A 72,089-nucleotide genomic window follows, 5' to 3' on the forward strand; every position below is an offset into this window, starting at 1 on the left:
CTCTTTGCTTCTAAATACGAATGGTGTCATGAATCCAATGAATCTATACATATGCATAGGCACATTTACATTTTTTATTTCTAACATGCTTGTCTCTTCAAAATGTTATTGCAATTGTGCCATCAGTGTTGTGTTACAGGATGAAGAAATTTGCAGCTCCAGCAGTACATCACTAATTAGAAAATGGCCTATGTAAGGAGATATCCCAGACTGTTTCTGAGATACCTTCAAGTGCCCTTTTAGCCACACCAGAGGCACTGCAACTTCCCCTATACACCCTGCTATAGAGAGGTTTGCTGTATGACATACCGAAATGCATAAGTTGAGTTGATCAAACAACTATTAGGGTTTTTGTGCAGCAATTGGTAACAGAACTAAAATCTTCAATTGTCTAAATTTGAGGCCGTTTTAATCATGGGTTGCTGCCTGGATTAGAAACCATTATCTCAGTGGTCTGAGCCACCCAGCCACTGCAACGTTTAAACTTGGGCATTTTACTTTCACGGTACCAAGATGAAGCGCTCGGCTTTTGTTTGAGTTCAAGATTTCCCTAGAAGGCCGTCTGTTTGCGGAGCCTATCGAGCTATGGAGGAAGAAAGAAATAAAAAACCCCACAGTTTGATTTGTCCCCCAAAATGTAGAGTACATGATCCATTGAATCTGTACAACGAACTTTCAGCAGGAATCCTCTGTGCTAATGCTTGTATATATTGACATGTACGAGGTAATCAGGTTTTGCACATTGTGTCAAAAAATTGCAAAGAGGTGGCTGCTTACATGAGAGGCTCCAATTAAATACATTTGTAAGTTTAGGGGAAAAAACCCTGCCGTGATGCAAATAAGTATGAATAGTAATTAGGTGCATTTTATTTGCATATGCGTTATTTCAATTAAACACAATATGTCATCACGCTTTGCATTTATTATGTGATCAAGTAATAGGATAACATTTGAATTTATCCACCTATTTGACTTTAATGTGTGTATTTTAATCATGTAATTACTATAGCAATACGTGTACTCGTGACGGATCATTATTTCATGTGGTTTATGGTTTATGTGGCTGTGTTTCAAGCTATGTTTCAAGCTGCTTATCTGGAGACAATAGGGTCAGTGCCTGCTGGACAAACGATACGCATTTTTTGTGCTCCTGAAAGCATCGTAAACAACCACAGAAAATATATTGCATAAAATACGGTTTGGTGGTGAATTTTGCATTGTTGTGTACAGATAATAGTCATACATATGCTGGTGGATTTAAGCAGTACAGTAGCGGCCACGAGGTATTGCACATTCTGTCGGAGCTAAAGGACACCCGCACAAATTGTGGGCGTTATTTCTTTCATAATATTTTGGATTATCTTCACTAACATTACATCACTCATAGCAGGATAAATTGACATGGCAATGAACTTGTGCTCATGAAATGCAATATAAAATGCAAGGGGCCCTTGCACCAAGGTGCAGCTACTGCGTAGGTCGTTTATATTCGGACCCTTGGAGCAATCTGAGTGAGATGCTGGAAAATACTGCATTCCGAGCTACTCGCACAAGCCCACTCTCAGTCACGCCAACTTTGATTTGAGCAATTACTCATCAAATCAATATGCGTAAGCAACACATCACATTCCAGGTTTCCATTGCCGGTGTAAAAATAATAGGACGTAAGAGCCCTTGCGAAGACAGCCCCGTAGCACCGTCTACACCTTGTGCACATCAAATAAACCTACGGCTGTCAACCCAGTCGTTACATCTCTGTGTTGTCTGAATACTGTGTGTGCAATTGGAGATGGACACTGAGCGTGCCTTTAAATCAGTGGAAAGGGAAAGTCGCACATTGAAAGGCTGCGAGGACTGATGTGGTTTCGAAGGGCATGCGCTAAGGCATCTGTAAAACTATACGGGACACGCAGGAACATATCATTTGTTCAGGCTGACCTGCCAACTCTAAAGCAATCCTAAGGAGGTAGGTGGTCGTTTGGCAGGGCAGCTGTGCACTCAAGCTTAATGTGACATCATGGGCATGAGGCAGATTGCACTGGCACAGTGCCCCTGATTGTCTTATTCACGCAGATTGGGTTCATCTTTAACGCTGAGCGTTAAATATGCGCTAGCCGCTTCTGCATTGTACGCTAGTTATCTTTCGCTGCCTTTTTCATTTCTCTCTGATCTCTCTTTGTTGGACTCCCTTCACCCCCCAAACCACAACCATGTCTTCCTCTCCGTTGCCTCGTTCACGACCACCTGCCACTATCGTGATATTGTGCTGTTTTCATGTCACACGTCGGTGATATTTTCACGTCCAATGTCACGTTGGAATTTGTATTTTACCATTTGGATTATTCTTTCAGACACAAGCACACAATGCATGAACATTGTCAGAAGGATCAAGAGTATTTAATAGGTAAAAGGTAAATATGTATATATACTTTTAAAATATATATTTATTAGGTTAATTTTCCAACGAAAGTCTTTGCTTGTACGTATTGGGGTTTTTAATACTATACAGTCACCCTTGGTGCTATGCTGTCTCCCCTCCCTCTCTCCCTCTCCTTGAGGGCATTTCATTCCAAAAAATATCTCCTGGGAATTTCTTCCATCAGCACGTTGCTAAAAACAACTTAGGAGCAGACAGCGCTGCGTTCAGGCTGCGTGTGACGTGTTTGGATACAAGCCGCTCATGCGTCTATCGATTTGAGGGATAGAACGCGGCACAAATTGCCAATTGCTTTATTATTCTGAAGACTTACGGTCACGACACATCTATGGGGACACGGTGAGTTCTAATAATTAAAACTGCAAAACGAGGTCTTAATTCTCAAGTGTTATTTTCGTTGTATTTTATTGTTCCTTACAACTATCGTGCAATTGCTGCAAATTAGTGCAGCCGAATGCATGTGTTAAAAAATCGTAAAATACCAAGGAATGGTCAGACACGTGGGTGAATGTGCGCTGGCGGGACACGTATTGATGCTGTTCTGGTGAATAAGCCTGCGCGTTCTTTATAACGCGTGCATGGGAGAACATTTGCCTTGGGGGCTTCGTGCACGTCGCGAGTGCGATTCTCTGTTCTGCTGCAAGGGGAGAGCAACACAACACACCGAGAGACAGGTGAGTACATCTTGTAGATTCTTTTTTACATCCCACGAAAAGACATCCTTATCAGCGGTGATTTAATGTGAACGATTAAATAACTATGTAATCGTTTGCATGCGTGCTCCCCCCCCCCATGTCCTCGATTGGAGCAAGGCTCAATTGCATTTTATCAGTGGCAGAATCCGCGGTGCAATGTGAGTTATTTTATTTGTCGGTGGCATCCTTGGGTCCCTACATGCGAAAATCAAATGATAATTTATGGAAGATATTGGTACAAAGAATGTTTACACACGTTTTTTTTAACCTTTTTTTGCAGGTAATTTTTTAAAATTTGGATCAACAACCAAACAGAAAAGGATGCTGCTGTTATATTATAGCTTGCTGTTACAACTTATCAAGTGCAGGTAAGGTTGATACATGCCACTCATAAGCCAAACGTGAACACATTCGTGACTTTGTTCTGTAAGGATAGTTTGTATAATGCGAATCGTACTACTACTACGAGCACTGTCAATTACAGATGTACGGTGTATATGCTGACTTTACTGTTATAATGCAATAAAAGAGAAAATGTAAATAATCAGCGACGTTTTGGGCAATGGCCCTTTCTTCATAGCAGACGAAGGGTTATTGCCCAAACGTCACCGATTAGATATGATTCTCTTCGAACGCAGTGTTGCTGACGATTGTGTTGAGTTGTTTTTGTTAATTCTGCTTGTGCATCCCTTCCAACGCAGTAGCACCAAATAACTTGTTCACTATTACAGAATGCTTTCACAGTTAAGTTAATGCGAGTCACATGTGTGCAACATAACCAAAGAAAATTGTTCATTGTAACGCTGATTTTTTTTGTGTAATTATCATGCAGATAAAACAAATGGAAGGGATTTCATTCGTGAACATAAAACGCTTTGCATTTGCAAAACACGTGTGTGTGTGGACGTTAACTTCCACAGCAGGCTCAGAGTGCGTGTGTGTTTTCATAGTTATAGTTGGAATTAAGATTGAATGCAGCGGAGAAAGGACGATTTTGAGAGCGATAGGGTTAAAATAAGATAACAACAAATAGAATTAACTTTGGGTCTTTGTCTCAATGATCACAAGTGTATTTAATGGTATCCCAAAATGTGACGGTGTATGTCTGCATGGTTAAAATGCATGTCTATGATTTAAAAAATATATATTAAAGATGCATTTTACTTTTTTTATTTGTAACCGACACACTAGGTATACATTTTAACACTTAGAAAATTAGTTATTGAAGTTTCTCTGTTTTGAGGTTTTCAATAACCTCATAGAAATGGATGCCCTACATACATTTTTTTTAATTATCCATTAAGCTCCACCTGCTATGCATAAGCTCTTTTACAGTTTTTATTTCAGAGATATATTAGGCGAGATTTTTTGTCAGCATGAAAAATGTAAATTCATAGAAAATTGCCTTGTTATCATATTAACACAATTTGAATCTGCACAGTGATGATGATTGAATGCAACAAGTATTTTTTTTATTATAAAAAATGGCACACGGAGATTATGCAAAAATAATCCTGGAATTGGTCTGCCAGATGCATTACAACCGTAATGTCACAGCCAGGCAAAAAAAACACCAGTCAGTATTTTCAGTGGCGTCACTAGGGGGGTGCGGGGGGTGCGGACCGCACTGGGTGACACCAACAGAGGGGGTGACACCAAAATTACTGTCTATACAATTTTTGTGCAGTGTTTCAGCAGAATTTTTTTTTTTATAAAAAAAAATATATCCCAGTACAGTAGTTGGTTATAACAACAAAAACATTTTTCGTAAGCCCAGCTTACATGTACTGTATCAATATACCTACAAGGCTAAAACTCTATGCTAATTCACTTTTTTAACCTTCTCAAGCGCTCCGGTCAGAGATGTCATTATTACCCAATTACAGTGACGCTTCGAGTCACATGGTTTCCTCTGCAAACGCTACAAGCATGCGCTGTTGTTTTCGTCGCTAGTCGCTGATTTTGTAAAATTTTCTGGTGTTTTAGCTACAATATTGTGGTAATTAGTATTTGGGAACCTATATCAATAACTTTTTGAGAAAGAAGTAGCAATTCAAGGAAATATTGTAATTTAAAGGTGTAATTTTATTTTTGCTAGTTGTTTATGTCACTACTATTTCCATTACATTCAGTGATATACGGGAATTACGATTTACAAGTAACATTAGTACAAAAAACATTACGAAGGATTCTATATGGTCTGGTACGGGCGGAGGTCCATGAGGGGTGACACCATGAGTTACCGCACTGGGTGACACCAACCCTAGTGACGCCACTGAGTATGTTCAGTAAACTTCTCAGTGTGTACCTTCTCACCTTTTGTCAACATAAACGATTACCCTAATTGCTGTGCATTTCTAAAAAAATCATCTAATCGTAATCCATTTTCAATGTTCTCTTTGAATTGGTCAACAATTATATTTGTTGCTATATTCAGTAACTATATTTATTATCGATCAGCACACGTGCAGCCTATTTTGCCAATCCACTGCTGGACGAGGGCCTTGCTACGCCCTCTTGGTCACGGAGATTCTTTGTCAATGCTTCACCATATCGGTCGTTAGTTCAGTGAAAGCATTCTCAATGTGGGAGGGGGAGAGAGTTACAGTGCAACAATTTATGTTTATGTACTGTCCTCTGTTGCTAATGTCTAGTAGCCCAGCAGCAGCCTATAATGCCTATTTTATGCATGGTGGTCACCCATCCCAGGATTATTCAGGCTCAACTCTGCTTAGCTTCTGAGATTCAATGAGACCAAGCGCAATCCAGATGATATAGGCAAAACAATAATCAGTAATACACCGTAGTAATTATTTTTCCACACTGTATTGGGGTCAGGTGTCTCTTTTCAAATATATTCTATCGTAGTAGGATATAGCATGGTTATAAATAAGGGAATTGCATGATTGAGTGGATAATTGATTACATTTGACCATTACAAACACCACTGTCAGCATATATTTAAGAAGGCACAGCATTACATGCATCTCCTTCCGTTTGATGGGTTTACACGTGATGTTTATTTTTTCTGGTGGAATGATAATGTGTGTTATTAACATAATTGTCTGGTTGCAGAGAAATGTCCAGTTTATTTTCGCTACGGCATTCGTACACGATCTTGCTTTGTAATTATAATGACGCATACGGACCCTGTTGCCAATGTATTGGCCAGCCAAGGAAGTCAAGAATACAAGGAGGGTGATGCCCTTCCTCAGAAAATTCAGAACCTCATGCGGGGATATAACAAGTACCTCCGGCCCTCTTTTGACAGTAAGCCGTTTATGTTTGCTCGTTCAAAAAGTGTCACGTGCAATGCTTTAAACATTATTCATTTGCAATGACCCAAAAGCAGCAGTATCTGGAATACGATGTACTTAAAAAAAATCAACAACGGTGTGCTAATATTTTAATATCGTTTGCATTATAATTGAATGTTCGGGATAGCTGCGGGGGCTGTCCAATTCTATTGGGGTCACTGGCTCTCACTTTGATCATTAAGATTGCACCTAAAATTCTATCGCATGGGGTTGACGGGGGTCAAGACTATTTGCATAAAAAGGCAGATAGATGGCTCTCATCCAACACCAGATGTTTCATAGCACTACTGTATATGAGTTTTCCTAATAACGTTCTAACACGTAAATACAAATGCTAATATTTAAATGACAATTGCTGCTTTGCTAAATAACATCCTCCAATTTGTCTCTGTATTGCTTAGCAATTGCTAATCAATAAGCAATGTTTTTTTCATCATAAAGGTCTCTGGCATCCTTATGGTACCTTAATGAGCACTCATTATAGTTAATTTTGCCAACCCAACATTAAACACAACACACTACAGTAAATGAGGAAATTTGTACAAAATACTCTGACCTCGTATATTATGTAGGTCACGATATAATTCGCTAATCTGAGATTGGCCTCATGGCTAATCAAAACATCTATCAAGGAGATTGCAAACATCTCACATGTTATGTACTGTACATATACATTTTGCGAATGCAGTTTTTTTCAATGACTGATAGTTATCTTCTTGGTTCTTTCGGTTAAGTCACGTAGAAGGGAAATAATAAAATAATAAAATAAAACATCATAAAATAATTCTCACGACGTTTCGGCCACAACGCAAGCAGCCGTCCTCAGGTGAAGAACAACTCTGTCGAAAGACAGCGTCTTTCCAACATAATTATTAAATGTTTTATCTTTATTATTTTATTATTTCCCTTCTATGTGACTTTACCGAAAGAACCAAGAAGATGAATCCCTGCAGTCACGAAAGCTTTAAATCGAGACTGATAGTTACTTTAAATAGATTATGATGAAATAAATGGATTTGAAGCTTTCGTGACTGCAAGGAATCATATTCTTAGGTTTTTTTCGGTAAAGTCACGTAGGTAAAACATCAAAATTAATGAAAATAAAATAAAATAAAAACAAAAATCACGACGTTTCGGAGGCAACACAAGTCTCTGTCATCAGGTGGGACCGTCACAGCCGAATTAGCTGCATCACTTGATGCAACTAATTTTTTCGTCACAGCCGAATTAGCTGCATCACTTGATGCAGCTAATTCGGCTGTGACGGTCCCACCTGATGACGGAGACTTGTGTTGCCTCCGAAACGTCGTGATTTTTGTTTTTATTTTATTTTATTTTCATTAATTTTGATGTTTTACCTACGTGACTTTACCGAAAAAACCTAAGAATATGAAATAAATGTTTTACTTAAAACCTTCGTGACGGCAGGAATTACTCTTTGGTTCTTTCGGTAAAGTCAGGTAGAAATAAAATAAATAATAGAGTATGACGTTTCGATTGCAACACAAGCAACCATTATCAGTTGCTTGTGTTACAATCGAAACGTCGTACTCTATTATTAAATTTTCTTTTCTTTCTACGTGACTTTACCGAAAGAACCAAAGAGTAATTCCTGCAGTCACGAAAGCTTCAAATCAAGTTTCTTTCGGTAAAGTCACGTAGATAGAAAAAAAAAGTTAGAAAAAAATATATATAATAAAATAGAAACAAAAAATCACGACGTTTCGATCGCAACACAAGCGGCCGTCATCAGGAAAAGGGGGGTTAGCCTCTAAAGGCAAACTGTTTATAAAGGTTTAAAGATGGGTATAGCCCACGTGTGTCAGCAGCATGGGCAGGGCAGCTAATGTTATAGATAGGAAAAAATTAACCCGTAAAAACAAAGTTTTTCACTATAAATCCTTTATATGCGTGTTCAATGGGCCACAACCCAGCCCACATTGGTCTTTGAAACGGGAGGCTAGAGTCCTCTCGTCCTCTGGCTTGAGATGGCTGCCACCTATGGGTCAGATGATTGCCTGCCACCATTAAGCAATTGGTAATTAAATAATAATAAAAATTACCTAAAAAGTGTAACATTTTTGAATTTTTTTTCACGAAAAGAAATTGTCACGCACAACGAGTCTGTGTGCAAAATGTCAGCTCGATTGGATCACGGGAAGTGGGTTAAAAAACGACCGAAAGATTTGCACGGTCGTAAGCGCGTAAGCAAGCAAGCAAGTGAACTTAATATAAAGGATTTAAAAACAACGACACCGGCGGTGGGTTTCCACCAATCAAAGGGCCGCCAGGCAATCATTGCACCTCGCTCCAGACACCCACACTGCTGATGGTGGAGGTTGACAAGAAAACACAATTTTGATTTAAAGCTTTCGTGACTGCAGGGATTCATCTTCTTGGTTCTTTCGGTAAAGTCACGTAGAAGGGAAGTAATAAAATAATAAAAATAAAATATAATCAAATTATTCTCACGACGTTTCGGCCACAACGCAAGCAGCCGTCCTCAGGTGAAAACCAGGTCCGTCGAGGCGACAGAGTCTGAGGCATTCAGACTCTGTCGCCTCGACGGACCTGAGGCATTCAGACTCTGTCGCCTCGACGGACCTGGTTTTCACCTGAGGACGGCTGCTTGCGTTGTGGCCGAAACGTCGTGAGAATAATTTTATTATGTTTTATTATTTTATTACTTCCCTTCTACGTGACTTTACCGAAAGAACCAAGAAGAAGAAAACACAAATCAAGTCATGACCAAAAGTGGTTGATGACATCATTGGAAAGATGTCATCTACCACTTTGGGGTTTTAATTTTCTTATTTATTCACTTAATTTTTTTTTCTATATACGCGACTTTACCGAAAGAACCAAAGAATATGATGAAATTATGAGAATGATGTAATACGAATTAATTGTAGTTTTTCCTCTCATGACATGTCAATTAAGTATATTTTTTACTCACATGTATTCCTTCAGATGGGCCAGTGGCCATCGGCATGAGTCTCGACATTGCAAGCATTGACACCATCTCTGAGATCAACATGGTGAGGCAAATGAGAACAATAATAACATTCTTCAGGAGAAAAGTGATGTTTTTCTCTCCACATTTGTAGTTATTTTGCTTCTTTGAATCTCAACAAGAACAGTTGTCTTTTTGCCTATGAATGTGAGCGAAGGTAATGGCAGGCAGGTTTTTTTACGTGTATGCATAGCTAATTGTTTGAGTTATTCTGAATATTTTAACATGGGAATAATAATTACTTTTCCTGGAGACAAGCTACAGAACATGTTACATTAACGTACACTGGGAGATTCTTTTGGAAATGAATACTGAGTACATGAAGAAGCTCCCAGGATTTGTAGTGAAACATCAGACATCACAGCCAATTGATTTCCGAAAACATATGAGAGAGCTATGCAGTGCAACCGCAAAAACCTACGCAGTAGACGAGTTACTTTAATTACAACGGATGCTATCTTGTCTAATTGTCAAGATTATATTGAAATAGCAGCTTCAACATAGTCACATAAATGCTTTGTAATAAGGAAGGAAGGTCATTTAAAATCAATGCTTAAAAATGATTTAATGACAGTGAAATATTGGCAGCTTACTTCAAAGTCACTAAGTCTCACATAGGCATGAAAATATGATTTGTTCCAAGTTGCCTGGAGCCAGAATAAAATAAGCAGAACAAGAATTCATGATATATATTTTAAAATGCATTCTCTATATATGTCCTTACATTGTGATATTATTTTGACAAGAAACATTTTCTTAGAAGATAGATAAATAGCAAACACATGCGCAATTATTATTATGCTTTTTACATCCAACATGTATATGAAATACAGCATTTCCTGGACAAGTAAAAAAAATATCGCGTCATATGGTGTTGATCTTGTACAGTGGTACCCCGGAGATCGAACTTAATTCGTTCCAGAAGGCCATTCGAACACCGATTTGTTCGAGCACCGAATTAATTTTCCCCATAATAATTTATGTAAATTACATTAATTGGTTCCAGACACAAGAAATATGTCATTATAAAACATTTTTACACGAAGTTTACAGTAATTACATGCATAAAATCATACAAAAAAACAAGAAACACAATAAATAAATGTAATAAATGAATAAATATATGGAATAAATGAACTATGAACTTCACTTTACCTGTAGTAAGGAGAGTTGATGGCTTGAGTGGATAGTGGTGAGGAGGAGGAGGTGGTGGTGTTATTGTTGGAGGGGGAGTCCCCTTCCATAATAACGTCGGGCAACTTCCCTTCTGGGGTTCTTTCTCTTTTGTGCCTCTTTCCTGCCTGTAACTGTGAGTCACTTGAGCTCTTTCTGACTAAAAACTTATCTAAAGAGGTTTGTTTCTGCCTCCGTTTTAGGATGTTTCGAAAATGACTCATTGCATTATCATTAAAAAGATTGCTCACTCGGTTGGGTACTGCCTTATCTGGGTGATATTTTTAACTGAGCCTCTCATATGGTAAAACCTTTGTCTGGGCGAGCGTCATGCATGCTGGCCATACGCGTCTCAGCCGTACAGGTTCTTTCAAGTCTCAATTGCCCGTTCGACCTCCGAATTTCGTTCGGTTTACGGGGCAAAAAATGTTCGGAAATATCGTTCGAACACCAATTTGTTCGAATTCTGGTGCGTTCGATCTTCGAGGTTCTACTGTATTTTATATATATTGCATGTCAGCTGTGTACCTAAAAAATTTCATGGCTGGGAAGTCCAGTTGTCTCGAGAAAGCAGGTAAATGCCAATTTAACCCTAGTTTCAGTACATTTTATAATATACTCTTAGTTCTTTTGGTAAAGTCACGTAGGTAAAAAATGAAATTAAAATTAATTTATTTACTAAGAGTATGAATCCTTGCAGTCACGAAAGCTTTAAATCTAGAATTTTATAATATGTTGTGGGAACATCATGAATAATACTGCCATCCTTAGAGAGGGTTGTTCAGCATTATGGCGCAGCCAATGACTTTATATGCAAGTGCAGAGAACTATTTTCCATTACCACAGAATACTCTTTCCCAAGGCGATTATCCCCCGATCATTAGAAACTCCTTAGCAAAGGGTATAAACGGTTTAATATACATTCTTTAAAAGATGTTGAAGCAACTAGATGCACAATTTAGTTTTTATCATCCACAATCAATCCACCGCTTGGATGAAGCCCCCCCTCCCCACCCCACCCTCCAAGTCGTCGTGATCTCTCACGATTCTGCGATGTAAATATGATACAAGTGGATGTCGGTGTATGGTGCCGGCCCTAGAGGGCCATAGCGTGCGATGCACTATCATTGCGTACACCCCGTAGGTGGGTGTAGTACCAGCCCTAGCGGGGCTTCGTGAGCGCTGGGATAGCGATGGCACCATGCATAGTGTGCAGTGCGGGTTCCCACTAGAGGGAGTGGGAGAGTGTCAGCCCTGGGACAGGGTTGCCTCGCGCCATGGCACTCTGGTTGACCCATTAGGCACGTGATCAAGAGTGTCCATATGGAGGCCCCCAGGTGGGGGGGGCTAAGGGGTGATCACGTGTCCGGGGAGAGCTCTCGAGAGGGAGCTAGAACGCTAGCGAAGGTGGGCGGGGCCAAGGGCGGAGTCGGCCCCAACCCGGGAGGATATAAGGTGGGTCCCTGGGAGGGACCGGGGTTGCTTCATTCTGCAAGCTGGAAGTCCCACGTTCTACTTCTGAAGAGGCACCAACACGTGGCCCGGGACCCGAGTACGGGTTCCGGTCTGTCGTAGCCATAACTCCTGTGTGGTAGTGTAGTTAGCTGGGTGGTCACCACCCTAGGCTCTATCTGGTAAAGGGGCAGCTACCCCTTTTGTATATACGTGTTGTGTAATAAATGTGTTGCCTCTGAAGAAGAACGTCTGCGCCACAGTTGGACTCACTACATATTATTAAACGCGTTCTTTACAGTGATGATCAATGTGAAATATGAAAACAGTAACAATTGTTGAATAGCCTGTTTATAGAAAAAGAAATTGCTCTTGTCTGAAATATTACATTGGACGTGTTACAGGTATGGCTAGTGAAGCAGTGTTTTTAGCCCACACATGGCCCACTTCTGCTACGAGACCACCCAGATTCTATGGTCTTCCTAAAATCCATAAAGAAGGTACTCCACTTCGGCCCATCGTTTCCACTATCAGCTGTGGTTTTCCCACCTGATGATGATTGCTTGTGTTGCAATCGAAACGTCGTGATTTATTTTATTTCATACATATGTAACAGGTTCCGGAGACACTTGTAGAGGTAACTTCTTTATTACAACACAACACTCCAACAGTCCTGATACTCTGTTACAGCCTAGGTACACAGGCTAGGTCCACAGCCTAGATACTCTACTCTGGCTACGCTCTGGAACTTGCCCTCCCAAGGTCGTAGAGTCGGGAGTTCCAGAGTCCCACCACTCGCTCTCACAACATCCCAGGGTCTTCAGATGGCTGGTCGTGGGTCTTGGGTCTTGAGTTACAACTGGCCCCGATCGTCTAGGGAGCTCCCCTTTTTATGCCTAGTCCAACGAGGGGTGGGGCCGTGTGCGCCACCAGACATCCCACAGAGCACACACAGCCCCCCCGTTGGCGGCGCCAAAAGGCTTAAGCGCCTGGGAACCCAACGCCTGGCGCCCAGAGGCTTAAGCGTCTGGACCCCCTGGGAACCCAACGCCTGGCGCCCAGAGGCTTAAGCGTCTGGACCCACCCGGGAACCCAGAGCCCCCAGCAGCCCCTCCCTTCTTATGTCACTAAACATACATGACTTTACCGAAAGAACCAAAGAGTATGGATTCCTGTAGTCACGAAAGCTTCAAATCTAAGTGTTACACAGTGGCTAATCTCTGTTGGTGGCTATGAGCCAGTGCGGTAATTTCCACGTTCCTGTGGTAGGGATCTGTCTCTATAGGACGGCCAATGTACAAAAATGGAAATTGTAAAAATGCTGCAATATTGTAGGTTGGATGGTGCTGTGGAACTTCACTCATGATCAGACGGGTTGCAAGATCAACTTATCAACCCTGCGTGGTCAATAATACCAGTAGCACTTTGTGGAAAGTCAACAAAGGCTGTCCTAGGGATAGAATGTCTATAGGTTGCACTATGGATTAACTGTCCATAGAAATGTGGAATTTCCATCACTTACTTTGGGCGACCACTCGAGATCAATACTACATGGGTCTTTGCCTATGCAGCACTTCGTTTTGACTTGCTGTACAGTACGATAATGACCATCTTACTGGAGAAAATGTTGTCCTGATTGTGCTATCAGCGTCATGCTAAGAGACAAAGTATCCATTTAGATCTCTGCACAGCAGTGCAACCCTTGAACAGAGCCACCAACAAAGATGTGCATCGCCTCCCCCCTCCCGCGCCCCCTATACTCATTTGAGCAGGGATATACTTGGACTCACTTTATAAAAGCGTAAGCACGTTTTGTCACGTTTATTCGCGTGCTTAAGTCAAAATAAAGCAACACACGAAAGGCATACGGCCCTAATGAAAGCATCCCTTGCGATCAGGACTACACGGCGACAATCTTCCTGCGGCAGCGCTGGCAGGACGAGAGGCTGTGCTTCGAGGGCAATAAGAGCCTGAGTCTGGACGGGCGGCTTGTGGAGCTGCTATGGGTGCCCGACACCTTCATCGTGGACTCGAAGCGTTCCTTCCTGCACGACATCACGGTGGAGAACCGGCTCATACGCATATTCCCCAACGGAACGGTGCTCTACGCCCTGCGGTGAGCATGGATGTGATTGACAGCAAGAGGGTTTTTTTTTGCACGAGCAGATGAAACGTTCTCTCATGTCATGGCCCAAGATGCTTTCACACATACACACACCGTGCTGTGAGACAGCGATGCTGTCAAGGGTGATGCCATGAGTTTAGGCTTCACCCCATGTTAAATGAGATTAAAAATACATGCTTAATATGATTCCAGATGTGTGCAGAAAAATAACTTGGGTCCTTAAGAGACAGTCAGAATAAGAATATTTATTTATCCTGGAGAAATCCGATGAGCTATGAAGCTCTTTTTCGCAGATCTCCAGTAGGCGTGAGTCAGCAAGTTACAACAGCAAACAATAACAAAAATTTATAGGACTGCAAAATAGAGTAAAGGTAAAGCAAGTCACTAAAATTAAAACAATAGATAAAGCATATGAGTACAAATTTCACACGTACATAAATTCCTTTCGATTTTTCAGCGCTCATGCAAACTTGGGCAAGGTAGAAATACAACAGCCTTCAGTCCCATACCACACCAATAAAACACACAGTCCCTCCATTAGAAGTGCACCTTAAAATGTAACTATTGACACATGGGTAAGGATCAAAGTTACAAATCACATTGGCAAATTTGGTTGTATCCAGCACTTAACTGCTGCTTCAGGATATTTTTTAAAGGAATACTTACGATGTTAACGGAGGAATAAGGTTGTTCCTAAATGTTGGTGCTGCAATGGCAAAGGCTCTGTCACCTATTCCAATTGTTGTTCTAGAGATAGTTTAAATGCAATTAGATGTATGTCTTAGGTTTATTAGGTTTGACAATGGGGTTAATGAATTAGCTAAGTATAGCACAGATTTGCCAATAAGGTTTTTTTATGGATGAACAGGGCCCAATGTAAATGTATTCTTTCATCAAGTGATGTGAGTATGGATATTAAGGAGAGGTTATAATGGTGGGTCCTGTGGTACAGCCAGTGCAGAATGATAAAGCAGGTTTAGTTTGTTCAATGTTTCATTAGTAGCTGATCTGTATGCAGCGTCAGAGTAGTCAAAAAGTGTGAGAATTATAGTTAATCAATCATAAAAGGCATGCTGGAATGAGTGATACGAGGTAATCATGAACAAATAGTACAGGTAAAGTCACGTAAATAGAAAAAATATATATTTTGATTTTATTTACAAAAAAGTATTTTTTATTTTATTATTTTAATTTTATTTTGATCTTTAGATTTTTTTTTTCTATTTACGTGACTTTACCAAAAGAACCAAGAATATGAATTCCTGCAGTCACGAAAGTTTTAAGTCAAAATTCAATAGTACAGGTTTTACATCCTATGGAATAAGCAAGCCTACCACCGTTGATTACTATGATAGCGACAAGGCAACCACTTCTAATTTCACATTCGTATTGAGCAATCCTGTTGGGATGATGGGTTGGGTAGATGTCGAACTAGGATTTAAACTCATAACTGTTTAATTACGAGTCAGGCAGCTGGCCCAATGTGTAAATTATATCAAATAAATATATATATGTGAGTCTTTCTCATGGCAGCAAAGCTCTATATTACAGTCATAGATATGTGTGCATGCAATAACAATTTTTATTTTGTTAATAAAGATTAAACACTGTTTTATTTGGGTCAACTGAAATATTTTAAAGATAAACATATTTCAATGATCTTGTATACCTTGTACAATTTGAAATGCTGTTTACGTAAAATTCGATTTCACGCATTAAATTAGTTCGTATGAAAGTGCTACATGTCACAAATAATTGCAATTCTCAAAGAAAAAGAGATGTAACGTTGTACTTATTTGTTGTCAAAGGTGAATGCCGACAGCGGTTAAGCACCACTTTACCTTGCTGGTAACAAACCCTTTGGGACAAACTACCACAGGCGCTCACTCATTTTTATAGCTGTGCAATACAGTATTTTAAAATGTGGGAGGGCATAAATAATTGAAAATGTACATTTGCTACCATTGTATTTTGTTCGAATATGAGAAGTGTCTTCGTGTTACATAAATATATAAACTCCTCCAATTTGTCCAAATTGCTATTTTTTTGGTAGTTAGTTCTGTTTTGGAATCAAAGCTCTTACAATTTCATAATCAGTTGAAATGCACGGTATGTTTTCAGGCTAATGCCAAACATGACATTATATTCACTTTGAAGCCACTGTTAAACTGCTGGCTAACGATACATTTAAACTTAGGACAAAGATTGTGAAAGACCGAAGGTGGAGATTACAGCACTACGACGATCACTGATAGCAGAGGGTTGCTGCTGCGATAAATCTTGACACTGTCTTCACAGATTGTGCTATTTTGCGGAGGATTATTGCTACATTCACAACATCGTACGCTCGTACATTACTTTCGTTGCTTGAGGCAGCACTATTGAGCATTACAAGGTCACTCGCATTTTTAGACGCAAATGCAGTGTTTGGTTAGCACTGCCGATAACACGATTATTGCTACTAATTATTTATTTAATGGGTAACTGTCAAATTAAATCTTGACTTAAAGCTTTCGTGACTGCAGGAATTCATATTCTTTGGGTCTTTCGGTAAAGTCACGTAGGTAGGAAAAATAATATAAATAAAATTATAAAAATAAAGTGAATACAAAATAATAAAAATATCACGATTGCTTGTGTTGCGATCGAAACGTGATTTATTATTATTTTTTATTAACTTTATTTTCATTTTTATTATGTTATTGTTATTATTATTTTCTTCTATCTACATAACTGTCAAATTATTACAATACTGCACAATGTTTGCATGTACATAGCACCTCAATCGCATCTGGAGACAACGGACACACCCGAGGGACATGGGTATACTCTGGAAAGGAGGAATATTAATACATTTTAGAAATGGAAAGTGATGCTTGGTCACAGGCAGAGGAGAATCGGCAACTCGCAGCACAGCTGCTTGGGAGGAAGGGAGTTTCAGACTGCGAGGGCTGCATTGACAGGAAAATAAAAGGACACTAATGGATGTTACCCAGCAACCGATTTCAATTAAATGACACATTGAAAACCAGACATGCTAATTAAGAAAAGAGTGAGCTCTACGATGTAGTTAGGTTTGAATTTTTAAACTCTTTCATTTTCTCCCCTCTGACCTGTCTCACACGTGGCCTGAAAGAGGGAAATAAACTAAAAGCAAACCCATTTACAGGCACCCCTGCGTTGCGCACAAAAGCTGCCTCAAAACACCCATCAGCTGATCAGCAACTGCCTTTGAAAGGCAAATATTAATAAAAGAGCGCTCGGCTGACAATTGTCAGGTCATTGGTTATGGCATAGATGTCGTAATTCTGAAAACTCTATAGAGCCAATTACAACATAATGTAACACGATTTTTGCCCCTGGGTAGTAAGTGTTATTTTTTTATTGCTTATGCCTAAAAGTATAGAAAATGTCTATTATTCCCCACAAACTTTTGTGAGCAGGACTTTATGTGAAGAAATGGCACAAATGCACGTTTTCTCATTGAAAATAGGTAAATTTAAAAATATGACTGCCCTGGTCACAAAAGCAAAGTTTGTGGGGAATAAAAGCCATTTTCTGTACTCTTGAGGCATAAGCAATTAGGATATAACACTTACTACCCAGGAACAAAAAAAATTGTTACACAGTGTTATTAATAAAGTGGATTATTAACTTTGCTTTTGTGTTCTGGTCACAAAAGCAAAGTTTGTGGGGAATAATAGCCATTTTCTGTACTTTTGAGGCATAAGCAATTAGGAATTAACATTTCCTACCCAGGGACAAAAATTGTTTTGTTACAATGTTATCGGACGTTCCGTTGAGACCGACTTCGCAACTTGACACAAACTTTTGCAAAGACACTTTTTAACAAATGGCCTTTATTGTTTGTGCTCTCTGAGGGTTTGCTCGGGTGGGTGGGAGGGTGAGCTTTAACAAATTATGACCTATGATGCTTTAATCAAAGGAAAGTAGAGATGAAATTCGAAGTCAAGCTTGAGATTAACGGTAACACCCACAATATTGTGTGTGATCGTTTGTACTCTTTGGAACTTTATAGTCATATCACCCTGGACTTTGGGTCATTACATACCTATATTTCGCAAGAACATTTACCTCATTTTAAAACGCACAAGATAAGCTCGTCGTAAAGTCCTCCCTCCTCTAATTCCACTGCTCACCCTGTGCCTTTGCTGATATAGTAGAAGCTGAGGTTGATGGGGAGCAAGTGGAAAGGTGGGGCATTGGTACCAAATTAACCTGCCTGATGTGTGCGTACACATTCGTGCTGTGTGCTGGTTGCACGAGATAGAGAATACAATTGGTAAACGAATTTCAAATGCCATTACAACTTTCATTGTCCTTGTGATGCTTGTTATGTAGTGGCACAGATAAGCAACATAGAGCTTATAACGTATAGAATGCAAACTAGTATGGAAACACATGTGTGTGATTGCTTTTTTGGCATGAATGGCAGTCCTGAGCTCGTGATGGAAATTGCAAATTCCTGCGGCAAGGGCTACTCTAAATAGAACAACCAACTATTTACTTGATCAAATGTGTTGTTAATTTTATTGTCACCGGAAGGATGATGGGCTAAGTAGACCACCATTTATAATTACAGCCCTCGATCATAAATTACCCCCTTTGTCCTGCAGGCATTATTTATCTTTATTGGTGTCAACCTTATCCAATTGAATCCCACTAATGCAGTGGTTCTTTATCTGGGGTGCACGCACCCACTGGGGTGCGAGATGCCCTTTCTGGAGGTGCGAGACATTGCCAGATTTTTTTAGAAGTGAAATAATCGAAAACACAAATTAAACACGGGCACGTAAGTACAACTGCTTTGTTTCATCAAACCCATGTATTTATTAACATGATGACATTTTTTAACGATTAAAAACCAAAGGGGTGCAAGGTTGCAGTAAAGGCTAAGAATCACTGCACTAATGGAAGGGAACCACTCAGCAGCTATACATTGATTGCACCAGTTATATACAGCGTTTATATTATATGCAAAGTAAGTATTTGAATGGCTCAAGCACAGTGATTTTAATTTCTGTATCAATAACAACGAAATACAGAAAGGATGAATGCCTCTAACCGCTGGAGTCTGAATGTTGATCTATTTTGTTACATATCAATACACTGTATTATATTTGTATGGGAATGTGTCCAATTATAGTACTGAAACAGCAACTCTTAGAGGCAACATTATTGTTGCTGCATGATTTTAAAATGTTAGCAATTTCTACGCGCTTTTAAAACAATGTTATTTACAGAGTCTGTGGGCGTGCACACATCTGTTTTGGTTGAGCGTTTATAATGTTACAATCTGCAGCTCTGTCTATTTATAGTCAGTGCACTACATGTTGTGGTATCGTACAGTCTTGTGTGCATTATTATATATATTTAAAGTGCCTTTATTAACATATGAACTATATTATTGGATGGCAACAGACAGACATGTCCACATACGCATTCTTACCAGTGAAACACATATACAGCATTCCCTCGTTATTCGCGAGGGATACGTTCCGGAGATGCTCGTGGAAACACATTTCGCGGGTAATTATATTGGCCTTATATATTTATTACCTTAAGTAAATATTTAAATAAGCTTTCTCTCTCATCACTTTCTCGCACCACATTCTCTCTCATCACTTTATCTCATTATTTTGTTTCATTTTCTCTCTCGATGCAGTCGTGTAGAGTTCCAGATGCGATTCGCAGATAGCCAAAATCGCCGTTAGCAAGTTCGTTAATAACGAGGGAATACTGGACTACCATTAATAGTCAGGATGGGCCATAATACCCTCTCGAGGGGCTCTGTAGAGATCACTCAAGGTGGAGTTCAGTCCACGTGCCATGAGGGCCCATGTGGTTCCATCTGCTCGTCCCTCATGCTCTGTCCAAATCCCCCCTCCCACTCTCTACCCTCCATGGTCAGAGAAGTGGGGTTGGGAAGAAATCATTTGAAATCTGTTTTTTTCACATTATATCAGGATAAATTTAGCTGTTATAAGATCAAATCTATGGGTGACATAACAAAATAATTTGTCCGTCCTGGTTCCACATTGACCCTATGATGTCATGGCTTGTTTCCGAGGTGGGCCCGGGAAAAAGGCTGTAAGCTCAGGATGAGAATGGTGTCCGGATGTTGGGTTGGACACAGTGCGACTGCCATATAACGCGGTTCTTGGAGGGCAAGCCCGTTTCGTGTCAGCATGTAATGATGTGTCAAGGCATTGATTCAAATTAACTTGTACACTCATGATGCACACATTGAATTTTGTGTATGAGAATGGATTATTGACCCATTTATGTATTTCGTATGTAAAGTATATGTTTATATTACATTTAGGCACCTCTAATTAGCACGGTTGGCTACAGACGGTGTATAGCTGTTGAAAACAACCCAATACAAATGATAACACGAATAATGACAAATGAGAAGGTAAAAAAGAGACAAAAATAATTCTTTGATCTTCCCAAAATTCTATAAAATAAACTCCGCACAGGTGAATCGTTACCGAATCAGAATATGTATTTATACTGCAGGAGGAATCCGATGAGATATCAAGCTCTTTTTCACAGCTGTCCAATATCTAGTTTCAAGAAAAAGCCATCGTGCTGCCTAATGGTTGTGAATCCAGTACGTGCCCGCACCTTGGCGCTGCCTCTAGTGCCCCATGAAGCACATCAAACGACCTGGCGCAGACTCATCACTCCCTTTGACAAGAAAACTGCAAAATTTTGGCCAATGGACCTTCTTCAGTGAGCTCTTATATTTATGTGCGATGAAGAAGGGTCATTGCCCAAAACCTCATCTATGATATACTCTTCCTCTTAAGGCAGTATTATAGACGGATGAGCTCTTGTTAATTGTGCTTCTGCACAACTGCCAATGCAGTATCAACGAAGAATCTGTTCATCCTTAAATCTTGACTTAAAGCTTTCGTGACTGCAGGAATTCATATTCTTTGGGTTTTTCGGTAAAACCACGTAGATAGAAAAATAAAAATCATAAAAATAACCACTATCATGACGTTTCGATCGCAACACAAGCAATCGTCATCAGGTGAGAGCTGCTGAAGCAGGAACAAATATATGGCGGGTGCGCTGCTAAGGCAGGGAGTTATTAAGGTTTGAGATGGGTGTTGCCCAAGGGTCAGTGGGCGGGGGCTAGAGATGAAATTTGCATGTAAATGTCAGGAGAAATCTTGATAAACGAAGCTGTGTGGGTGGCCATTGTATTGTGAGAGATTAGCATGTCAATGGAAGAAATTTGCTTGTAAATATAAGCTAGAGAGAGCTCGGAAAGGAACATTGCCACATGGAGGTGGAAAATAATGGCAAGCCACCGTTTACTAACATAGCTAACGGTGGCTGTGTTAGTGAATGTAACTCAGAGAGCCGAAAATAACTGCTAACATAGGTAGGTAGGAAGGGAACAACACAGCCAGTTATGACCTAAACTGGTTAATAATGTCCTTCCAATGATTGCTGAGTTTGTACCCATCTTCTCGGTTGAAATTGTGCCTGTGTTTATATATGTGGATGGCTTCATGGACGAATCTTTGCTGATAGCCAGTGGGTTTGCAGAGTACCTTTGTCTTGGCAAAATCAATTTCGTGTGTGCCCACAGCGTTAAAATAATTATCAGCCATGGCTGAGATATTGGTCCTACCGTGTTTCAGATTTGCCTTATGTTCAAGAACACGGTCCAAGACATGTCGCTTAGTTTCCCCAATGTAACTACTGCCGCAGACACAGCTTAGTTTGTAGACACCGGGCTATTGCATGTCAGGGATCACATCCTTCACAGATGGAATCAAATTACGAATTTTATGTACTGTGTTGTTTGCTCATGATTTTGGAATTTTTTTTGGTGACCCCTGCTATATATGGCAAGGTGATGGTTTTGATTGGGTCTTCAGATGGTTCTTTCCCAACGGTTGGGGCTACAGCTTTTCGGATTGTGTAGTCTGAATATCCATTCTTCTTGAGGGCTTAGTGTACGTGCTCCAGTTCACTGGCTAGGTGGTGATGGTTGGAAATACAACGAGCTCTATGGTATAGAGTTTTTGTTCATCCTTTACAACGAAGATAGATCCCATATATAGCCTCAACAGACTGTTGGGGCAAGTGCTGTTAGCGAGCATCTATGAAGGCCGGTCATCCTTTACACAGTCCCCACCACATGCCACTTCTCTATATTTCCTTAACAGCCGTTTTCATGTCATTACACACACTAATTCTTGTTACCTGCTGACTCATGCATTAGCACGGTTGGCTACATACAGTGCAAAATAAGTTCAACATACATACATCCCATCACCCTCTGTCAAATTCGTGTCTGTGAACATCTGCAACACATTTCTGACATGCTTCTCTCACATCTCCCGTATTCTCTCACCCTTTCAATACCAAAGACAAAGATCCCCCGTATAGCCTCAGCAGACTGTTGGGGCAAGCGAGCACCTATTAAGGCCAGCACGGCACACGAACGGCGTGAGGCCAGCACCACGCCCGGCCGCCTTTGTATCCCCAGTAGCAATGTGTACACATCGCACCAGGTACTCATTTGAGGCTGAGTCGACCTAGGGGATGCCCGGGACCAGTTCTGATAATCGTCACTTGTATTGGCCGTGTGTGGGAATAGAATTCGGGTCACCGCGTTTCGGAGCGCAGAGCGCTAACTGCTATGCCAACCGCTCCCACACTTTCAATACCTCCCATAGTGCCACCACCAATGTACAAATGCAAGTCGTTGAGAACATGAAAGCAGTTGAGGTGTATCGCATATTCTAATTATATAACAACGTTACTAAATCAAGCCTCAAGCCTCCGTCTCATGACTTTTCCCGTTAGGGTCCTAAGCGGGATGTCTGACTGATTCGTAATTCCCTGTTTCATCCATCGGCCATCGTCCCTTCTCCCAAGAGGGCGCACCGCTGCCCGAATCGATGTGTGGCCAAATTGTTGGGAATGAAGCGAGCAGTTGTGGCCGGTGGCTCAATTTGGGGGAGAGGGGAGGAGGAGGGGGGGCATTGATACCAACTATCCCTGGGTGCCAAAATGTCTGAGCTATGTCTCCGTGTCTAACGATACGTCCTGGACGAGTCGAGCTGCTCTCCTGAACAATTACTATCACGTGATGTCTCTTACTTGGGATTTTCTGATTCATGTAGTTCTCTTCCTGTCTCGAAGTTATAATTCGATGTATGAAGCTCTCGGTGGTGCCTTGAACGTGGCTTTTCATTATCGACTTGTATGAGGGAATATGATCATGCTCAAAAATCCATGAAGTGAAACTGCAGCCTCCTTACTTTAAGCACCACGCTGCTCCAAAAGCATTTCCATATATTGCCTCACCAGTAAAGTAGGCGAGGTATAATTTTAACTCCAATATATAATACGAGCTTCGTTAAGTTGGAGATAAAGTAAACTCGAAATTCAACTTTTACTTAAATTAAGATAAAACAAATTGCAACTTGCGATTTATGATCATTCCAAAGCATAAATTGCATGTGTAGTGGGTTACAATCTGCCTGCCTGGTGAGTAATTATTTCACTGAAGAAAATATTATAAATTTGATTTTCAATAAGGATAAGGTTGTATTCATGTCCACACTCATAATGCAACTACCTTCCTATCCACTTAGTTCTAACACCACACATTTGTACAATACCATGTCGTTCATTAATTGTAACAAATACGTGTTATTATACATCAAAATAAAATCATATTCTTGGCTTGATGTGGCTTAAGATCAAAAGTTGAAATTCGTAATTTTCATCAGCCATGTTCTATCCCGCACCTCAGATTAGCACTGTTGGCTACGTACGGCACGAAGTTCAACATGCATACATACAGTTCATGGAGGATCATGCTATGACAGTGGTCGAAGGGTGGCTTCCTTATCCCCTCCTCTAACGCACGTTGTACAAGTGCCCCAGGACTCCATGTTTGACGTTTGTGTGGGTGTGTCAGTGTTTGTTCAGACCTGATACTTGGCACCTCATCTAACAGCTGTCTGATACAAAGCTCAACGTTCCTCACATGCAACCAATTGGCCATTGACATGGGATGCGTTATTCATAATTCATCGGTTGCCATCAATGCCCAATGCTATGAATATACAATTTTATATATATATAAGCATACAGCAAAATAGATTATCTCCATTTTTCGCCTATTTTTTGATGTTCACGTGAAGTGTCAAACACGCATGAAATCAAGTTTCATTGTCATACTTTAAAGGAATATAGTTTATTTAAATAATACTTACTATCTCCTCACATAGACATTAGATTCCATGGTTTCCTTTATTTAAAGCCAGATGAGAGCCCAATGAGTAAAGTTAAGCCTTTCAATTTAGTTTAAGCTCGTTTGTTTGTGTGTATTGTCTGTACTGCATTGTTTTTCCACATTATATTAGGTCTGCATTCCTTCCTTTATTGAGTGATAATTTTACTATTATCTCAAATACCTCTTTATTCTGCCACCTAAATAAATACTGCATCCGAGGTGTGGTATAAAAAAAATAAAATGCACTTATAAGATAAGAATATTGATGAGAAGTTTAATGGGAAGGAATGGGGTTTTAAACATAAAGCAAATGCAATGTTAATAAGAAGGCAATTGATAATGGGCACAATATTTCACGGCCTAAATTACCAAGATGTGAAGGCATGGAGCCAAGCTCAGTGTCACTCGAAAATCCATGGGGAAAGACTGTCTCTTGAAAGTTGGTGGAGATTGAATGCTGTCAGTGTGCAGCGGGAAGGCTCTCTGGACAGTGAGGGTAGCCATGGAGACATGACGCCTGGCAGTGACCTTCCTGGTCCAAGTTAGAGAGAGAGCAGAAGTTGTGAGCCATGCTGTAAAGAGTTTTACCATGTCCTGTAGTGCAGCACGTGACAGGGACGAAGAAATATACAGTGGACGATTAAGAGTAGAAAGGCGATGGCATGCGGCAGACGACCTTATAGCCGACATTGCTGGTGATGGTGGGAAGCAAGTGGAGGGAGCGGAGGGCAGCTACTGGGCACGTGTGAAAAAAGAGCTTCATAGCTCATAGAATTCCTCCGGTCCAAATAAAGATTCTGATTCTGAGGCGAGGGAATCTTGCCGAGCATGGCAGGCGCCAAGGATGATGCAGGTGAGATGGTTTTTGCAACCGTTGGAGTTTCTCAAGGTTACCTGATGAAGATTGGAAAGGATGGCGTTGCAATAGTCGGGGCAAGACCCAACGAAGCTGAAGGCGAGGAAGTTGGTGATTTCTGTGGAGATGAGTGTGGACGTAATTTATGGAGGGCCCTGAGGTGGCAGTCGCAAGATCTGATGATGTGGTTGGTGTGGCCGTTGAAGGGGAAGGTGGAGTCAAGAGTGATGTTGAGGAACTTGACGTTAGTAAGAAAAATGGAGAGTAGAGCCACCAATTAGCATGCTAGAATGGAACATGGGTGTGGTCTTCTTCGTCGTGTCTCCTGTCCAACCTATATAGTCTTTGCCCAATAATCTGCACAGGCCACCGCTTCTGGTGTTGGCATTGCCAAATCTTGAGGAGTGTATTGTGGTGCTGCAAGGCATATCAGGAGATGATCCATGGTTTGCTTCTCCTGACAAGTGCATTGGTCGGTTGCGCAGAAGTCCAAGGATTTAATGAGAGAGTTGCATTTGCCGAAACCCACTCTCAGTCTGTTTAGGCTCCGCCATGTGAGCCATTTGGAATTGGAGCCAGATGCGAGCTCCTCACTGGGGCTGATTCCTCGCCGGCTCCATTCAGCAGTTTTGCCACTCGATTTTTCCCATTCTTATTGCCAGAGGGAAGTTATAGCAGATTCCGGTGATGTGGTCAGTGGTACAGTGGAGCACAATAAGCTGTTTTTCGATGACAGACGATGGTGTGCTGGCTGATGGCCATGTAGCAGATGACGGACGTCCCCACTCTATGACTTGCCGGTCGTGGTCACCTGCTACCCTTCTCCTGATGTTATGGGGTGTGGTGAGACACTGTCTGGTGCCAATCAGGATAACTTCAGATTGATGTATTTAAGGAGAGATTTTTGGACCTAGAACCACCGCTGCAAGGTGACGGTGAGCTCCAAGAGCCTCTCGAGTCCAGAGGCATTGGTGGAATCAACAGAACTGCAGGGTTAGGGTGTCATTTGTGCAAGAATGGTATTCGACACCAAAGCTCTCAACGAGGTGGGCAATAGAAGGCGTGTGAGCTGCAAACAGCAGGGGGCTGTTGACAGAACCCTGAGGGACTTTGCAGAAGAGACTTGTTTCTGTGGATGAAGACTTCCCCCACTCTGACCAAGAAACTACTGTCTGAGAGGTAGGATGTCATCCATTTTAGGGCTGGGCCACTGATACCAAAGTCAGATTCCAGGGGGGCAATGAAGAGAGAATGGTCAACGGTGTAGAAGGCTTCAGAGATGACAAGGCCAATGTGTGCAACGACTGAACCGGAGTGCACAATGGAAAAATGTTATCCATTGTCAGTGCATTCTGAGTGGACTAGGTCTGAGGGAAGGCTGACAGGAAGGAGCAAGAGTTTGGAGAGGAGGTAGTGTAGGCCTTGAGCTAGTTGAGGGTAAAGCATTCCAGGAGCTTGGAGAGGGTGGAGAGGTTGGCTTGTTATGGGTTATTAGCTTGCCGGGTCATTAGGTTTGAGGCCTGGTTGCTTGAGCAGTGGGGTGACTTGACCACTTTTAGAGCAAGATGGGAAAATGCCCGACTGCAAAAAAGACATTGGTAGTATTGGAGATAATTATGAAGAGTTCTGTAGCACACTTCGCGCAGGGAACAGGGGAGGGTGTCCAGAGGAGATGACTTGATGCGATGTGCATGGATTAGGATGAAGACATTTTTTGGGAAGTGCAAATGAAAAGAAGGGCAGGGATGTAGTCGGAGTTGGGGTTGCAGGTTGGGGGGGGCATAAGAGGGGTGTGAGTGAAGTTTTAGGGATGCATTGATGGTTTCGGTGATGGTGGAACGTTTATTGGTGAAGTGTGTGCTGAAGGAGGTTGTGAGCTTCAATAATGCTTGTGGGCTGTTGTTACTGGGGGTCAAGCTGCTGCTGCCGCGATAGAAGAGGTCTTTGAGGGCTTTCCAAAGGTCGCAAGGGTTTCCTGAGGCAGTTTGGATGCGACCTTCGATGTAGGAGGTGCGTGATGTAAGAATGAACTTTTTGTATCTTGCAAGCCGCTCTGTGTGGGGGACATCATGGTTGAAAAAAAGTTACGATGTTTAGTATTGGCGCTAATTCCCGAGCCAGTGCTGCAAATTCCACATTCCTATGCCATGGGATATCCTTTTCATAAGACAATTACTTCCCACAAAGTGGCACTCATTTCTTGACTCTGAAAATATTAAGAAGGATTCGACCCTATTTGCTGGCCTAAAACTCTAACCACTGTACTACCTGGTGAAATATACACGTAATTTTACCAACAATGGTTACTTTATACCCCTCCTCTTCCTGAACATATCTTTGGTGGTTTCATAAATTGTGTTCTCTGCCCTCTAACCTTCGCTCGCATTTTCAATGCACTGTCCATGGATGTACCACAGTCGTTATCGCTGGCATATGCTGGCTGTGACGTGGGAAATGCATAACGGGTGATTGATGATTGTTTAAAGTGCTGACATCCATTGAATAATTTTGCTCCTCTGTGCATTCGTATCTGTTGCTTAGACCTAATCTTAATTGATCTACTTGCTCATCTTTAAGTTGTATGTGAATCATCTTGTTTTGCCTGTAATGTGCTTCTCACTCTTTTTTGACGACGTCAAAGTGCCAATTGCATTGCACTATCCTGCGAGTTGTAGAACCTTGAACCCACCATAGGAATGAGGTATTTTCACGATTGGCTCACGACTACCAATTGATATAAGCACGGCCCAATATACGATGGAGCATAGGAACACTCACATTTTTTCTTTAATTACATAACGTCCATTATGTGTGTATTCTCTTTTTGCTGCCTGTGTGTGTATAGCTCTGACCCAGTGGTGAAAATTCCACATCTCATACTTATTGACAGATGGCAATACATTCATGGCTGCCTACGATAACATTATGAGAACACACATGAGAGCACAATTAAAATTCAGAATGCCGGAGGGCTGCTACAGTTGATGATTGTGAAGTCAAATTCTGGTCCAGGCTTCACCATTACTTCAATGGGTTTGATAGCATTATCGCTATTGTGTGGGAAGTGAACAATGGTCGACCTTTGTAGTGATTGATCCTGTTATGGACATGCCGAGTTTCCACTACTGGCTAAGAGCAGCCACTGGAAATAAGTATACACCCCATGGTGTATTTGAGCAGTAACACACAGACATTTTGAACTAAACTACGCGTATTCGATGTGAAGCACTATCACGCATTCTTTGTCAACAGAATCACCACCACAGTGGCCTGCAACATGGATCTTACCAAGTATCCCATGGACAAGCAGACCTGCACCCTGCAACTGGAGAGCTGTGAGTTGTTGCATGAAAGAGTTCAGAGCTTTTTTTTATGTCCAGGCTTATTCACATTCAGAGGGCCCAGTCAGTGGTGCAACATTTGCGCTGGTGGCAACGAATTGAACGGGGGACCCAAACGTGCCGCGTCACTGTCCGCTCTCGCCTCACATATCCACGTGATTAAGGCCCCCCCCCGCCCCGAGGCGTCTTTGGTGTCTGTCACCTGATCAGTGTCAGGTGCACACCGCACTCATCACAGCCACCCGACTGCACAACTTGACATTGCTGTCCCCTCCCGAGTGCCAACAATCTGCCCACCACCCGTTTGAGACAATTGGATTCGTTTCCGACGCCTCCAGCTGTCACTGCCAACCCCCCCAAGCAGCCAACTGCAAGCAGTCGCTGCCCCCCGCCTCCCACGTATTCACAGCCTGGCACCTGGGGTTCCTGCGGACCTTGTGGACCCTCTGCGGTGCAACTGCACCGCCTGCACACTCAGTATAGCTACGACGCTGATGACTCACCACAAACAGGTTGAATTAAACTGGAACGTTCGATTCGTTGTCTTTGTCCTGACAGAACATCCAATTCCTCACACTCTGAAAATATTAACAGCCCTGGAGTTCTGTATATAATTCTACAATCACCGATGACTCCTGTACTGTACTTCAGTGAGACTTACCTTATCTCCATTAAATATAAAAAATGTACCCAAATCCTTATACTGATTGATGCTGTAAAAATATCACAAGCCCACTCCTTTTCAACGTTCCCAGTATATTGAAGACTGTTTTCTGACAAACGCAAGCATGCTCGAACGCCACTTCACCAAATTGTCCAAATCTTCGTCTCATGGTTTTCGGTAACACAAGCATGCTATTCTTAACAATTAACCTGTTATTCATTCCAGAGGTCACTGACTAAAACAGCAAATGTGTAGAGAGTAAATACAGTCCATATGGGAAACACGAAAATGATACACAATATGACCCCATCCAAATATGAGTGTATCACCAGCTGCGAAAAACTGTCATGTAATTAACATTGGTAGGTTAAAGGTTTAAATATAATGTACAGCCCTTTGTTAGTTCACCTAATGTATGAAGGCCTCATGCCATATTAGTTGTTTGACCATAAGGTGCTTACACTGCTCAGTGTGGGTTGGCCCAGAGTAGGGGTGCGTGGTTATTCATCCACGACTGGCATTTGTAAATCCACTGGCTGCAGAATAGAGACCTCCCTCACCACGACATTTTTGAACATGAGTTTTGTTAGACCATACTTCACCGTACTGGTCACTGAAGTACGGTTTAGCTGTCACTCGCAAACTAATGGTGGTGGTCAGCAATCAAACTCAGGTGGCCAGGTTCAGAGTACCAACACTCCACCCCACTTTCATTCGGCAAATAAATAAAGACAAATGAATTACAGCGGGGGTAGTTTACGCAGTTTAAGGCTTTGAGGTGTAATTCCGATTGAAAGTCACCTGAGATGGCTGTAAATGAGTGTGACATTAAAGATCTCGGCTGTATCACTTGTGTTGTTGAGCGAACCACCGTCTTAATATGGGGCAGCTGAAAGGTAATTTTGAGACATGCTCATACATCTGACGGTGAATGATGATGATGATGACGACGACGACGATGATGACGATGCTGATCTCTGATGAGTGTGTGGTATTGTTAGGGGGATACAATACGAACGATCTGGTGTTCTACTGGACACGCGGAAACGACTCTGTGCGGGGACTCGACACACTCAAACTTGCCCAGTACACGGTGGAAGGGTACTACACCTCTGTTTCTGAGGCCGTCTATGAAACCGGTGAGAAATATATTTGTCTACGTAAATGCTTTGTTTTGTTTTTGAAGGTTCCGTGGCAGTGGTGCATCAGCACAAATGAAAACTATTGATGACGATTCAGGCAATGGCCCTTTTTTATAGAACTTGGGGAAGGGGCATTTCCACAAACATCATCGACTATATATATTTATTCCTTTTTAGGCATTGCTATTTGATGAATGCGTTGAGTTTTTGTTCCAAGAAAAAATATGCAAACTGAGAAACCTGTTTTTCAGAGTAGATAAGGGACACAATGGAATGTTGTAATTTATGAAATTGGTGAATTCTACATATATACTTCTTGACAGTCTAAAGCCACATGAATTAATGTTTGGTAATTTATTTTTGGATTTTTCCCAAATTTAATTCCAAGGTTGCTGCCAGCGTTGTATCATGGAATGTGTAAGAGAATACCCTACAAGAGGAATTATTTTTGAACTGCTTCAAATATACCTTAATGTGACTTAAAACATTTTTTACACAAAAGAGTGTGCACTACTTAACATGCCATCCTGCTGATACAAGTTCATTGCTTGGCACTGAAACGGCTGTTTTGTGTTTGTTAACAAACTTGGAATTTATCCAAATTAAGTAAAAACCCATATTTAATACATTAATTCTGTCACCCGGCCGATACATTAGTTTACTCCACTTGAAAACCTGGTTTAAGCCCGAGTTACTGCTCAGAATCAACCCAGGGTCTAAGTGATGCCATCTCTATGTTCTGACTGCTGTGCCAGCAGGTCATCTCCATGTTTGGCCATATTTCCCAACAGGCAGTTTAAACTATGGTGCAGGTTTCTTAAATTCCCCCACCACTGTCTTCCCAGCAGTATAAATGAGTAAACCGCAGTTTGTCGATCATCAGGTCGAGTGTGGTGTGGTTATTCCCCCCTTTTGCAAGACATTTGACCAGCGTGGAGTAGGTCTAAATACCCACTCTCTTTAGAGCTCCCCCAAAATAGAGGGCCTTTAGCCAGCAGTGGTGAGCAAGTAATTGCAGAAATGCACATTTACATAAACAATAGTTGTGAATAACAATTGCATGCATTTGGCCTTTGGCCAATTAATATCCAAATGAAATTTAGATACATATTTGGTTCATAAAAAAAACAAATGAAAGATCAATATTCATTGACATGTGCCCCAACCAGTACAACTTGATTCAGTGAACACACCTGCTCATATTGAAAAAATTAGCAGTTATAAATAATAGCTGAATATAGAATACATACAATTTGACTATTAAGTGAAACTGGAATATTTCTGTTTCACTGAATAATTACGGTAATTAAAGTGTCAAGGATAAAACAAAGAAACGCCTTTGTAATGACACGCCAAGAGAAGAATATAACTCCATCAACCATGAGTTAGTATACCTGCAGGGACTTATAGCATCACCTGCTGGTAGCAGAAAGGGACTGACTTTTCAGCCTTACAAAATATACTGACCATAGTCACAACACAAGACCTCCTCAGTCACAACACCTCCTCAGAGGTGACAACCACCGATCTCTTTTATAACAGCTCACAGAGCTTGCATGTCTGTAAAGTTGAGTCTTGTCATACATTTGAGCACTGTTTTCAATTTACAAGCAGTGATTTTGTTTGGAAAGCAATCCCTTGGTGATACAAATGTGAATTAAAACCTACACCTGTTGCAGCCCAAGGTATGCATCATGTTCTGTATAGCGGATTGTCACCTGTCCTGGTTTTAACAGGACTTGATGAGGTAGTTGTCTTTCTGGGACATTAGAAATCCAGGTTTGTGTCAGTTGTGCAACAAATCACCCATCAAGACAACACATTTCTATGTCGTTCTTCCCTATTTCGGAATTGTGAGATAATATTATCATGGTATGCCCCAGTTTTTAAATTGTTACCTCTGCATATTCATTATAGAGTTGTGAGATGTAGTGAAAAATGACGTTTCAAACATTCAGTTATATACATAGTCCAACAGCATCGTTGGGTGCAGTGGCACACACTTGAAATCTAATAACCTGTAGGAGGGGTTATGCAATTGTAGTGGGTTCCACGGAGGCACACACTTGGTCTGGGAGGCAACACGTTTATTATACGGCCCCAACCGGGCTACTATCAAAGGCAACACTGTTAACTACCCCCAACAGAGTAACTACTAGATAAGACCCCGATCGAAGACCGAAGCGACGTGGCTCGAGGGGATGATTCTAGAAGACAGCCCAGATCGCTCTCGGGACTCGGCTTTTATCCTCCTCAGCATGGCCCCGGCCACGCCTCCTTCTGGATCTTACTAGAAGCCCGAGGACCCTATGCCAAGCGTCCCATTACCTCTTCTGTCCGGTCACGTGCCGTCTCGGGTTCACCCAGACTGTTACATCCTTAACCGACCTCTCTCTGTGACCAGAACAATGCCCCCTAGGGTTCCCTTCCATGCTATCCACACTCTTGTTCCAGAGAGAGGCTTTGACACGCACAGTTCCACTCTACTCTCAGTGGCTGGCGCTACACCACAGTGACTCACTATACGTCACTACACAATCATGCTAAGATTACGTGCACAATATATACCTGAATGACAATAATGCATCTTCGAAAGGCAGTACAGCATGTCGTTTTTTTCCGATGCAAGTTTGAGCGTTTTTCTCTCTTATGTATGAGCTTTTTTTGGACACTTCTAAAAAATTTCTTGAAAAGAATTGGCCAAACATACCAAGTGGGTCCCTACTGAAAATGTGTCATGAGGTTGAGTAATGTTTTCCTGGACAAATATAGAATTACAGCACTTTATATAATTGGTTGCTGTGGAAGTCGAGTTTTGCGGTGGTCCTCAACAATTATATCTTACACGGTATTGCTCATACCTTTTGATGTTGTTTTGAGCAACACAGGTAATTGAAATATATTGATCTATACAATACAGTACTTTGAAAAAAAATGGCGATTTTTTTACATCAAAGGAATACTGAAATGTGCTGTGTCTCACTTGCCAATAATAGCTTGCCATGCTGTTGCAATGGATTATTTCCAGGATGCTTGATTTTAATTTTTGGTGTCAGAGGTTACCTTGATGCAGGGATTAATTTCTCATGGAATATTTTCAGTGGCTCCCTACTTGGGTGGGGGTGGGGGGCAGATGGGAAAATATTTTTTGAAGTTCATCCCTGGAATTCTCTGGCCGAAAAAAACACTGCCTTTATGTAATATGTAATAATAGGGTGCCGCAGTGTAAAGATGTTAACTACCTCGCCTGATATACAGGAGGTCGTGAGTTCGATCTCGACCCTGACGCCTGTATATTTGGAGTTTGCATGTTCTCTCCGTGGTCGTGTGGATTTTTCTCCTGGTCCTCCTGTTTTTCACTGCACATTTCGAAACATGCGTTTAGAGTATTTGGCTGTTATACATTTCCACATAAGCCACTTCATTGGGCTATATAGCTCAGTGGGCCTTACTTGGTAAAATAATATAGTGATAATAGTAGTAGAAAATGTGTTGTCGAATACCAACTGCAGTGTAAAGTAAATCTTGACTTAAGACCCAAAGAAGGTGTAAAGTAACTTTTGTAGAAATATGGTAACAAAATTATAAATAGTAGCGACACGTAAGCAGGAAGGTAGTCCGTGGACTTCAATATAAAACAATCAACCTCAGAAATGTGTCTCACTGTCAACGAACATGGGGGCTCTTTAGGCATGGATTGAAGCTGTAAGTGTCAAAGCTGTGGCCCTTGAGATCACGCGTGTCTGTTCACATTTATCGCTCTATTCACCAGGGGGTTTCCATGGGAATAAAGTCGTAAATCCTGAATTCACAATGCCATCAAAACCCATAGAATGGGAATTTCCGAAGGGATTCAAACCCCCTTTGTTGAGAGTTTGAATTACAGGATCGCCTGAGCCTGGACAATGCAATCGCAGAAGTACAGTAGAATATGAAATTTTGATATGCATTCACAATGTAAAAATGTTCAAACACAAATGGATGATGCTTTGTTAAAAATGTGATTTGAGGAAACATCAATCAATTTTCTATGTTATCATTATTTATGAAATATGTAACATGAGTAAAGATCGGTAATTTCCGCCCTAATTGCACAGATTAATAACAACTGCTATAAATTACGAAAAAAGTTCACTACAATAATCTAGTTGTCCCTTTAAATCACAATAGAAAGTGTCGGCTAGATCAATGAACATGGGATGTTAAAACACCTTCATGCACAGCCCAGAGTTGGGCTCCAGCATTGTATTGATGGTTAGATGACAGTCATATTCCAAACGAAGTGCACAGGTGAGGTAAAAATAAAACCCCTTACCCCTGCTCCTTTCGCCCATTTCCCCATTGTCTTCCCCTTGCACTCACGCACTTAACTTTTTGCCCCACCTTTAATAAACATGGGGTGGCAAAAACAATTAAACAAACAAATAAGTCAACACTCTGGAGTGACTGGTAAAATTCCACCTTCTGATGGCGAGGGCCTGTCTATCCACGTTTACTTTGTTGTCATCACTGTGCATTCGTGATGGACTGCACTCACAAGAATGTGTGATAACAACAAGGGTTCAGACTTACACATTGTGACCGCTGTTGATTGGCTGAACCAGAATTGAAATGTACACCTCGGATATGCTTCCTCGGAGGTACAAAAAAAAAGAACCCCGGGACATATCATGAGAAGAATATGTCACGATGTCAGCAGAAGGAAGATTTACAAGCAAATTAATTATCTTGTATGGTATATTATTATCTGAATTTTTTTTTATGTTCTGGGAAGACTAACCAATTTTCCAGGACATCTACCTCAATAAGAACATGATTTTGAGAATCAAGCAGCCGAGAAAAAGTGATAACTGCACGGTCCTTTATTATGACTCTGCGGCAGGCCAGTACCCGAAGCTGGTGTTTCACTTCAAACTGCGGCGTAACATCTTGTATTTCATCCTGGAGACGTACATTCCGTCCGTGCTGCTCGTTGTGCTGTCCTGGGTGTCCTTCTGGATCAGCCAGTCTTCCGTCCCTGCCAGGATCTGTATCGGTGAGTTCTGCAGATCTTTTGTTTTTTTTGTTTAAATTGTTTTCATAAATCACATCTCGATTGTGCTGTCACTATCTGTAACAGAGATACACGTTTTTGTTTTGTACAGAACTATCTGCACAGCAGAACATATCCAGAATAATTCCTGAAGTGAACTTGCAGGTTTTCTCCCCCCTAATCCTGGCAAAGTTGATCTTATATACAATTTACAATGTTTTTTTTTTTAAGTTGTGCAGTTGATTGATGATGCTTTCATTCTGTGCTTCTCTGCCATAAATATGCAAGTTGCATCTTCAGCTTTGAACTGGGCCAAATTAAATGTGAAGGCAGAATTCATGCGATGCCTTCTTGTGCAATAATATTCCCTCTTAATAATTTAAACAACGTTGGCATTGAATGTAAGCACTTTTGCAAACACACCGATGCACACATATGTATCATACATATTTATGCCTTCAATACACGTGGCTAAAATGCACACAATCGTTACTGATGTATGCTAAAAAAAATGCAGTTAATCATGAAGCACTGCGTTTTTATTGCATGTGATTAAACTCGCTGCTTTGCAAAAAAACATTATAAGTTGAACAATAAATAACTTCACTTCTTTTTGGCTCTCAGCGTAATTCCAACCATGCATCTTTTTATTTTTATTTTGTGCACTTTTTTGGCGCGGGACAGATGGATTAGAGAACATACTCGGGTTAATGACGCCACTCGAACTACATATATTAAGAAACGAAAGTGGTCTTGGGCAGGACACTCGTCTCCAGAAGTGATGATTGCCTATGGTTAAAAATAATAATGGGAGTCTCGGCCAAGGAAAGGAATGCATCATAGAGGATGTCCACCGAGAGGAGATTGAGCAGCGAATCTGCGTGCGTGCAGGTGCTCGGTGAATTATTCCATCGCAGGATTCGTGAGATGAGGTTGCGGATTGGGCCGTCATCCAGCAGTAGATTGGCCATGGCCGATGATGATGGTGATGGTGATAAATGCACGTGTAAAAAAATATGGAATAGCACTGCAGACTAATTGGTTGATCGTGTTTAAATTATTTACACATGACATATCACCTTCTGGGTACCACAGTGCCAGTAGGGGGCAGTACAGCAAGTAGTTTTCTGATGTAAGTGCATCGAAACGTTTTATTTTGTATTTATGCATAAAGAGGTGGGTTGGAACTTTTCTGGAAATATCAACTTGATAATGAAAAGTAACATACCAATGACCCCAATGAAGATACGTATAAAAAAGATCTACCACCTGTCATGACTTGGTTTTGAAATACGGTCATGGTTGTAAAATACGGAACAAAAACTGAAAAGTGCCCAAAGAAGTTTGGAGAGATGCGTGCTTAGAATTGCATTGAGAAGCCAAAAAGAGAATTGCGTGCATTCGATAGGATATACAGGTTAATGACATCATTCTTCTTTTGTATGGCAAATTACATCATTCAAACTGCCAAGAGAAAGTAAGTGGGCTTGAGCAGGACACATCGCTAGAAAGGATGGTAAAGCATAATCATGGATTGAAGTGGCAACCAACGAATGGGACGCAGCTGAGAGGACGACGAGATGGAGCGCTGATATCAGTTCATTTGCAGGTAATGGTCGATTATTGGATTATTAGATTGTATGCTTATGAAAGGTGGCTGCAGCTTGAGAAGGGTTTCATCTGGCAGTGGATTGATCACATGCAAACACCCAGGCAGGACCATCTGAAAAAATAAGTCTTGCGAATCAATTACCTCAATACTGCCCCCGGTGTATCATATTTTCTGAATCTCTCTATATGCAATTAGTTTATAATTGTTAGAACCATATGGACGAGCACATGGCAGTTATACGGTGTGACGGGCGTAAGGAGCAATATCGATTTTGTTTTAATCGCATAGTAAACTCCCGGATTTAAGAGCTCTGTGCAGTGCACACACACTCAGGATGATAATCCTGTTTTGCTCCATTGCATTCAACTTGGCTACCCATTTTGACAACACAAAAAACCTGCTGAGCATAGGATACATTGTATTGCTAGTAACTCATAATAGCTGATTAGCAAACAGCACAAAAGTCACGGAAAAACGTGATTGTGTATGAAACATTATATTTACAGTGTACATATAAAAAAAACTTCCAATTATTTATTCAGGAAAGCTTCACTGAGTCTCAATACACTTTTTTTCAGTGGGATATATTTGGCCAATTCACTGAAAGAGCCTTTCACTTCATGTGGGAGGAAACCAGAGAAAACCCACCCTGTATACGAGGGGTGATATTCATCATTTCAATATTCCGGCCATTTCGCAGCCCTGTTGCTTCAATACCTGGCAAGCCCTGGTGACTATCCATTCACATACTAACTAGGCTAAAGTCTGTTTGGCTTCTGAGATCTTAACTGATTGGGTGCATTGAGAGTGATTTGGTTTTATGTCTTTGATATGCATTCACAATGTAAAAATGTTCAAACACAAATGGATGATGCTTTGTTAAACATGTGATTTGAGGAAACATCAATCAATTTTCTATGTTATCATTATTTATGAAATATTTAACATGAGTAAAGATCGGTAATTTCCGCCCTGATTGTACAGATTAATAATAACTGCTATAAATTGTACGAAAAAAAGTTCACTACAATAATCTATTTGTCCCTTTAAATCACACAATAAAAAATGTCGGCCAGATCAATGAACATGGGATGTTAAAAACACCTTCATGCACAGCCCAGAGTTGGGCTCCAGTATTGTATTGATGGTTGCAAATGAAGGTCAAATTTGGAAAATGTATAACGGAAAAACAAAACGACCTTTTTTAATCGCATTATAAACTATGTAATATTATCGGCACCACATTTCACGTGTTATATATTGTAGTTCTAAACATAATTCTGAAATCATTTAATTGTTTTCGTGGTGCATTCCATCACGGTGAGGATGTAAATGAATGACACATTGGTCTGTGTGCCGAGAGACCTTGTATAAAATTTATATCTCTTAATATTCGTGGCAGCGTTATCTAGCAAGTGCATAATATTCTTAACTTATACAATATCCCAAATTCTCATTGCAAAAAGGGTCTTGCGATTATGTGGAATTGTAAAGTACCCAAAGGAGTCAAATACTAAATGATCTTGGCCACTTGCATATGATAATGCTAAAAAACCTAACCCGCAAATGTTATTTGTGTTGGTGTTAACTCATCCAAGGCCTGATGAATAGCCAGTAGAGTTGCGAGTTCAAATGATGTTCGTAGAATGTACGCACCTTTTCATTGATTCAATCAGATCAGTACCGCTATGTGGGATGTGAAAGGTGGTCACCTTACGGATTGACCAGCTTCCACCATTGGAACGTGGAACTTTCACCACTAGTTCAGTGCCATGAGCAGAAATCAGTACTTCCCAAGGCTAGTATGAGAATAAAAACAGAATAGCCCATGTATGTATGGTTAAATTGAACATACAAATACTACTACTACCTATAAACCTCAGGCATGACAACAACAACATTTTAAATATATACAGTGTCTAAATTAAGCCACGTGTGAAGATGCTTTACAACAAAAAATACATTTCAATCGAAGCTATGTTGGGAATGGGGGGAGGGAGCAAACCATGAGAGAGAGACTAAACTAAACTATATTTTATTTTACCAGGTAAGCACCACTGAGCTGTATAGCTATTTTTCAGACCCAACCTGGCCACACACGATCGCTTAACGAAGTGCCTTATCATGTGAAAATTTATAGCAACCAAATATTCTAATCGCATGTTGATTCTAAATGTGGAGGGAAAACCCGGACGACCCGGAGAAAAATCTACACGACCATGGGGAGAACATGCACACTCCAAATATACGGGCATCGTCAGGGTCGGAATCTAACTCACGACCTCCTGTATACTAGGCGAGGTAGTTGACATCTCGCCATCGAGAGGAGAGGGCAACACCGGCAGCACAGCTCAGTTTGAAGCAACTGGTACCCAGCACCAACGAGCCCCAGACACTCCACATGGGCTCCATGACCAAAGGAGTCCCAGGGAATCCACGGTTTGTCACACATGTATATGCCCTGCATCGAGTGTTCATCACATGGTGATCAAATCCAATTTATGTGATTTCATAGTGCAAAGCTGGAATATGCCAAATATATGTAACGCTATTTGTCCACTATTGGTGACTGGGCTGAGGCCATCAACTCGCCTGCACATGAGGTTAGGTCACATGTGGCTCTAACCCAGATTTGAATCTAAAATCTCAGCGGTGTCAGCTTATTACTCTGAGATGGCCATAATTGCACTCGTCCACCCTGTTTAACCGAGTGTGTGCTTTTTAGCTGCCTTCATTACACATGTGACCCCAGTATGAATTTACATATTGGTGTAATGTAGTGTAAAAACATCGTTTGACTTTCCACATGGCCATACTCACAAATGCAGAAATGTAGTGCACAACACCTGTGCATGCCTTTTGTTTTTAGTCTGGAAAATGGCCTTCTCACATTCCATTCCACACACTGTGGAGAAAGTAGTGCCAATATTCTTTGGGTCTTTCGGTAACCTCTCTTTCTCCTCGGCACGAATGCAGGCGTCACCACAGTGCTCACCATGACCACGCTAATGATGGGCGCGCGCACCTCCCTGCCCAACGCCAACTGCTTCATCAAGGCCATCGACGTCTACCTGGGCATCTGCTTCAGCTTTATTTTCGGCGCGCTCGTGGAGTACGCCGTGGCGCACTTCCACACGCTCGAGCAGGGACACATCCACGACATCCAACGGGTAAAGCCGGGCCTCGTTCGAATTTCGCGAACAATGAGAAAAGCCCCATCGCAAACAGTAACGACGAGTGCGCGGGCCCGGGGGGAAATAAAGAGAAACGCAAATCGGATTTAATAATATGTAGGCTTTTGCGACAAATATTATTCATAATATAGGTTTTTGGATTAGATCGCGTAAGTATAAATATGTCGTAACCCTCCACCACCCGACACAGCCAATTAGTAAGGGATTTGTTACGTAAACAAAACGCCAATTAGTGACGAATTCAGCCCATCGGTGTGTTCGAGAGTAAATCCACAACATTTACAATTTGAGTACCGTGACGTTTAGCTGGTAATTACATCCAGCATCATCGGGCGATTTGCCTTGCCTGGCAAATCGCCCAATGATTCACGCCACCAGCTCAAAAGAACTGCCAGTTTTGTCACTTGGAGTTGGTTGTGCAATTGACAGAAATGGCCACACATTAAGTTATTTTGAGCCGGCTGTCTAAATAAGGCTGACAGTTTTTTTATGTGCAACGTGCATCTTTGGGTAGCAGCTCATCCCACACTCGCCACAACCCCACCGTTCACAGGCCTCCAAGTATATTTGGTAATGTTTGCAACTTGTTTACAGTGACCCACAGGCGTGGTTGCTATTTGTTACTCTGCTAGATCCTTGGTTTTTCAGGCCGCTGGGTTATGACCTTTTCCTTCACTGATATCTCCTTGCAGTGGTCTTTCCACTTCTCTCTGTCTGTCGCTGCGGCTTTCGTCAGAGAGGATGAAGAGGAGTCGGTTTTTGTTCCAGATTCCCAGAGCTGAGAATTGTCACATTCTTTGTTAAAAGTCAAAGTTGGCCATTGTTCATCTCGGATAGTATAACCTGAATGGGTGTTGGAAATTACAACATTCCCACGGAAGGGACCCATCAGAAAGCAGCAGCTAATGGATGCTGAGGTAATCAAAATATGATTTGGGGTCAACTGCAGGCAATTTAAATGTAGAAGCAATGTCAGCAGTTTAGCATGGGGCACAATCCCCCCCCCCCCCCCAAGTCTAAGTGCAAGCGATAACCCAGCAGTGTGGTAGGGGGCAGTGTGTATCTTGTATGTGCTGCCGTTTTAAACCCAAGCCTTGTCTATTCTGCAAACAGTACATATCCCATGACCATGGGCTTAGATTGCAACCCCCTTCATCCAGCGGTAGTATATAGCTCCACGACCCTCCAAGATTATGTGTATTTAAATCGGTGAATAGAAATGCTGGTGGACAGTCTCTTCCCTTTTCATACGATTCCAAAGCGCGTGTTATATGTGTGAAATGCAGCGATTAGATCCGGGAAGTACAAGAAAGCGTACGCTACCACCCAAAGCTGTAACAAGCTGTGACACATATAAAACACTGCAAGTCTGCCCTACGTGCTCTGCCGTGTAAGAAATCCTGGCTAAGCCTTTGCCTACGGCATTCTTGACAGAGCTGTGGTGATAGCCTCAGTGTTCAAGCTAAACTGCCAGCACAGGCTACTAAAATCTTTTTCCTAAGCAAGTTTGGACCGCATCAATAGCTCTTTAAATATTAAGCTTCCCTCTTCTCCAGCTGCTTATCTCCACAAAGGGGAAATGTGCTTTTCATTGCTGGCATACATTAACACTGCATGATATCTCTGCTGCTGAAATTGTGCGTGTGTGCAAGTAATAGCATTATTAATAGCGGTATTTTTAAACGATGAATGTGGTAGACATTGGGTGTGGATTATATTTCCTACATCGAGCTGATAAAGGTGTTGCTCCAGAGGGGATTTTGCCTCCTCTTGCTGGATAAATATAATGCAGTGTGTAAGTCACATGATGTTTGGGGATGAGCATTAGTTGATTTTTTAAATTCTATTTGCTTGTCGTCTAACCAACGATGCTCGTACATTTGGTACCGGTGATTGTAATCTAGTTAAAAAATTCTACACAATGTGAGATTGAATTGCTGTCAATTGAATGCACTTGCGTTTTGTTGAGTCCATCGGTCAGAGGCTACAATGGACTACTATCGGTAACTTACAGAAGTACCATGGTACATGCCACCTGCTGGTGGAAGCTATAAACTCTCCAAATGGACAAAGTGCAGCCATGAGATTGCAATGTAACCCGTAAATAATTGCCGACCCCGTCACAGTTAAAGATTTCAGTGGAAACATAAACCCTAGTTTCATGTCTTATCATCCAAAGTCTTCCTTAGGGACGTCACTTTATTTTGTGGTGTTTGCTGGTGGCTCACAGTTGAGTGAGGGATTCTATTTTGTCCACATTCCTGTTGTATTTCCTCTTTGGCACTTTAAATGTCCTGATGCTCCTGTTAACATAATATATAACATATTATGTTTTGAAGTTTTATTGAGAAAAATAAATACTGTGCGGTAGTCCAGTAAATAGGGTTGCGTGTAATTACTGGGTCTAACAAATGTGATGACCAATATATAATTACTGAAATAGATAATGCAAGTAAATTGGAACAAATTTATGGATTATCAACACAAACTCCACTGAATTACATCTATATTCTCTTGAGGCAGGCCTTTGTAGTAGAAATTGTCCCGATTTGACTGCTGTTTAAACCATATTCATGCTCTGAGATCCATTTAGGTCCCAAAACCCAACATAGAATATCAAAGAATGTAACACATTGGTATCTTGGCACATTTCAACTACGAGCATTCACCTGCCACCTAAAGTGAAACAACTGGTGAACATTCCATCGTTTTTGTGCTTATGTGTGAGGGGACATTGTTATAGATAACAACTTAGCAACTCAACTACACTTTTATGGCATCGACCTCCGAACATAAAAACACAATGGGCACATAGCTCCTTTTTAAAAATGGATATAAAATAAAAAAAAATGTCTTGCTCGTCAGCTGGGCATCGCTCGGGCTGTCAGGTGCCATGCAATTTTCTGTCTACCTTCTTGTGAAAAATATTGTTTTGTCCTCAACAGAGAAATCGTCTGTAGAGGACAAAATATTAAGTCAAATATATTGTATTGGTACACCGATCTCATTCACAAATCACGTATTCTCCAGGAAGAAATTAGAACGATGTTAAAATTAAGATCAATTTAGCACATTAGGTATCTTAATCATTCAAGTGTATAATTATAACACGATTAATTCCGTCTGGAAAGTATCACTGAGTCTCAAGGCTATTGAAGAAGGGTCTTGCTTTCTCATATGTTTGGCAATGTCTCTGAATGTTATTTTTACGTGGGAGAAAACCAGAGTATCAAGAGAAAACCCATTTATATATACGAGGGAACGACACTCAAAGGTTCACAGTGGTGGGCTCGCAAATTAATTGGCTGTACTGCAATCGCCTGGCCATATCACAGCCCAGTGGGTTTGAAAGTTTCACAAATGTATGCGATCCATCAACCCTTGCCTCCAAAGTGGTATATCGCACTGGTACTTAATGGCTGAACAAGTTAAGCTTCACTTTTATGTCTTTGGCCTTGATAATGCATCGTCAATACAAAACACATTACAGTATATAATGTTCATTCTTCGATGGTTTGCACTTATAGAATGACACGAACTGTGATATTCCTTTGTGATCTGTGTAGTTCCAATGTTGGAATTATTTTAAACTCGGCATCTGATGAAAACAAGTTTAGCTACATTTTCAAATAAAACGCTGTATATCGTATTTAAAATTAGTTTCAAGCCCCGCTGCAGCAAAACGTGTCAATTTCAATACTGCTCCGTAGAAAATACCACTGGAATATAGATGACACACTTATGACATTTAAATTCATGTGGTTGCTCTATGGAGAGACAGCTAAACAGATGCAGGATATTTGGGGCTGCTGCAAATATCAGCCCTGCCCCTTGCTCATTACAGCAGGGGGACAGAATGACTTCGACTTTTTGCAAAACGTGGGGACCAATTTTCAGAGAGCCATTGCACAACGTAATTGAAATATATTTTCAGAAAAGGTTTACATTTTATTCCTGACTGTAATTGTTGTGTGCCACTGCATTCTCTGCTGCCTTTAACATGACGAATAATAAGCATCGCTTATGTAAGCCGTTGAATCGGTGTGTCAAAATCACCGCTCTTTTGTCCGTTAGGAGCTGAAGAAGGAGTTCGAAGAGAGCAACGGGATGATGCAGACCCCCGTGACGCGCTGCCCCGCAAAGACGGTGGACAGCTACGACGGAGGCAGCGGCAGTGGGAATGGGCACGGGCACTCCTCGTCTCCCGGACACTCCTCATCTCCTGGGGAACCCAAGCCCAACGGCGCTCCCCAGGGGATCAACGTGGAAGGGAAGAAGCTGAAGGAGCGGCTGGTCTGCATCATGAACTGCTGCACAGTGCAGAACCCACACCACATCGATAACTACTCTCGCAAGGCCTTTCCCCTCACCTTCATCGTCATCAACCTTTGCTATTGGATCTACTATCTCTATCTGTAATCCACATGCGTGCGAATGAGTGTGTGTACGTGTGTGTATACCTGTGTGTGTTTGTGGAGCAGTAGCGTAGTGGTTAGTGCACTGTGCTACACACCTAGCGCCTGAGTTCAATTCCTGGTCGTGGAGTACATTAGCGGTGATTATCTGAATCTGTCCTGGGTCAATTAACCTTAAATGAGTATCTGACACAGTGTGGAAAGATCAGCACTGGGGAGACAAAGGTGACCATGCATGGTGTTGGCTCATGAACCTGCTGATTTGACTGTGTAACAATTGTTTTTTTGTTCCTGGGTAGTAAGTGGTATTTCCTAATTGCTTATGCCTCAAAAGTATAGAAAATGGCTATTATTCCGCACAAACTTTGCTTTTGTGACCAGGACAGTGATACTTTGAAATTTAGCTATTTTCCAGAACATTCCAGATCGATTAAGTGCTGCGTAAACTTGGAGTAACTTCTAGAATATTATAGAACTTTCCAGTAAAAAGAATAGTAGTATAAATACAGGGACATTAAGCCCGCCAGTTCAGTTTAGTTCCAGCTGCCTGAGTGGATACATATCTGGATTATTCTGAGATGGCATCAAGAGGCTGCAAGCATCCGGCAGACGCATTTTGCTATGTCTGCGACCAATTTATCAAGACAAGAGTGAAAAAGTATGCTGTGGAAGCATCTTCTAAGATGTGTGAGGCCGACAAGGCATATTTCGGCATGCCTGTCAGGGATCAAGACAAACCCTGGGCACCTAATTTTACTTGCAAAATTGTAAAAGTTTTTAATTTTAAAATATTTTACAATTTTCAGTGTTATTGAAAAAATATATCAAGTGTGAAAAATGTTGCGGAAATCTCTTAGACATTAGTCATGGGTGAAATAAATGTATTTTTGTAGGATGGTACAGAGGGGAAAAGAGTGCCATGAAGTTCGCTATCCCAAGAATTTGGCAGGAACCCACTGACCACTCAAGCAGCTGCTACTTCTGCATGGTGGACCCTTCCAAATGTTGGACTGGCAAGAATGCACTTGCTATCACGTATCCGGTCTGTTCGAGGCAATCGGAATCGCCTGTAACAACCAGAATGAGTGGCGCCACTTCATTGACAGCTCATCCAGGAGCCTCAAAGCCGTGCTGCTCATTCGGTGCACCTCAAAGAGGATTACAACAGCATCAAGACCTTGCTGGACGCCTTTAAGTATGATGAGTATGACTGGGAGGTCATCGGATACTTCAAAATGGTGGCATTCCTGATGGGTCTCCAAGGCGGTTTCATCAAGTTTCCCTGCTATCTTTGCCTTTGGGATAGCACCAAGGCGTACTACCACAGGCGGGACTGGCCACAGCAGACCGAATTCTCTGTGGGGAGGAACAACGTCAAGTAGGAGCCACTGGTGGACCCCCGGAAGGTGCCGATGCCACCACTGCATATCAAATTGGGCCTTATGAAACAATTTGTCAGAGCTGTAGATAAGGAGTCGGCAGCCTTCAAGTACCTTCAAGACTTCTTCCCTAAGCTGTCTGAGGCAAAGTTCAAAGCCGGTGTCTTCGTCGGACCACAGATAAAGAAGATCCTGGAGTGCGATGAATTTCCCAAGAAGTTCACTAGTAAGGAGAAAGTGGCTTAGCACAGCTTTGTCGCAGTGGTTCGTGGCTTCCTGAGCAATCACAAGGTCGAAAACTATGTGGAGCTTGTTGAGACTCTGGTGAAGAACTACGGCACAATTGGCTGTAGGATATCCCTCAAAGTCCATATCCTTGATGCTCATCTTGATAAATTCAAGGAGAACATGGGAGCGTACTTGGAGGAGCAAGGCGAGCGCTTCCACCATGATATACTGGACTTTGAATGCCGCTACCAAGGACAGTATAACGAGAACATGATGGGAGACTACATTTGGGGGCTGATTTGTGAAAGTGATTTACAGTATAATCGTAAATCTTGAAAAACTACTCACTTCTAAAACTTTTGTAGTCATTTTTGTATTATTTTAGTGCAAATACATGTAAATTTTGATTCATATGTGTTTTTTTCTGACTTTATGTGAACAAAAAGACACAAATCCGGCCGTGTTCTCATTGAAAATAGGTAAATTTCTAAATATCATTGTCCTGGTCACAAAATCAAAGTTTGTGGGGAATAATAGCCATTTCTATATACTTTTTAAGCATAAGCAATTACGAAATAACACTTACTACCCAGGAAAAAAAATGCGTTACAAAGTGTTTTCATCGGTTATTGCTAACAGCACTTGCCCCAACGGGCCTGTGTAGGCTATGGGTTATCTGTCTTTTTTTTGTGCACGTGTCTAACAGAAAGAGTGACATCATTATGAGGATTCTGCTCCACAATGCCAGCAAGATTATTGTTGGATACATGCCTGTGCACAATGTCAATGGCAATTTGGGTCTGTATATGGCCGTGAGCTTCTCCGAAGTAAACTAGGTGGAAAATTACTTCCTGGAATAAAGGGGTCAATACCGGAGTTGGAGACACAAACGCAGGTTGGGGGTTAATGCTGGCTGCACTATCCCGCTGTGTGCTCTGTTTTGGCCTTCACAGCACTTGCCCGAGGCACGCTAACAGGGGAATTAGTATGTCTGTTTACGTCTGCGTGAGTAAACAGCCACTGGCTGTGCGTCATAACGACCAGGGTAGATCAGTAAAGCAATCAGATAGCTCAAGAGTTTGCAAAGAAAGCAGTGTAAAGTCAATGTGTTGGGAATACTAACATAGGCAGTTAAAAATTACAACAGATGTCAGTCAAAATATTGCAACACCTGCAGCATTATTCTCACACTATTATTTAACAAGATGTTGATTGCACATATAATTTAATGGCATAGCTATATTCATTTAAAAATCCTGTTAAACTGGCCACAGATACACAGTTCTTTTCATCTCCTTTGGATTAAAGCATCTGCCTAGGGCAGGGATAATTTTACCCTATTCTATATACTGTAAATGACAAAACCAATAAAGCAGACATTTGATGCATACAATTTCTGCTCATTGCAGTGTCCTTTATTTCACCAGACTTGGGCCAATTGAGATGAATGATCCCATTTTTTTAATTCTATCTGGGAAAATACAGCATTAAAATCCAGATGCTTGATTATCTTGCGTAATGAAACATTGTCAATATATTTGTATACAAATCCCTGTTTACACCGTAAGCAACACAATTATGGTACATGTTCATAACATAGTAAATCCATATGAACACCTTCTCGTAATTTCTGTAAATGATGGAAAACTCACCAGACAGAAAAGTGCGTAAAAATAAACAATAAATATTTATCATTATTCAAATTCAGACAACATGAATTTGCATTGTGATTTAAGTCTAATTCAGCTAACATTTATGTGGATCTATTGTAATATTGGCGGACTTGTTTTCATCTTGATGGTTCAAAACAAGCTGTTGTGCATTATACTATACATGCAGTATGGTGATGTCATGTGGCATGCAAGGCATGCTGGCTGAGTTTATGGCCACGAACAGATTTTGATGTCTAGATACCACTATTTGTGTGCATTGTTACACTTTTTGAAATACAATAATAATGTGTGCCACATTGGGATGACATTGGTAAGTGCTCATGCAGCATTCAAAAAACCTTTATGAACTCAAGGTGAAACTGTGATCCACTATAATGGACAAATGCTTTCTTTATCAATGAACTAATAATGAATGTGCAATACAAGGTGAGATATGTGCATTATGAAAACAACAGTATTGACTCGGTTTGTTTGAAAGACTAATTAGAAAATAAATATACACAAAACATACCTATGAGCCAAGGCCAATCTGGTTTAGCAAGTAGCTCTTAATATAATTCAGGCAACAGATGAAATTTGCATCGCGAGCTGAGTCTGATTCGGATAGCAATTATTTATTTACATGGCTCCATTCTATCCAGGAGGTGGACTCAGCCTGTGATTTATAGCACACTATTGTGCCCTGGTAATATGCACAAATGTCATCTTGTGCTTACGTAGGATGTGTTTTTTTTTATTTTCCCTGGGACACATTGATTAATTTGAATGCATCCGTATGCATCCGTACGGTTCACTGCAGCACCTTGGCTGTGCGGTGCCACCTTGGTTGAATAAAGCCACGTTGGCAGGTTTACAATGAGTAAATTGTTGTGTACGACCGTAATGCGCGAAACCACTGTGCTACAGCTGCCAGCATGTTGGAATGGGATATAATTAAATACCACATGATGAGCTGCAGAATGTGCTATTAATTGCCTCTTGGAAGGAATGAGTAGTCACCTTAAAATTAATTTATAAACTGCCCCAAAGCACGGATTAGTATAAATGTTTCCATTTAATTGCAAGATCGTGAAAAGCTTTCTGTGTACTGTCTAAAACACATTGTGAAACTTTTGGAAACGTTGTTATTTTTTTTCAGTACTATATTTTTTTGCCTGAAATAGTCTATATGTTGGAAATGTACAAATATGGAAGAATAAGAAAACAGAATACCATGATATTTTCAAACGTACATTTTGCAATAATTAATATTAATGTAATCTTTAATTATTTAGCGATATTAAAGCATTTTTAAAACCGCTGGTTGACATTTGGTATGGGAACTAACTTGATATCCATATATATTAATGTTATTCATACTGTGTGTAATCATATTGTATATATATTTATAGTATTATGGTTATTCATATAATTAATATTCACATGGATCGTATTAATTAATTTATATAAAATGTGTACTCATTATGTGAAGTTGATGCACAAATTGTACTGTACATGATATTGATTGGATTATCACTTGCATTTCATTTAATATAAAATCTAATGTCTGGGGGTAGAGCTGGCTTTAAATAGAATATATTTTAAATGCTAATGTATAGCCCTGGAGTTCATCTCAGAAGAAAGCGTGTCAGTGTCAACATCTATGGACAGATGTCTGCCGGTCCCTTTATAATGTGGAAGTTTTTATTTTGCCAGTGACAAATATTGTTTTCGAACACCCGAGAAAGTAAAAAAAATGCACAATGAAATTCCAGACTTAGTGTATTCCCAACCAATACAGTTACCACCGAATCATCAGTGATTTATTTTGAAAAAGCAAATGACCTCTGCTGACATTGCATTATATTTGACACTGATTGTCTAGAGACAGGCAAGTTGTCACTAATGAGCATCTAGCAACGAGAAATATTGAAAAGGACTGACCCCTATAACGTGCATGATACTTAGCCCTGTTTTAAAATGCTCATCTCAAGCCAAGCGAAAACCATTTATATTACAGCAGTAGATGCTATTCCATGTGACTGGAAATCATTGGGTAAGACGCTCGTGCTTGATGGAAGATCGCGGGTCACTGAGACAGGTGCTGCAGTGGACAACCAGAGGTTAGTGATTTTTATCGCCAACCTCTGGTGGCGATGGGGATACTGCCAGATGGTGGGATACCGCAAGAGCAGACTTTGAAGATAGTCCATAATAGAGGTTTTTGTGTTAGATCGCGTAAATATAAATGTGTCGTTAAACCCGCCACTACCCGACACAGCCAATTATTAAGGTTTTTCACGTAAACAAAACATGCCAATTCTTTAATAGTTCAACACACCGGTGTGTTGGAGAGTAAACCCACAACATTTACAATTCGAGTACGACGTTTCGTCAGTAATGACAACAAGCTTCATCAGGCGGCCAGATAGAGTTGACACTATCAGGTGATCGTGTCAACTGTGCAGCAGTTGCAGGATCTGTCAGACAGAAGTGATGGCAAAGATGCGGTGGCATCAGTGACATTGAACTCTTAATCTTAAACGGAAGGCGAGTTTATGGATCATTCCTTGCCTGCACAATGATACTCGTGTTTAAGTTATTCGGGATAAGAAATGTCTTACTTTTTTTAATGCCACACAATTACTATACGTTTTGCTGCTGAAATAATCCAAAGTGGTATAGCTCAAGAGTGAGCAACGGAGAGGCTATAGTTGTTATTAATGCTGTGTTCCTTTTCAGAACTCAAATGTGAACTTTGGAAGGGATTAGTTGTTTTGCCAGGGCTCTGAATTGGGTATTTTGGGAGTTTTTGCATCCAACTTCAAGGTTGACAACCAATATTACTGCGATAAGATGCCAGTTGAGCATGTGGCCACAGTATTTAATGCAGCTTTTCAATATGTATGTTAAAATTTGCGATAGTCTAGTGTTTTATAATGTTTCTTATATGTGTAGTTATTTCTTAATGCCTAACTTTTAATATGTATTAATAATGAGAGAATGTTGTGGGCACATTATAAATCAAGAAAAACGTATGTAACTGAAAGGCGTTATTTACAAATCACATCCAAAATGTGCGATTATGCCATATTCTAGGAATTATTTAAACTGATTAAAAAAATGTAACACTGTAGTATACAAAAGTATATCGAGTGGTGGACTTCCTGTCAAATATGCTGCATGCACAGTATTGTCATATTTTTATGTAACCGATGACCTGCTTTTTGTTGCAGAGTATGACCTTTGTTTAACGCTGTGAGCTCACACATTGTCACCAGTAGTCAATAACAATTCAGTCTGGCTAGTCTCTCACTGTATACTTCAATGTCATGTTCGCAACACCACTTCAATGAACGTACAATTTTGTGACTGTCCTTTCGGTCATCATGCTGCCCGACATACTTGAGAAAAGCTTTGCACAGGATTTAGTATTCAAATTAAAAGACGGTCGTCATTGGATCAAACCCCTCTGTGATCAGAACACTTTCATAAGCTAACCAATACTACAGTGGTTTGATTCCACAACTTGGCACGCAATTAAAAGGAAAGGATACTGGCTGTTTGCCTGAAGCTCCTTGCAGGAGTTAAAAGCTGGGGTGAGCCTTTGGTGTAGACACCTGCAGTGGATGATTCATCACCGAGGGAAGAAACTTTTTATAGAAGCCTGTTTCCTGGAGTTGCTGGCTCAATGACACTTAAACCTTGTGCATGTGTGCAAACTTCGCTTGAATGTTTGCCAATGTGTACCATCCTGTCTATACTATTAGCTTGGGTTTCAGGTAAATCTGGTCCACGTCAAAAAGTTCTGCTTTCATAATCTCAGTGCCGCTTAAAGATATAAGGGATGTGACATATTCAAGGCCGCATTTTGACCAACAGTCCAACTCTTTGAAGCAACACAGCAGTGCCAACATGTGCCACATGTATGGATAATGCCCCAAAGTGTGTCTCTGGTGGGTGAGTTGTGTTTTGGAGTGCTAGCTGTTTTACTTTGAGAGGATGCAGGGTTTTCACTCGACGCATGATTCTATATGTGATCTGCACCTAAATGCTTGCTTTGGCTAGCATGGAAGAGTAGGCCAAAAGCCCTCTAGAGGAGCTGTCGAGAGCTTCCCGTCATGGAGGCCCTTCCATCAGAAATTGCAGGGATGCACCTTTACACGAATATGTTGACTGCAAAATTGTTTTGGCAAAATACAGCAACGTTATTGTATTTGAATGTTCAGTTGATGTATGTCTCTCACTTTATGTGCATCCCAAAATAAGATTTTGCGTAAAATGTGTTTATACTGACAAAGAAATGTATGTATTGTATGTTGAAATTCTTTCGCACCGTACGTAGCCAACCGTGCTAATAGGAAGTGCGGGCAAGGACAACACAACAAAAATCAGACACTCTGACCTAGGTAACACTAATAAGACCTGCACAAGTAACGATATTCCTTTACAATGTAACTCGGTTCAAAAAAAGTAAATTCTTTAATATGAAACGCCTCACTGTCTGGCGTGTAGACACACACACACATGTTGTGGATATGCTTGATTGTCTTCGGAGTGCAACAATCTGTGCCAGAGGTGATGTAAGAAATCATATTTGTTCAGTGTTGAGTTGAGTGCGTCCGTGTCACCTTTTTTGCTGGCTAAAGGCAATGGCAGTTTCCAGTATGTAGCATTTATTTATTTCGAGAATGAGGTTATAAGTTTGTATATGAAAGCCTCGTAACCTACCTTGACATTGTTGATAATGTTTAAACTACAAAACATCACCACGCTGTATGGGTAGTGCAATGTCTCGATGGCCATGTCGTCAAACATATATTGAAAAAGGTAGCACATTACTGTATTTGCAATCAAGATATTCTATGCTCAAGTTCAGTCGACTGTACTGTATGTTACTGGTAGGAACCTCCTGGTTACACCAGCCCACAGGGGATTATTGTGTCCGTCCATCCGTCGTGCAGGGAGGGGCTGGGTGGGGAGGGAGGGGCTGGGTGGGGAGGGAGGGGAGGGGCTGGGTGGGGAGGGTGGGGCTGGGTGGGGATTGGAGGGTGGGGAGGGGCTGGGTGGGGAGGGTGGGGCTGGGTGGGGGGTGGGAGGGGTGGGGCTGGGTGGGGAGGGGCTGGTCACCCCGTGGTGCCCTTATAAAACTCAACGTTTAACCTACTCACGCCGGCTTGTGCCCGCCCTCACAGTTGGCCAGATTTGTGGAATACACCACACCGCCGTTGACCCTGGCCATTGACCGAGCAACCCAACGTTCCTACCAGCTCCCTCCGCAGGAATGTGTTAAATAGCCCTCCGACTTCTTTTAGATGTGTGCTGCTGTGTTGCTCCACACGATGTCGCTTTGCTGAATATTGAGCTGCTGAAGAAGCTCCCCGACTGTTCAGTGAAACGTCGGACACGAGTCCAAAGAACACGTGACACAATCTGAATACGCATCGGAGAGCTATGTAGCACGACAGTGAAGATCTAAACTTAGATATTACAAATTGGGGAGAAAAAGAATACTCCCAGGATTCACTTTACGCATTTGTGTAGCAGGCCATTCATTTTATCTCAAATGTATTAGCTGGTGCAAATTTAACAATGTAGTGATATTGCTGTAACTCCTTTTTAATATTACGTGCAATGAAATGTGTTTATAATCAGCCACGACAGATTTTTTGTTTGGTCAGAGGTCGTTTATGATGCTGACTAAATGGCATAACTGCCAACACTGCGACCAATTAAATGTAATCCAATCTTTTGTAAGTGTAATTTAATTATGGTTGTTGTAATTGTAGCCTTCATAGCTTGCATCCTTTGAACAACTGAAGCATTGTATGAGTAAACTGAGTTATTTGCCTTTCACAAAGCAATTTTACGCAAAATCACGCTCTGCAACATCTGCATGCCAGAAGCAGAACCAGATGGGACTGGACAATGTCTGTATATTTTACAATAAATCAACATTTGTTATTGTCCTGCATCTGCACATTATATGACCTGCATATGCTAGGATATAAAAAAAATGAATTTTCTTTTTCACGCGCACTTCATAGACCCTTATGCCCCTGCCACTGTCTCCCTCCTGTACCCCCACATTTTTTGCCTCAATCGGGACAAGTGTGACTTCACAATACCCACGTTCTGTGAATCCCGCGTGTCATTTTACCAAGAGATTCCAAATGTGAAACGAGATTCCACATGTGGATTCTTCTTCTGATTTTATTGATTAACACTTGTGCGGATGGGATCAATTCATGGACCAGCTGTGCTATTTAAAGTAGAGGGCTAAAAGCCAGCAATTTAATTGTACGAAGCTCCTGTAGAAAGCAGTACATTTCATTGGAAGAGTACACTAATGGGGCGCCTCGAGTGTCGCACAAGGGTGGTCTACGATCTCTCTGTGGTCATTCAGTGACAGAGAGCCAAGGTCTAAGGGTTGGTGGCTGCCGATATTATTTGAGGTTTACTAATTTACGTAGACGGTCGCGTCTAAAACACGTGATCAAGGAGTGAACGCACTCTTGCTTAAAAGTGTCACGCGATGGCTTGCCTCAATCGTGACGTGATGTTCAAATTGAAGATAAGCAAGCAAGCCGAGCAGACTTTGTATGGTCGCAGAGGTGCCGGGTCCTTTTGAGCAAATGCATTCGCCGGGACAAGGGTGTTGTATTAGTTCTCAATAATAGCTTATCAACAAGAGATATTCCAAAGAGCATTTCCGTACATCCGTCGTACAGTTTGTGATGTGGCTGATATGCACGCATGGTACAGATGCACGGGACTGTTGGCATGTAGAGCTTTAATTAGAGTTTCCACCATGCAATCTAAATAATGTTTTATTTAAATGAAAATACAATTGTTCTACAATAAACATAACAGTGGCTTGAGCTTGGGGTTATGAATCAACGTGTTTTATAGCTTCTAAGCATATTCCTTGCATGCAGTTCTGATCATGCATGCGTTGTACAATACCACTCACGTAAATAACGTGTCTTCACAGCTGTTATTTACGTATTTTTTAATTGGAAGTTATTACAAAGATTATGGGTAATAGGCCTCTCTACCTAGATTGAACTTTTAATTTTCACGAATGAATGCTGCATGTATTGCATATTATGTGATATACTCATGAATGTTGAGTTCAGCACGCCTACTGAAAAGGCGATGACATAACGATCAACGTTTGTCCTGTGCCCTGGTATTTTCAAGGATCTGGACTCTATACTGCACCCATTATAGGCTATTTACAAGGGGAATTTAGAGGGGTAGTCTTGCCAGCCAATAAAATATGCAGCCCTTTTCATTGAGAGAATCCCATGATAATTCAGAGGCATGACTCAATGAGCACTATACTTACCAAATATTATTTCATGGAAGTCTCTAAAAAGGCTGTATATTTTATAATCATGGTACAAAGCTAAATATTAGCATTTATAGGGTCCGTAAATGCATCAATAACTGAAAGCAGAAAGCCCGAGGCATGCAAAAACCAAACAGCTCTATCAGGCCATGTATTCGCCATTCAAATGTAAACTCGGTATCTGCGGATGCATTGCAAGGAGGCTGTCCATTGTCATATAGGATGGTGATCCAAAATGTATCAGTGCAGTAGAACTGCGTGATCACGAATTAACAATAATTTCTGAAATGAAGACCAATTTGACATCCATTCTAAACTCGGGATATGTTCTGAGTAAAGCTGGGGTATACGATAGCCTAAATCGTCAATCGCTCTCTCGATTATCGGTCGGGTTACTCGACTCATTGGATAACACAGTCGTAGTTGGATAGAAAGAGTTTCCCATCTCTTTTCCACGTGTGCCGCTGGACACATGGACATTTAAGACGTCATAGGCGTTTCATGTTGAGCGTGACTTGTACGGGCAGTTGTAATTTTTAAAGGGGGCTATAATGGAATAATCGACCACAAAAATAATGTTGGATTATCCATAATCGAGGTTTTTGGGTTAGATAGCGTAAATACAAATGTGTCGTTAAAATATTGAATTACAACTTTTAGTCGATTGATTTTACTTAAGCACCAATCGCCCCAGCTGTAGTTTTGAGAAACAATATTAATTTCCTTTGGCTGTACGTATACAACACTTAGCACACGGATTATTTACATTGCCAGTTCATCCAGAGTGAGAGGGCTGTTTGGATGCAATGTGCAGAGAGCTTTCCATCACCCTGTATGATTAAACCCACGCATACGTGCAAGGTGACACTTGTGCATTGCATAGTCGTATTAATTGGCAAACTGGAAAGTTCAGATTGCAGTCTGAAACATTAGTGTGCAGATGGAAAGTTTTTTTTTAAATGACAATTTGATTATATATTGATATTTATTTACCAAATACTGTATTGTACTGCAATTTTTCGAAATGTACAGTATAATGGGATCAGTAATGAGGTTATTTTGTAATAACTTACTTAAACACACTACTGTGTGCTGTACATAAAGATTTTATAGGCTCATATAAACTTAGTACTTGCATGGTTAGTGAAAAATACATGTTTTAAAATGTAATAAATCTTCATACCATAACTCTACCTTGGAATGCAATTGTGTTTTCTTTTGCTTTCATATTGTTGGTGTCCGGGTCCAGGAACCTATAATTGTTTTTTGTGGCTGTTAAGTTTAGAATTGTGCTCATATTGCCACTGTAATAATGCATACTTTTTCAAGCATATTTAATAAATTTTGGGATATTATAAATTCAACTCCTGCAATTAATGCACATACTATGGTCAATAAATGTACTGAAACTTTCTATTAAAGGTGTGACTTTGTACTGACTCTTAGGTAATTAGACGCCCACAATACAAAATGCTTTTGTTTAATGCTGAACATGCTGATCTCATTGCATTGTGAAAATTGTCATTCGAGTAGTTTTATTATACATTGACCACACACAGCAGAATTTAATTATGGAAGCCACTGCTGTCTAACAACTTGTCTATTTGGTTAACTTGACTGTAGATATATTTAAATTCTAATTATGACCCCCATCTGGTTTGTTCATGTGATCACAGCATGCTTTCTTACGTTTTCAGATTGCAGACCACACATTTTACTGTTATTGTCCAGAGTATTTTTTTGCATTGTGTAGATTTTCTTTATAAAAACTAATCTTATACTACTTTAGGCTTATTCATTTCCAGTGAGTTTTGATCTTGCTTTTTTAGGTTTATATTGATTGTCTAAAAGTTTCCAGAAGCCACTTTATACCACGTCTTCAATGGTGGTGGGAAAACGTATACTGATGATTCTAAGCGCGTTACCACAAGGTAATTATTATACTACACAAATGTAACATGTTTTGTGTGAAAATTAAAGATTAATTAATTTGCTCGTGTTATTGTTTGCGTTTATTCCTACACCGTTTAAACGATTGTTTTGCCCTTTTTTGGTCCCAATTATTGTTAAGGACAAATTAGGTGGAGCCGTGACAGAGTGGTTAGCTGCTCGGGTGCTGCACTAAGAACCCACCTTGCCTGAGTTTGATTCCTGGCCACTGCTAACATCAGTGGCAAGTGATACCAGAACTGGTCCTGCCCTCTGCCTTCACCAATTCGCACTGACCAGCGTGCTGATGTATGGTTAAAAGTCTCTTGTGGCTCGCGTGGTATGGAGAGGTCTTCTTTGTACATTGATGGATTGATAATGGCTCCAATTTTAATTTTAAAGACAAAGAGAACACAGAATTGTACTACAGTTTTATGCCATAATCTCTCAAATAGCAGTGCTACTGGACGCATTACAAAAGTAACCCAAAGACAACGAAGCTGAATGCTTCTTTTTTACATGCTGATATTCTCAGACCGTCTTCGCGAACACAAGGCAGATCTGAAATACGGTAGGACCAACACCTCTGCCATGGCTGATCATTGTTTTAACGCTGTGGGTACACATGAAATTGATTTCTCCAAGACGAAGGTACTCTGCAAACCTACTGGCTATCAACAAAGATTCGTTCATGAAGCCATCCAGATATAAAAACACAGACAAAATTTCAACCGAGAAGATGGGTACAGGTAAAGTCATAACTGGCTGTGATGCTTCCATCCTACCTGCCTATGTTAGCAGTTATTTCCCACTCTCTGAGTTACCGTATTTCCCCGCATATAACCTGCAGACGCATATACCCCGCAAAACTAGCGTTTTGTGTAAAACAAATTTCAGATAGCCCGCACCTCCATATACCCCGCATGCATTAATATCTTTAACGTCGTTACCGCTGCTTAATTCCATCATATTAATACGAAGTTTACATTTGTAATACATTCCACTATCAATTGTTGACATTAAAATCATAACGTGCACAAAGAAAACAAACTAACCGGACACGAGTGAGCTTAAAACAGTAAATAAGGAACAAAAGTACATATCCAATAAATAAGTAACACATAACTGGTAGATTTGAAGCTTTCGTGACTGCAAGGATTCATATTCTTAGGTTTTTTCGGTAAAGTCACGTAGGTAAAAAAATTAAAATTAATAAAAGTAAAAATAAAATAAAATTCACGACGTTTCGGAGGCAACACAAGCGGGTTTTATGCGGGAAATTACGGTACATTACCTTGTTAAATCTCTTTACATTAACAGGCTAAATGTCTCTAATATAGCCGCTGCTTCCCTTTTCCTCGATGTGGCGGTGGCTCTCGTCGTTTAATAGGCTGAACGTGTCTCATTAACACAGCCACTGCTGCGGGAGCCATCTCACATTGACATGCTAATCTCTAATCTCGAGCAATACAATGGCTTCTTCAGCACCGTAGCCGTGGGGTTACATTAACAGATTGACATGCTAATCTCTAGCAACACAATAGCCGAGGTATACCTAACTCTGCGATCTTACATTTAGTTGCAAATTCCATCTCTCGCCCCGCCCACTTATCTTTGGGTTGTACCCATCTCAAACCTATATAACCTCTTGCTGCAGTTGTTCTTTCGCTAGATTTCTTCCTGCCTCAGCAGTCCCTCTGCTGTTTTTTTCACCTGAAGATGATTGCTTGTGTTGCTATCGAAGCGTGGTGATTTTTATTATTATTTTATTCTTTATCTATCGACGTGACTTTACCGAAAGACCCAAAGAGTATGCTGATATTCCTGATAAATCGCGTTGATTAGGCCACTCCACAACACCCATATAAAACTACAATACTCCCTGTAACAATTGTACACAGTGGGATTAGCTTTACATCAGCATTTCTCCAGGTCCAGAATCTTACCATGTTCAACAGTATTCTCCATTAAAATGCGAATGCATTGTGCAATGGTGCAGTGTGCATCTACTGATGGAATCAAATTAAAATCTGATTGTTACGGAAGCAAGGACTTATACAGCACTGGTTTATAAGAGCCTTATGTAAATATAAATAGACAAATGTGATTGCTTTGAGAGACAATTCGTTACAGTTAAAAGTGGTGACTATGGATGTAATACACTGCTCGCGATAAAATAAAGAACATGAGTCCAGGGATACAAGATGTTCCAACTCTCTTGTCGAATCCTAAAGTGATCTATGTACCTGCATCTTACTGGTAGGAACCTCCTGGTTACACCAGCCCACAGGGGATTTTTTGTGTCCATCCGTCGTGCATCCAAAAATGGGAGGGCTGGGGCTGGGTGGAGAGGGGAGGGTGGGGAGGGGCTGGGTTGGGAGAGTGGGGCTGGGTGGGGGGTGGGAGGGGTGGGGCTGGGTGAGGAGGGGCTGGTCACCCCTTGGTGCCCTTATAAAACTCAACGTTTAACCTACTCACGCCGGCTTGTGCCCGCCCTCACAGTCGGCCATATTTGCGGATTACACCACGCCGCCATTGACCCTGGCCATTGACCGAGCAACCCAACGTTCCTACCAGCTCCCTCCGCAGGAATGTGTTAAATAGCCCTCCGACTTCTTTTAGATGTGTGCTGCTGTGTTGCTCCACACGATGTCGCTTTGCTGAATATTGAGCTGCTGAAGAAGCTCCCCGACTGTTCAGTGAAACGTCGGACACGAGGCCAAAGAACACGTGACACAATCTGAATACGCATCGGAGAGCTATGTAGCACGACAGTGAAGATCTAAACTTAGATATTACAAATTGGGGAGAAAAAGAATACTCCCAGTATTCACTTTACGTATTTGTGTAGTTTTTATCCCTAAGGTTCATTGATAAGCGGAGCAATTGGACTTCATCTTTGCTTTGAGAACATACGCTTTTACTTTAGTACTGCCTATTTGTATGATTATATCTAAGCTAGCATCATCGAGCAACTAACCTGAGACTTCCACTTTTAGGGTAAGAAATGGAGCAGAGTTCTATTTCTGGCCATGGCTAGCAGATTTACACATGACTGTAAATTACTGTTGTTAAGAAAAGTTTGCAACCAGAGTGAAATATATCTTCTGCTTTTCCTTCTTTGCAATATTTTCACGTTAAAATATGAAAGAAATTGCCAATAATACTCTGATAATGGAAAATTGGCCCTGAGAGCGATGCATTTTTAATGGTAGAAGTTCCAGGTTAGTACATAAATGTTGAAGCAATTTAAGATCGGTTTGCTTGAAAAGCATTATGAGTCTTTTCATGTTCCAAACATATGTGATGCAATTGCAGTACTGTATTGTTTAATTCCCTCTATAGTAGGTCACTGTAGCTATGGCTATACTGTAAGGACACTGAGGTCATGTCCTTGGTAGTTATGACACAATGGAGTTTGCGGACTGCAGTGCAGGTTGAAATTAATGTCTATTGACAATGTATGGTCGCCAATTTCAAATAGTGGAATTAATACCTTAGCTAGATATGTACGTGAACATATGTAAGCTAAATATATGTGATTCTATACAATAATGAACACGATTATGATCAACTATGTTAATTTCTAACCATTCAGAAAATACGATGGCATTTGAATAGAAAATGTAGAACTCTTAAGTGATAATGTAATTGCAAAATGGAATTCTCCTGTAACAATGTTTTTAATTCTCTGGTCAAACGCAATACATTGTTCCAAAGAAATGCTAAATAAAATATACGTAAAAAAACATACATCTACTGTATGTGAAGGCTTGTTGTGGTGTCTCTGCTGCTACTTTGAAATGCCTAGCGGAATTATTATTTCTGTATACATTTTGTATAAGAGTGTCAGGTAGCCACACTTTGTTGACAATTTGGTATGAGGTGCACACTTTTATGGAGGGAAAAAAAGTTGAAAGCAAGCAAGCAAGCAAGAAAAAGAATGTTAAATAAACACTGTTCCATTATTTCAAATAATTTTAGCTTGATCCTTTAGTGATAATATATAATGTACACTTATCACCCCTATAATTTTTTTAAAAAAATCTGTGATTTGTTACGTCAAAAATAATTATCTACATTTAATTAAAACATTGGCAGTCACATTAGCATTTTATTTAATATCCAAATAAAAAAAACTAATCTATTGGATAATTAATTGAAACAATAAACAAAATGACTGAAAAATCAATTTACTCATGTTGAGTTTCAATAAAAAACAAATGTACAACATTACCATGTGTTATTGGCTTTCTAGTAAGAAGAGGAAGTGACAAAGCGTTTTTGATGCCACTTTTTTTTAAATCTGCAGCTAGAAGTTCAAGTTCAAGTTCATTTATTAGGTATAGCCCTGTGGGCCATTCGGCTCTTGAATCGGGTGCAATCGCAATAAACAAAAAACAAAAACATGAACAAGAAAACATATTAAAGTGAATATGTGACTAGAAGAGAAGGAAATGTGGATGGAAAGAAACGTGGGTGGATTTATTCAGGGTTGGATGAGAGGGTAGAGTCATGATAGAGCCACATGCTATGCCAACCTCTGTATGCGGTCCCAAGCTGATGGATTATGAATAATGAGATCTCTTCGGTGTCATGTCCCTTGAATGCTTGCTCTTCAACCCAATAATCCATTGTGCACTACAGGGTTGCCTGGCATTTGACAGCTTGTTTGCTCAAAGCTCTCAAGAGCCCCTAAGATGAAATTTGGCCTACTCTTCTACACCAGTCAGATGTACTGTAAGAGTTGGCCGTAATCATCTGATGATCAGCTATCTGTTGCGCATCCAATTACGTCGCTGGGTGGTCAGAGACTGGGGGGTGGGGGGATTTAAGAAACTTGCACCATTGCTTCAATTCCCACGCCAGGACAACAAACTGGTGACCGCTGTATTGCAAGTCCACTTATACCACGGCAGCATCCCGAACGGTGCCAACATTTGCAGGTAGTTTTAATTTCAAATGTTCACAGAAGTGGTTACGTACGTAATCCTCGCGATGGACAAAACATTCTGAAACTGGTTAGCTTGAGGTGTGTAAAGAATATCGGTCCTCGGTGTAATGCCGCACTTATGGGGTTCGCATGGGCCAGATTGCAGATCAATTGGAGGAATTTGTATTGAAGTGAATGTCCTTCCGGTGCTTGTGGATCCATTTTAGAAAGCTCTTTTTACAGTCCATTCACATACGAAACAATGTATTTTCACACCATGCATCAGTTGGGGGGGGGGGGCAGGGGGGTTAGAGGGAAATCGATGAGATTGGGGGGAAAAAGCTCCCTACCCTCAGCAGTGATACGAGCCATAAATTCCTGGCAGATGTGCAAAACCAAGTGGCTCTTGGTGTCTGTAAAGCCTTGAAGCCCACCTGCCATGGAATGTTCTGAAGGTACAAATGGAGAGGAATTATAATTTATGTTGCACTGCTTCCAATGCTTGTGGCATTGCCCAGAACAATAAAGCAATATTTGCAGCAGCAACAGTGGAAGCAGCACACCTATCATCGTCAACATCCTCAAAATCATCATGATGATGTATGTTCCTGCATCTTCTTCACCACTTTCGTATTTTTCATGTACGTGTGTGACACTTTCACCATTTCCCCCGCACAGATGAGAGCAACAAGAGCCTGCTCAAAATGTTGTGCAGATGTTCTGTCGATTTTTGTAGAATTCAGGCAACAAGCACGCACATGACTTGGGACAGATTGACCTCTCCCCCACCCCCCCCCCCACACTTTTCCCTTAGACACACTCCCAAACACAATTGTTACCTTCCACATGATGGAATAAAGTTTCTGCAATTGTGGCAGAAGCTTTTGAAGATAATTGTATTCGCCAGAAAACTGCCCCATGATGGACAATTCTGCTGTGCGGAATACGTATCGGTGGCATTGCTACGTGTTTTTTAAGGTGCAACATGGGGCTTATTCTATGTGCTAATGGCTGTTATCTCTGCAAGTGCCGACATGTATGTTGTGCGTCCGCGTGCGAGCGGTGGTGCAACGGTTAACATGCTGCACTATGAACCCGGCGACCCGAGGTTCGCTTCCTGCTCATGGCCAAGACAGTGATAATTGTCTGAACCGGTCATAGGCCTCCCCTAGGTCGACTCAGCCTCAAATGAGTACCTGGTGTGGTGTGTAAACATCACCACTGGGGAGACAAAGGCGGCCTGGCGTGGTGTTGGCCACCCACCCTCTCGTATGCCGTGCCGGCCTTCATTGGTGCCCACTAACAGCACTTGCCCCATTAGTCTGTTCAGGCGACACGGGGGATATTTGTATGTTATGTATGTACCATCTTACACATTAAAGTGTAAACCAAGCCACGTTAAGTTTCATTACATAAACGGAAGTGGTGTGATGATAGATCTATCTAAAACGCAGCCAGATTACATGCATTTACAAAACTGAATCGTCATTAGAGTGTGTAATTGACTGCAATGTTAAACCTTCGCACAGCAAGTTCAAAAAGGGCCCTGTGGAGCATGACCACATTGTGCTGTGACCTATCAGTATGCGAAAGGTTCCAATAATAATGAACAATAATTAGCATAAATTATGTGTTTAGCCTGGATTTGGATACTTTCTAGTACAGGGTATTTCACACCAGTTACCAATCACTCGAGGAAAGTAGTGGTTGAGTAAAAACTTGTAAGTAGATGGATTGCTGCTATTAGCCACATTTTTATTCACGTAGACGTAGTTAGCAAGTATTGGCAGAACATAATCATGTTATTCATATTTCTCTGTAGATAAAGAGAAGCGTAAGCTTGAAAAGCAACAGGCCAATGTGCCTGGTGAAGAAACCCTTTAGCTGCTTTGACATGCAAGACTGGAAAATGCACATTGACAAATAATAAAAGCTGAAAAGTACACGGATAACCATTGAGAGCAGAGCTACACATGTGGAGTTACACACGGTGAAAAAGAAGTTCTACATATACATGAATTAGATAACCTAATAAATGTAGATGCATCTCATTGATTTCATGAAAGGAAGTGGGTTTGGGATGGACATGTCGCAAGAAGACATTATGGCTGGTGGACTACAGCCGAGACTATGTAGTGCAATTCATGGATCATAGCTGATGATGATTATAAAAAGGAAGTCACCCAGAAGTGGTCTCAATCATGTTGAATTGATTTTATTATCGTTTTTCACAGATGGCTAGAGTGAAACAAAAGTGGTGGGACATTTATCCTCGTATCATTTTATATCAGTGGATAATTGAGTTATCAAGAATATTTTTTGGTGATATGCAGAGATAATAGGATTCACCAGTTGTGCCAAATATCAATAAATATAAGAGTAGATTCATTATTACTGCCCTCATGTAGGCTTTAACATGCACTAACTCAGTAAATGCCATGGTGGCGATATATTAACTGCCTCACCTGGTATGCAGGAGGTCTGTGGGTTCGATCTCGACCCTGACGCCTGTATATTTGGAGTTTGCATGTCTCTCTCCCTGTGGTCGCGTGGATTTTTCTCCCGGTCCTCCGGTTGTTCCTTCCAAATTTAGAATCAACATCACACGTTCAGAGTAATCCACTTCTGTGAGCTTTTATTTCCGGCCAGGTCGCTTCTAAAAAGGACCTCTATATCTCAGTGGGCCTTATTTAGTAACATGTTTAAATAGTTTTGTTAATAGTTTGAGTTTAAATGGAGCGTGTTGTAAGAGTATAAGGTTCCTGTTTAATCGTACAAACCGGATTTTTGAAGAAAAAGAATAGTGGTGACTGCTCTTATGCTACCCTATACCACCTATCATAATGTTACGAAAATGGCAAGACAATGGTGTTGCATCTTCTTGGTTCTTTCGGTAAAGTCACGTAGAAGGGAAATAATAAAATAATAAAAACAAAATGTAATAAAATAAATATTTTATTATATTATATTGTTGTATTATTTTATAAAGTTATTTTATTATTATATTAAATCATTATATCATAAAAAAATATTTGATTATTTACTTATATTATTATTTTACTTTATTTTTATTATTTTATTATTTCCCTTCTACGTGACTTTACCGAAAGAACCAAGAAGATGAATCCCTGCAGTCACGAAAGCTTTAAATCGAAATTTAATGGTGTTGCAATTATTATGTCTCCTGTAAAAAAATTCTATTTAGTGTTATTTCATTTGACTATTTGAAAAGCGAGTTTTACCTCGAGATATTGTCCACATCATGATAACATTTTAAAGGGAACACTGAGCTTTTCAAAAAAAATTACTGAACACAATTTGTGCAGGCCCCCTGATCACTCGAAAGTCGAAACTTTTACACGCACGAACATTGAAAGCACATGACATATCCATGATTCATGACCACTGGCATTTCAGTCGTATTTTAAATGCATTTCAATTCTATTTATTTTTTACACGTGATTGAATGTTGTTAAGTTTAGTAAGCGCCACAATGGCCAGAAGGAGGGGTACACGTGCCACATTGAGAGGCGCCGAGAGTTTGTACTTGGCAGTGGAGATCTTTATGCTTGAAATACAATTTACCGGAGTCCTAAGGAGTGGAGTCAGTTTTTTTTACGATCACATATGAATACAAAATACACTCGCTATAAGCACATGTCCAACTGTCGTAGCGCATGTCAGTAATCCAGATAATTGAAGAAAATGCGTTTGTAAGCATTCCCCGTGACTACCTCTGTTATCTACTCAACACCGTGATGCAGTACAGCGCACAAGCTGCACCAGACGTTCACTGCTATTTGCGCATATGTTATGAGCATTCTGCAGGCACTCTTGTTTTCGTAATACATGTAAATTTGCTGAACATTTAAATGGCTTCAAAACACACCAATCAGGGGCCACTTGAATGTGATTATTGAGAGTGAATGAATCTTACTGAGGATAGCAAAGGGCCAAAACTACAAAGCACACTGGCATAAACATGCACAATGTGCACCTTTATTTGCATTTGTACAATTGGTACATAAATTGATACCTCTTCAAACTTCCAAGATTCGCTGTCCACGAGTGCAAAAGTGATCGCAATCGCCTGTACAATTGCTGCACGTGAAGGAAACAAAACATATTCGAGACTAAATCTGAATATGAATGTTGGGGCTGAAAAAAGAAACAACCCGCCCTTGCTCAACTGTACTGTCCGCAGTGACAGACATTGCGTGTGGCCTCCTGTGCCCTGAAAGCTTCAGTGCCTGTGGCTGCAATCTCGTGAGCATGAGCCCAGCCTGCTCCTCTGTCAAGGTCGTGCCATCTGAGCTTGTGCCTTCAGAAAAATTGGCTCCCTGTGAGCTCTCTTCCACCTCTCTTTGAAGCCGATGTACTTACAGCGGGGCAGGGTGAGATGTATTTCAGAGATCTCTGGCTGGTTTGAATTTAAGGGTTCTCAAATCTAGTCCCTCGGTACAGGAACTAGATTTAGAGAATGTTTGTTCCAAATGTATATTGTGTACACGTGTGTGTGTGTGTTAATCATGGTGGTGTAGTCATTGGCACACTGCACTATGAATCCGGTGACTTAAGTTCAATTCCCCAACCCTGGCTGACATAAGTAATGAATGATATTTGAACTGCTTCTAGGCATAATATAGGTCAAACACTGCTTTTAAAGTAGTAAGTACGGTATATAAACATCAGTATTGGGGAGACAAAGATCGCGAGATGTGGTGTTGTCGTAGATTTAAAAGGCCCTCGCTCACAATATTTGCCCAATGAGGGATTGATGCCCATTCTTGTGTGAGATTAAATCAGTATATGCTAATGCAATGTTGTGAAAACTGACGTCTTATTTTAATGATTAATTTTATACCATTTCCTATGTTTCATGGAAACCACATTTATTATTTACTAATTAAAAGAAATGAAAACATAAATATTAATTAATGTTGCCTAATTTATTTCATGTTGGGAAAGTAAAAATTTACATAAACGAGGAAATTAATTAAATAAACAATTGCTTTTCCCATTATGGCTTGCCACAATTCACGCTCAATTGCACTTCGTAAAGGGCACAGACAGTGATGTAGTAATGTGTGATCAGCATTGGCAGACACAAACAAGGGTCAGATGCTCTTGGTTATGTGGGATGCAGTTGTCCGAAATGTTGATACTTATTTTTGTCTGATGGTGAAAGAATCTTCCAATTAATTTTACATTGAATAATGTATGGGCGAATGGTGGCACGCGGTAGTTATCGAACTGCGTGCTCTGAATCCGGCGACTTGAGTTTAGCTGTCGGTCACTTCAAACGTCAGTTGCGAATTATATTTGAACCAGTCCTGGTCGCCCCCCCCCTTCACCAATCTACAATCCTCAGTGTGGTGATGTGTAGTCAAACAGCCCCCCACAATGACGACATTGGGAGGCCTTCATCCAGCAGTGGATTGACACATTTTGTATGAGGGAAGCGACGTGTGGCGTATGTATGTTGAACTTCTTTTTCACCATACATAGCCAACCATGATTATCGGAGGTGCGGGGAAGTGCAACAAATTAAACACAAAAAGCAGTTTTAAAGAAATTCGTTTTCAATCTAGATTTAAAAGTGCGTAGCTCCAGTGCTTTCCGAATATTAGAAGGAAGATCGTTCCAGATGGCCGCAGTAGCGCATTTGAAAGCGTACAATGTGGCGTTTCTGTAATACTGCTGGATAGCAATCTTTGGATTATGGATAATGAATGAATCAAATTGTAGATAATCCATATGCTCCAGAAGAGCCTTTAGTTAGACCTTTAAGAATCCCTTCATTGGTGAGCATATTGCCAATATGTCATGGCAAACATTCGAACATTTTTTTTTATAAATTCTCGACATGGTAATCAACCAAATAGTATTTTCGACGAATTTAGTTGCATACGAGAGTAAAGGAGATCCACATGTCGGTTCCTTGAGAGGTACTTTATTGTCCAACGGTCTTTAACACCGCACTGCACTCTTATTTTCATTACATTCTGCCACACGTCTCTCCTTTTTTTCCCCCCCACAAGAACCCTGTGCTCATACGCCCTCATATATCCTCTCTCAAACCTTCTAGAATCTCCTCGAACCTCCGTCCAAGTTCCCTCTTTCTCTAATCCCACCCTCCCCTCTTTCCCCACCGCTAACCATCTCTATTCCCGTTCTTCCTCATTCTCTCTTTTGCTTTCCATTTTCCTGGCCCATTTACTCATCCCTGTGCTTCTCAGAGTGACTGTTGGAGTGGCCAATGAGAGCTCTCAGCCTTACACGCTGCTGGCGCGGCCACCTGATTCGCCTCTCCAGTGTCATTAACTCCTCCTTTTGTCCTTCGGCCGGTTCATTTGTAATTAGTGGGGTGCACCTCTCGGCAACCATTAAATCACCCCTCCCACCCCTTTGAGCAGTAGCTTAATCCATGCTATTGAAATAAACCCCCGCTGAACAGTGATGCAAATCGATGTCGGTTGTGACGTTAATGATGGCAAAAAAGGCCACCAAAAGAAAAGAGAAGATCAACAAAACAACACAACAACAATAAATTAATTAATGACTGTGACATGAATAGAATTTTGGGACACCTGGAATAGGCACAGTCATAAAGGCCACCCCATAAGCAGTTGAACTAATGGCCTTGGCATGCAGGAAAATGACATCTAGGTTGCCTTCGATGTGGGTGTCCCGCCATGGCAGCTTCCATTAGGTATCCCTCAGGTCTCTGTTGGATCCTATAGCGGCCGCTGTAGAGGGTACAGAAATAGGCTTCGGCGGCTACATTTAGTGCGTTTGCATTGTGTGAGACAACCCTGGTTCATGGCTGTGATTTTGAGGATGGATGACCTGATGAAAATGAAGGAGATTGGGAAGGTGTGTGAACGTAAGACTTCAGGCGGGCAGGGTGTGCACACCAATCTCTGCGACCCGTGAAATCTGGACACAGTGATGGCAAAGTACCTTAGCAATCCACACGGGCCCCTTGCCAAGGTTTGTACAATTTTGTTGATGTGCCAATGGGAACGTGTGGCCATGCCAGGTTACCAACCTCAAAGTGAGGTGTTTATACCAACCTTGCCCATATCCATTCGTTGGCTACTGAATTAATCTGAAGATGTCTCCAGAACCACTTGGCAAACCTCCCATAAGTAGGTCGCTGCATTTTTAAGTGATACTGGCGATGCATCAGCTCGGGCAAGGACCTCTGAAAGCTGCATCTCAATGACTGCTGTAGGTTCATGGGCCATACATGAGCTAGAACGGTGAATGACACTGTCGAAGCATGTGGCGTGAGCCTGTTTTGCCAACAAAACTGCAGGGATGTGGAGGTCCCAGTCAGTGTTTTTCTGTCCACTACATGCCAGAACATATTTTACATTAGTCTGATACAGACACTCCAACATCCCGTGAGTCTGAGAGTGGTACGGGGATGTGTGCACCTTCTTAAGTCACCATAACATCTAGTCATCTTTAAGCAGTTTAGCCAATCAATATAGACCTTGGTCCGTTTAAAAAATGCTCTGGAGGACCCTTTTCTAGAACATAGCCATTAATAAAAGCGTCGGCAATGGATTGAGCTGCATTGTCTGGGAGGGGCTAATGCCATCAGCCAGCGGGTGCAGTACTTGACCCCAATCAAGCAAAACATTATTTCACCGTGGCGATGTTGGGAATGGCCCTAGAATATCCAACGCTACCAATTCATTGACCCTGGATACCATAATGGATTGCAAGGGCCTTTGGAGTTGGTGGTTTCCTGCGTCGCACTCCTGGCAGGAAGCCACCCATCAACCTACATCAGATGTAATGCCAGGCCAAAAACATCGGGCCTGGAGGATGGACAGGGTCTTCCAACCTGTGAGGTGAAGGATATGGTGAGAATGGATGTCCATCCTCACCAGCGTATATTCTAGGATTGAGGGAACTATCAGTTGAGGGTGCTGGGTGGCCATGTCCCAGTGCAATGAGGAGACTCTGCCACTGCACACAGTCGGGATTGTGTGGCTGAGCTGACCTGTGACTTCCAGAGTCAATCAAGTCATGTAGTGGCCCGAGGGATTTGTCCTCATTCTGCATTCCCTTTTTTTTGCGAAGGTCAACCCCAGGTTGTAGTCAGTCATCGGGTCCTTGGGCACGCCAAAACTGAAGCAACCACCGCCTCCTCGTTATAGCCTGTGGGTCTGCAATGAGTGACGCCTGTAATGCACAACTTGATATGGGTGTCCTTGTAATCGCTCCATCTGGCCACCTGCCCTGATGACTGGTCAATGCGCATAGAAGACTACAAGGCAGCGCTGTATGCACAAAGTGAACTGCAACCGAAAGCTTTCTACTGATCGCAGGGTACCGCTGTTCTGCCGAGGAGAGCACAATGCTGCCATGGGTCATTTCATGGGGGGACGGCTCCCCCCACCTTTCCGGTGCTTGCTCCTGCTGGTGCCTACCTTGCTCATGGACTCATTCTTCTTTGGTTATCTCTTCAGCGAGTAAGGCAGCGCTGCCACCAGATGTAAAAGGAGGTCCACACTTTGGTTCCTCACTCCACCTCCGATTAGCACGGTTGTCTATGTATGATACGAAAGAAGTTCAACATACGTACGTATTCCTCTTTCCACTCTGTTCCACCATATGTCTCTCCTCTCGTTATTCCCCCTGAGAGAGCCCCGTTCTCCTGTCAAGTGCCCTCATCTCCTCTCTCGAATCTTCTAGAATCTTCTTGAACTTTTGCCCAAACTCCCTCTCTCACCGATCCCCTCTTTACACCTCTTTCTCCACCTGAACCATCTCTATTCCCGTTATTCCTCATGTGCTCTTTTCCTTTTGAATTCCCTGACCAATCCCATGGCCCTTTATTCTTCTTTACATGTAGTTGGCCCCGGCCCCCTGATTTGCCTCATATCTCCAGTATCGGTATCTCCTCTTTTGGCCCTTCGGCCGATTTATTAATAATTCTAATAATGGGCGTGCCCCCACTAATTATAATTAGTGGGGGCGCGTGGGTAGCATCTAGAAGCATCCAGCAGCATTCCACCTTGTGCGATGCTACGCTGAGGCAGCCGTACAACCGCGTATTTCTACTCGAGCGGCATAGTTTCTGTTCATTCAATCGCGTTATATCCAATTTGCATCCACGTTATAAAAAAAGTGTTCCCTAATACAGTCATCAAGTTATATTCAATTTACGTTTTGAAAACACATGGCGTTATAGGAGAACAAACTGTAATCAGTATTTACGTTAGCATATACCACAACGACATTCCAAAACTGATTTCTTATTGGCAAGCATTTTGTGTATTTATGTAAAAACATGCTTTTAAACATTCATGACTTAATAGTATATTGGCTGTTTAAAATCAGACTGGAATAATGCTGAAAGCTTTGGACAAACCTTTATTGACTTAAGTCTCCTGTTTATATCAAGATATTTCTGATGGTGAAATATTTTAATTGATTTATTTTTTCATTATTTGTTGAATTTAAGTAAACGTCAAGCAGCCACAACAAGCCAAAAACAAGAGATTTGTATTTATTGGCGAGACACCACAAGGAAACTAGGTCATAACATTTTCATTTAACATATAAGAAATATAAAAAAGATAATTTGGGCTGTTTGCAGCATAGCCGTATCCCTAGACATATACCTGGTTTGGAACAAGGTTATCATTTATGTTGGCCGAGTACAAAATGTACTTTTGCTGCTCCACCATGCACCCACATGCCACTGAAGGGTTGTTTTGGAGAAGAAAGAAAGTGGGGACATGTATGGAATGGGGAAAAAATAATTATTTCACTACATTTATGTAGGAAGTGCCTATAGCCCAGTAGCAACTGGCGAAGTGGATACTA

The 72,089-nt window shown here is 41.1% G+C and overlaps 1 protein-coding gene across 1 annotated transcript; it reads left to right on the forward strand.

Annotated features, from left to right (window-relative positions):
* The first annotated feature begins 3,453 nt into the window (after nucleotides 1–3,453).
* LOC144718004 (gamma-aminobutyric acid receptor subunit pi-like) lies at nucleotides 3,454–45,006 on the forward strand. Its single transcript, XM_078593862.1, has 9 exons — nucleotides 3,454–3,500; nucleotides 6,305–6,402; nucleotides 9,420–9,487; nucleotides 13,986–14,203; nucleotides 28,618–28,700; nucleotides 30,372–30,509; nucleotides 35,395–35,547; nucleotides 40,133–40,326; nucleotides 44,425–45,006. Exons 1-9 carry the CDS (start codon nucleotides 3,454–3,456, stop codon nucleotides 44,767–44,769), a joined length of 1,344 nt encoding a protein of 447 aa, XP_078449988.1. The 3' UTR covers nucleotides 44,770–45,006.
* The last annotated feature ends 27,083 nt before the right edge of the window (nucleotides 45,007–72,089 follow it).

This window comes from Lampetra planeri, chromosome 4, assembly GCF_965212315.1.
Source record: "Lampetra planeri chromosome 4, kcLamPlan1.2.h2, whole genome shotgun sequence".
In the NCBI taxonomy this organism is placed as follows: Eukaryota; Metazoa; Chordata; class Hyperoartia; order Petromyzontiformes; family Petromyzontidae; genus Lampetra; species Lampetra planeri.

Excerpts from the sequence above, each read along its gene's own strand:
- LOC144718004 (XM_078593862.1), top strand. The coding sequence starts at position 3,454 with ATGCTGCTGTTATATTATAGCTTGCTGTTACAACTTATCAAGTGCAG. Across the intron at positions 28,701-30,371 it reads CACCCTGCAACTGGAGAGCT|GGGGATACAATACGAACGAT; the intron begins GTGAGTTGTTGC and ends TGGTATTGTTAG. Across the intron at positions 30,510-35,394 it reads TGAGGCCGTCTATGAAACCG|GCCAGTACCCGAAGCTGGTG; the intron begins GTGAGAAATATA and ends ACTCTGCGGCAG.